Source organism: Brachyhypopomus gauderio, chromosome 1, assembly GCF_052324685.1.
Source record: "Brachyhypopomus gauderio isolate BG-103 chromosome 1, BGAUD_0.2, whole genome shotgun sequence".
NCBI lineage: Eukaryota > Metazoa > Chordata > Actinopteri > Gymnotiformes > Hypopomidae > Brachyhypopomus > Brachyhypopomus gauderio.
This window is the reverse complement of record NC_135211.1, coordinates 23,275,841-23,336,788: the sequence shown is the minus strand read 5'-3', so window position 1 is coordinate 23,336,788 and position 60,948 is coordinate 23,275,841. Positions and strand designations below refer to the sequence as shown.

Sequence of the window (60,948 nt, the reverse complement as noted above, 5' to 3'; positions counted from 1 at the left end):
GCCCAGCCTCAGTTATCACATGGCTGTGGTGTCAAATCCATCAGTCATAGCATTCCAAGGCAACTGTACAGGTTTTGCAGGCATCCGTGTCTGAAAGTGATGAAATGCAAAAACACCGTCTTTTGTTTGTCAGACCAGTGCACCCCCCCACACCCCCTCAAGCATAGAGTATCCTCAGAACAGGGCTCTTCAAACCACCGCAAGAACTTCAGAATACACAACACAGCAACACAGCCACAGAGCTAAAGATAACCCTGCGAATGCTGTGCCTGGGGAGCGGAAGTGCAGGGCTGCGGCACAACTCGTTTGGCTGCAGGATGTTATCTGCAAGGCTGACTTTGAGGCATGGGCGTATTTTGGAGAGCCTCGCCAGTCGTATCTCACGAGCGATCACGGGCCGAGCCGGGCCCGTTCTCTCGTTAGGGCGAGCGTCTGTACCACTTTTCATGTGTGGACTGCTGGCACCTGACCTTTTTACCAGGGAGGAAACTCCAGTCACCAAAAAAATGAAGAAGCTTTAAATCTGTGTTTACAGAAATGAACAGAACAGAGGAATGACACAGACAATACACAGACATAGAGCAGACTTATCTCCGAGGATCTACTACACTGCAAAAAGCCTGTGTTGCTTCTGACAGTGAGTGGGTGGAGTTTCTAGGCGTGCCACATTTAGAGGTTCGCCTATGGCCAGTACACAGAGTAAAGCCCCATAATTTGGCACTCCCCTAAGCTGATCTCTAAAAATAGGTGTCCGATCAGAATTACAAATGAAGCTCTGACCGGATCTCTTGACTGTAAGATGAATCATGTCCACAGATTACATCCTATTTTCTTTTTCCGTGTACGTGTGGGTGTGTTGGATTTAATTGTGTATCAAGTCATTTTACCTACAGAGAATGTATTTGGTAAAAAAAAAAAAAAACTGCAATGGCGCTAGCTGATGATGTCACGAATCAGTGATTGCATGAGAGTGTTGATTTAGGAAAAGAAAATGAATGATTATCCAGGGTAAGTCACCAATTGCGAAAATGTACTGTGTGGGTGCATGTATGTGTGTTTATTTGTTTGTTTCTGTGTTCTTCTTACAGCCTCATTTACATCCAACAAGTGACGAATGATTGCTGAACTTCAACGGCTCTGGTTCGTACTTCCTTCTTCTGTTTTACAGGTTACCTGGCAACCCTGGAACATTCACATGCTTCAAACACTTGCAAAATCCACTCAGGCAGGCAAACCATCCTCAAACTTAATTGGGCCAGCTGAAGTTTATTTTTGATGCAAAACTTTACTTTTCATGCTTTAAATAGCAGGTGACAAGTGGCTTAGAATGTGTTCAGTCTCTTGGCAATCACTGTCATTTATCTACCACTCAGCTAGTCAAAGATTCAGTGATATAGCCGTTCTCAGAGGCGTGATGAATTTTTATTGCCCCAGGGATTTTTATTAGGATCTGCCAACAGGGTCAATCACAACTGCTGTGACAAGTGTAATAAGAGGCCAGTGGTAGATGACAGGCAGCGCCGATCTCTTGCATGTGTGGTGGTGATCTAAGGCTGAAGTTTAGCTTTGGTTGTCTGGGGTCACCAAGGTGTTAAAACTCAGAGAAATGCCAAATAGTCAGGAAATGTCATAGGAGATAGTGGCAAAGAGCATGTGAGATTAGGGCCAGGATTAAGGGGAAAGCATCCAGACAAACACTTTATAGAGCACAAGGAACGCCGTTCCAGGTCAAATCAAACGTTTTGCAAATTGTAACATGATGCTTAGTGTGGTCCACGTGCAGCCATGAAGATGCAGAGCAATTACTAGTGATACACTTTTTGCCATTTTAAATAGAGGACGTTTCTCTGAAGGACACATGGTAGTGTGTGATGTGTGTGTGATGTGTGTGTGTGTGTGTGTGTGTGTGTGTGTGTGTGTATGTATATATATATATATATATATATATATATATATATATATATATATATATATATATACACACACACATATATAAACAAAAAAACAGTTTGCACCAGATGTCGCATTCCTTCTTTTTACCTTACCTTACATCACCTGATTAATTCTCATGGAGCCAGGCACTTTAATCCATGAGTAAGAATTAAATAAATAAAAGTAAAAGAAAAATAGAAGAAAACCCTTAAGTCTAAAGATAAAGACTTTTGGAGGCAAGGGAATTGAAGTCTAACAGACAAAGAAATGTTCCAGATTGAATATGATAGGCCTAGCTGTTTTTATCCTTTCCAGTTGATTCAACAGCCAGGGTGGTGGGATCACGCATCTCATCTAGAAAGAAGAGAATAGGATGTGAAATAAGACAAAAGTGAAGCCAACTTTTATACATCAGGTTTAAAGGTGACTTGAATTATAAATGTGTTTTTTTCCATGAGACCTCTGGAAATCTCTAATAGTTGGAGGTAGTGGAGGGCCACTAATCATACACTGGGAGAGTTTTGTGTTTAATCCAGAGAGTCAACAGTGTTCAAAAGTCTAGGGACAAACAGCATTAAACAGCATTATACTACAATAAAGCAAAACTACGAGCTAACTCACGGTGAATTAGCACGAAGATGTCAGATTTCATTCTGCTCCAGAAACCTTGCGCCGCGAGCCAATGGACATGCGCAGTCTGCCAGCGCCTGGGGGTGTGTGAGAGCAGCATGACGGACAGCTGACAACCTGTTCTCAGCATTCACCACGTCCTGCCACCCTGCCGTCAGACTCGGCGGGAGGTGCCGCCGGCCGCGGTCATGCCCGGGACATACCCTCGGCCCCTAAGCGGGCCTGACTGCTCGCTACGGCGGGACCCGGTAAACTTCTGCAGATATAGCGCGTCAGCGAGCCATTTCGCTGTTTTCTCGGTGCCCTTAGGTCACACGCCAGCATTCTGCAATTAACTGTAAGAGGGGCCAGGCGGGCAAACGGAGGACCATCTGGACAAAGTGTAGCTCAGGGTCAATGCTGTTCTCGTGAATGTCTCGGAGCGCCGAGTGTCACGAGCGTGAAAGCTTTACGTCTCGAGGCATGTCGTCTCGCTCGCGCTGTTACCAGCAGCGACGGTTCGCGCCTACGTTTTGATCCAGAGTTAAGTGATTTGCTTGTCTGCGAAGAACATTATTTTTTTCGTTTATATATTCGATTCCAACACCAAGGTCGTGTGGCCAGGAGATTTGTGTACACACATGTTGAGATTGGTGTACTCTGTTATGGTCTTGTTGTGAGCAGCTTTTATCAGAGCAACTGAAAACAGATTAGGAGTAGAAACGGCAGTAATTAGCTACAGCAAACGCACAGCGTAGTGGAAAATACCCATCAAGATACAACACACTGGTGCGTGATCGCATTGCTGCTTACATGTTGGTGTGAGACATTTAAATCCGTCACAAATAGCTAAGAGAAACAGGCAGTTGTTGGTCTATTTACAGTTCAGATTTTACATGATGTAACAACGTATTTTGCACGCACAAAAACATTGTCTGTTTCTAAAATCCACACCTAGATTGAGGGGGAGCGTATAAAAACGCATGCTTGGGAATGAAGGGAATAAAAGATTAGGAGAAAATAAATCAGTTGACGCTTTTAACAGACACATCAGATACATTTGAACAGCTCCTGCACAAACGGCTTTGAAGCCTTTTGTTACTGTGAGTGCCGAAGCTTTGCTCTGTGTAGCTCGCCAGTCATTCACAGCTCTCATCCAAGTTTTTTTTCATCCAACAGGAAATTATTGAAAGTCTGTTCTCGGAAAGGATGACTGATAGTACGCCAGGATGAAACGAGAGAAACGCGAGCCTTTCAGACAAGCGGGGATACGAGAAAATGAAATTTAATTTAAAGTAATGATTTTAGGGGTCCAATCCTGAAGGTCAGTATTCAGAAATGACTATACAAACGTGAGGCTACATTGGGTAACATCGTTAAAGGTCGTTAGCAGAACTGTGTCCGACAAATACTTAACACTCTTCCTTGTACAGTATTCCGATTTCGGTGAAGAAGCTTTGATTGTGTCTGGCCATTTTTAAGTTAGATGACTAAATTCTCATATTTGAAAATACTTTTAACATGCTATACCGGGGTCTTTTAATACAGTCGTAAATATCAAAATTTGAGTCAAAGAAAAAAACCTTTAATTTGATATACCCATACATTCATTTAATTAACACATCCAGGTGAATCCAGGTGTGGCTGTATCTGCTTCCTGGCGCTGTGTTTGCAGAGCTGTCTGGAATGTTCCGTGCAGCTGCCGAGTCTCTCAGATGTGCAGCTGCACGCGTGCTCAGATCACAAGGCCGCGCACCTGAAGGAACCCAGTCTGCACAATTCACAGCCCACCTGTTTACACACAAAATGAGATTTCGGTTTCCCGGTTTTGCACAGACGGGGCCGCATGCAGCACTTTCATCAGCCGTGCTTGCCATCGCACTTTCAAATGGAAATTACTGCCTGTCATGATGTCACGAATGTACATCTCCACAGGTGAACAGTCCTCTCATGTATAATTAGACTCTGTGAAGAAAGCAGCGCCAGTATACACTGTAACATGACACAGGCAGAGTTTAGTGGAAGTATTTTCTTAAGATTAATCTAAATATAAAAATGACAGTTTCAAAAATGTAAAAAATTAATAATGTATTGCTCCTTAATATACATGTTATATGATAGTAAATCATCTTAACTAAAAACTAAAATTATAGACCTTAACTAAAATGACACGAATGGCACACCTGTATGTTCTGAGCAGCTGAAGCTTTCATTTGGCTTAACAGCACCTAGTTGGTATTCAGAGATTCTTCTCAATGGATGTGTGGCTCGGGTGTGTCATTAAAGTTTCATTTTGATGGGAGACAGAATCTACCTTTCATGTGTAGCAAACGAACACGCGGGACAGCTTGAGACTCTGAAGTAGAGTGAGCTGAGTTGAGGATAAACTTTTTCATTGTTTTCATCTGGAGTTTGGGGAGTAGTAATTACGTTCTTCCACCTGTTAATGCAGGTCTGCACAATTACGAGCAGGTTGCTCCTGTAGCATTCTCTGTTAGTGTACGAGGAAGTTAAGTAAGATACTGTTACATGGAAAAAGGAATTATTCATTACTGATGATTAAGCTTTGCCATGCACAAGTTAATGTGTGACTGTGAACATTGTGCTATGATTTATTCTAAAAAATTGGGGTTTGAGAGAAAAACCCATGTCTGAAACCACTCCCCTTTACTTCAGCACCACCCACGTGCAAAAGACATCATTCAAAAGGAGGAGGGGACCTGCAAAGTATTACAGTCCCTATCTAAAGTAAACCACAAAACATCCATGTACATCTAAACAATGTTCCCCAAGGATGAGCCCATGAGACAGAGAGGGGACATGGTCACCATGGAAGCAGAGGCAAGTATGTCTCGCTGCATCCTGCAGGAAGGCGGAGTTGGACATCCAACCCCGCCCACATCCAACTCCACCCTCTAATGCGCTCTCGTGCGCCAACCCACTACTTCTACATTCGAGAAGAACTGTGGCACTTGAAAATATGCATAATAACTCACAAGTGTTCAAGAGACACGTCGTTGCGCTTAATTTACACATACCTCGTTTACTTTGTGTATCGTTCCACGTATGTTATTCATTATTTTTATTTATTGGGTGGCGAACGTAAAATGCTGACGGGGGGATGTAAAATGGACACAAATTAAGTATTATATCGCGATCGATCAATCGCCGGTGGTTGGCGTCAGAGCGAACTAGTAACTAACTGAATCATATATGTGGATCTGTGGTAATAAACTAGATTTTTTTCGGCGTGAGAAATCGGATGTGTGGTGTGAGAGCGTGTGAAGACGGTCAAATGCGTGTGTCTCACGCTCAATGCGTGAGAGTTGGCAACTCTACTACTATAAGTACACAATTAAACATTAAAATGGTAATGTTTACTGTTTACTGATAATGTTGGTGATAGAGAAGGGGTATGTTGGTAATGTTGGTAATGGAGAAGGGGTGTAATCAGGGCTTAATTTGAGCCGGATCAGGATCCGGAAACTCTTTCATTTTGAAGGGTGCGTTCCGGGAACTGTCTGCCTCGATCCGGTAACTTTCAAGCCTACTAATTATAAGTTATGAAGAAATCTGTCTGCGTTGAACCAATTAATTGAACAAATAATTCTATAAAAGACATTTTTAAACACAAGATCCACATTCCTAAATCACATAAGAGCTCTCCTTTTTAGCGATGCCTTTCCGTGTCTCCCCTATAAAGCTAGTTATACTTTCGTGAGTAGCGTACGACTCCGCGCGACTCCGCACACCTCGCGCGCGTCACATTCTTTGCAGTGTCCTCCTGAAACGATATGTGGTAGTATAAAGAAACACCCCTCAAACACAGAGGAAGGAACATTTACCTGACCAATTTTAATGTTGTATTGTGTTTCAGATTTGAAAAGTGCTGGAATTTAGGCTAAAGTACTTGAAAATGCACTTAAAATGCACTTCTGCACTTAAAACACTTATAAAACACACGTAAATAGTTCTGGCAGTTCTGTTTACTGGGAGCAAAAACAGTCCGAGTTTCGAACGTAACATGGGCGTGGCTTCGGACTTGAGAAGAGGGTGGAGTTGGATGTGGGCGGGGTTGGATGTCCAACTCCGCCTTCCTGCAGGCTGCAGCGAGAGGCTTCTCGCAGCGAGAGGCTTCTCAGCAGAGGAGGTGACATAGCAGGATAAGCTCCGTGGAATGTACCACTAACAGCAGAGGTGGCTCATTTAAGCCAATCCTAACAATGGAAGGAAAAGGACAGCACAGAGACACTAATCATAGCAGCACAAGAACTGACATTAAACACTAGCTCTGTGCAAGAAGCACTAGTTCTATGCAAGTATCACGGATCATAATACAGGAGCAATCGGGACGGCATATGAGCAGGTCTCCCCAAAGTCCAAATGGGAGGATCCAGAGAGAGTGGTGTAGAACAACAACGTTAAGCTCCTGTGGGACCTCCAGATCCAGACGGTCAAACAAGTCACGGCAAACAAACAGCGATAGTAGATAAGATGCTGAAAACAGCAGTAGTAATAGATCTGGCAAGATCAAGATGATCAAAGAAAGGAATAAGAAAAGTGGGAAAAATCCCAGGGCCTGAATGAGGAAATAAAGAGGCTGTCCCAATGGGGATAGGGTAACTTGTACTGTGTCCCCTTAGCTGGAGGAGAGGCTCTAAAAGATCGCAGGGATGAACACATCAATCTCAGACCAGAGCAACTAACTTCTAGGAGCTGCAACAATATTGCACCGCACCTTCAAACTCCCAGGCCTCTGGTACAAGGACGGTTCAAACAGAAGTCTTTCATCAACCGTGCAAGTTATAATTGTGAGGGTAGCATGGCTCCCCCCGTGTATCGTTAGGTTTTGCCCTACTTGGGGTGACGTAGAGGATGTAATTAGTGAGGTAACTGGAGTCTCCTTTATAAGTGATTAGGTGCAATATGTTGGGAAGCCCCTGTTGGGACATTCCTCCCTCCCCCCGTTGATCCTCGCTGCTGGTAGCTAGTGCCTACGGTAGGCAATGATTTGTGTTCTTCTATGTTAACTGTAGAGTACAATTTGTCTTCAGTGGTCCTCGGTTATTCCTTGGGTTTGGTTTTCAATAAGGCTGCAGCTGTGCTGATAGTGAATCAGCGAGGCTAGGCCGGCTATCCCGGCCCAGACAAGTCACAGTGCTATTTCAGAAACTTTGTGTAAGCCCCCAAGATGATCCTTCATTTGTGATTAAGTGTATGATGGAAATGTCAGGGTGTAGACTCCTGTTTGGCTTTGATGTTCATGCTATGTTTTGTTTGTTTATGGGATTTTTTTTTATCAGCTGAGCCCCTTTTGGGAATTCTCCGGTCGTGTGAGGTCATGGAAGCGTGTGGTGCATGTGAACCAGAAGCCTTTGTCAAACGTTCAGTCCTTCAGCTATGGGACGGTCTCTGTAGGGATGTAGACCTGTACTGTCAGACACAAATGAGGGTTGGAACTGTGTGCATGGGTATCATTATTTTCATTGTTGTGTAGATTTTAGCAGAGCAAGATTTGTAGATCAGTCTTGTGGTGACACCACTATTGTCTGTTATAGAAGTTAATCTTATCATATCAAAAGTATCAGATCAGGCTACTCTTGACATTAACTACAGGAAAAATCAGTCAATTCTAGGCAAGGTTAAGTCATGTCTATGGAATTCTTCCATCATCTGCAGATTTTTTTTCATCTTAACATAAAACTTAATAGAACCCCACTATCTAGTCAGCACCTTGGAGGAAACCTTATCTGTTGCTTGAATGCTGAATTCTTTGTGCGTATCCTCAGGTGTCTTTAGGTTGGCACAGGTACAGCTGCGTTACTCTGCTCCACAATCCTTGTGCCATTTTATTTGCTTCTGTGTGAGCATCAAAACAGGAGTCAGTAACTGTCAATCATGTGTGCTCATTTGAATATTAGGACCACACCCACACCATTCTCAGCTAGACCTGATGGTTCAGTTTGGTTGGTTTCTGAGCAGATTTTCATTTCAAATTTCAGTCCTATTTTTTGTGAATATTGGCAGAATGTAACATAACGCTAATCTAGTCTATAGACATTTTTAGAATAGAATAGAGACTTCATTGATCCCAAAGGAAATTAGTTTTTATACTTTGTAATATGCTACCTGGGTATATAACAGTTTTAAATGTCTAGTCATAATCTCGTACTTTTGTGCCAGTATGTTTCCATTCAAGAAATGCAATGTGCTTGATGCATAGATTGAATTTGGAGCTACATCATATGTGCAGTATTTACAGTTTAAATGCCAGATCGCCTTTATTCCACTCACATTTCATTCTCTGAAAAAATCTTGTTGTTCCCAGCTAACATGCTGTAACACTCTGATACGTTGGCCACCGACACAACACTATGAATAATGGTGATGTAAAAGTAAAACCCATTTCCCCTTACACGTAGCCTACGTCAACACATGTTTTATGTTTTATATTTCATTTTGCCACTGTTGTAATCAAGGGCAGAGTCAGGAAGGCTTGACAGCATACCAGAGAGTTCCAGCGATGTGGAGTAATGAAGCTAACGATAAAGACAGCTCACCTGTACCGCGCGTGTGTGACTTGCCGACTGTAGCATCTGTCTGAGGCGTCACATGACATCCGTGCAGTTTACTGTCTTCTCCATTTGCTCAGTTGATGGAGTAATTCATTTGTCGTCGTTATTGACGGCAGTCGTTATGTTAAATAAGCAAGATAAGGTAATGATTGTCAGGCCCTAGCTTGCTGGAGCATGCACCTGCTGTATATCATATCACCCGTCATTTAGTTGCATTATCTATACAATGAATAGTAAATAATTTCAACAGAGTTTGCGCTTTCATTGCCTTTAAGAGAAATGAACAGAGGCATCTTCTAAAATTATGATAACGTGCTGCTAGTCAGAAATACAGCAATACAACTTCGACAGTCTTTGGACTGGCAGTAACCTTTCATATGAAAGCTATTAAAAGCCTTCTGCTATGCAGAACCTCATTTACATATCCCAGTAGAAACTCACATTCTTGTTGGTAGTTAATTATGAATAGCTCATTCATATACATTTATTTTTAAACTGAAACATCGTCACAACGGAGAATGCAATGAATGCATGTGATGAATGAATGTGATGTCTGATGTTGTTCAATAGTCACTGAATTTAATTCAGTACTCAGAGGATGTTTGATGTCAACTTCTAGTATAACATGTTTTTGTTCAGTAGATATTACTAATATACATTCAAATATAATTGTAAATGAGAACATTTAGAATACACATAGGGCCTATATCTGTGTTGCTTGGACCTCTTATCATTACTGCTCGTACGCTGTTACCCAAGTACATTTCTTGGCCCGTTTTCATTTCTTACATACCATTTGATAGCGAAGAGACAAATACGTATTGACACCGAAAGCCTCGCTTGAATTTGTGAGGAGTTTTGCGAGCATGGCAGGCGAGAAAAGCCCTCTCCTGCAGCGCTGGGAGACAGTGTAACGTGAGAGCACATTGGCTTCTCCCAGTCTTCCCCATAAGCATCACACGCTTTGTGACTAGTAAGGTAGAGCAAGCTGTCGGAAACATATCAGAATCACCATCCTTTGCCCATTAGAAAGGACTGTTAGGTGCGCTCTGTTGAGTCTGTCTCTTAAAAGCAAACCAACTTGCTACCATGTCCACAGGAAAATTGCTATATATATATATATATATATATATATATAAGAAATGCAGCGTATGTTGCTTTACTGCAAGATCCATTTAACACTTAATTCTACTCCATTTTACCATGGAGTTCCATTTCACATACAGGTCTTTTATTTTTTATTTAATTTGTACAAAGTATTTGTACTTTCCAAAGTCATAATTACATAAAACCATTAAAAAGTGTTTATGAACATCTTTTATATTAAAAGTGCTGCTTTGGTGATTGTAATGGTCCTCTCATAAAAGGACATTGTCAGAACTCTACTTTTGCTGCAAGACCAGGCAAACTTGAAAAGACTCTTTGTTTACGTCCCAGGGACGGGTGCGTCAGAGTGGAATACAAGGAGCCTGAGTGGATCCTGATTAAGACTCTTTGAGGAGACTTTCAGCATGTGCACTTTGACCTTTGATATGTGCAAATGACTGTACCCACACTGGCATTAGGCACCAATTACCATCCTACCTATCAGGAGCCACTTGCTATCCAATTTGCTTTCAACAAACTAAAGAAATAAAGCAGAAGGAAGAAACTCTCACTTGGCATCTCTTGGGATCTGTGCTCAGCCTGCCTGCATCCTCTCTTTCTCCTGGCCCGCAGGCCGATTTCATATTCCCAGTTTCAGTGATTCCAGAATTGTCTGCTAAATGAGGTTTCCAGTCCAGTTTAGCGCTTTATCTCACACTTACTTTCAGTAACCAGACAATACACTAAAAATAAACATGAGGTCACACATCTGATGAGATCACTGTGTTTCATGTTGATCATCCTCCTTCTTCCACTAATTAGCTGATATAACCACTAATTAGCTGATATAACCACTAACTAATTAAAGCTGGTTAGGCTTCCTTACTGAATATCTATCTAGGTTTTTTCTCTTTAACATTCATTGAATTACATTTTTTATTTAACATTTGCTAATTTTTTCTGTTAATTGACGTGAAACCAGGCCAAGTATCTTGTTCCAGTTATTCTGTTTTTTAAGTACACAGCATTCCTTCTGTATGCCTTTTTATGCAACTCTGTGTCTTTGAAATTAATCTGTGTAAACATTGGTGTCCCTCTGAGAAACCATCTGTGTATCCTTGTCTGGGTAACCTTGTTTTGTCTCTACCTTGTATGTTCAACTGTCACACTTAGTCTATATGAAAAGAAACTTGTTAAATTATGTTAATTATATTACATGGCACAAAGCTTACATTTAAGATTTACATTTTATCTTACATTTTATTACAGAGTAGCATAGTAATTTGGGGAAAAATGTCTCACTGGCTCCATTATCACTTATCACATTAATATAACAATATTAAATCTTATCTGTTACTTTACATTATAGCTTCACATGGTATGAAATTACAAGTCAAAACAATTGGCTACATTGTGAAATATAACCATTAAGTGTACAGTGCACAGTAACTATGCCTATTGCCTAACCCAAATCTCTCATTTCTCTCACATACCTATATATAAGCATATAATTAATTAGTCATGGACATCAGCATGCGTTCTATCATGTGAATCTAACGTGCATACATGAATAGGAAAACACGTTGTGTATTTAAATGTTGGGCTGCCTTAACTAGGAAAAAAAGTGCGCCACCCTACGAGCGGTGTCTCAGCGCAAAAACGAGACATAGACGGATCGCTCTAATACTGCTCTTGCTTATAAGTTTGTTAACTCCGATTTAGAACATAGATCGCAACCTCCGTCTCGTCACATAAATCAAGCTAATTAGCGGAGCCGAGCTCTCACTGCGCGTGTCTGTGATTGTGGGTAGTTGTAAAGCTGGAACCGGTTCTGGCGCCGAGAGATAGCCCACTCAATCAGCGCGCTCCATGGGAGAGGTGGGGCTTCCTTCAGATGGAATGCTTCCTGCTGCAATGAGGCCCAAGGCACGAGGGAGGCTGACATGCGCGAGGCGCTGTCAAGATTATTGTCTGCTTGAAGAGATCTACTGATGTCGGGCATTTTTGATGAGCTCACTCTTTGCCTCTTTGACACAGCCCACCCCCCCCCCCCCCCCACCCCCCCCATACACACTCACACACACATTCAGTCAGGTTATTTGGCAATTTGTAGGAAGGCTTCTGTCACCTGTATAATGTCTCGCCTCATAACATGCCGCGAGAGAGAGACCATTCTGGGTTTTTTTTATTTATGGTGATTGGAATGTTAACATAATTACATCAAATTATGCTCATCGGCTGACTACCAGTAGGCCTACATATCAGTATAGCGTTTGAGTATAGCGAGAGCAGCATCTTGTATTACAAATGCAATAACTGATTCTCCATGCTGAAAAACAAGGTATTTAATTTGGGTGTTTGGGTATGTGAGCAGACCTCAGTCTCACAGCCCACCACATTTGCATTCATATAACATTTGTATCATTGTGAGCCAGCAGAGATCAAAATGACACTTAAGTCATTAAGTCTGAAGTCTTAACATGAGCAAAGAAAATATATATTTGTAAAAACTTGCATTATAAGTAGATGTTAACATTGTTTCCAAAGAAACAACTGTGGTATCTTTAGCCTGTGTATGTATGCAGGTTTGAGTAGCATTTTGTAGCATTCTTTTGCCAGCATAATATTATAAATCTACGTTAACTGCATCAAGTGAAAAGAACACCGCAGCAGGTGTGATCCCCAAGCGGTTGCCAAGACGATCACCTCTGGAAGCATCAAATGAGTCAGAGACCACTCCTCAGCCATCAGACGCGTTCACCTACGCAGCGACGAGAAAACTCCCATTTCACTTCACCTTGACTGGCAACGCTCCCGGATCTACTCGCCGGCGGGGCCGATGCCTCGGTAGCACTCGGAACGCTCCTCGCTCCGTAGCGGGCGTGTTCGTTCCTAGCCTGCATGGGCGGGCCCTTGGGATCGCCTTTGTTGTGCGCTGTTTACGCTCGCAGTCATTGCTGGCAGTGCTGCGCTCGAGAGCAGTGCAAAACCTCCAATGTGTCATCACCGCTTACCAAACCTGCAATGCCTGAATACAGGTGATCGGCCAAGTATAAGCTGATATTGATTTTATTTGGAATTCATAATTGTTCAGTCACTATGAAATGATTAGCAAAAGAACCATTAGTCTGCTTAACTGTTAATCATTAGAGTGCATATTGGCATGATTTACTGTGTAGGACAGACAATATTTTGCACACACTATATTGCATTATATTGCAAATAATAAATATCTTACATCTGAAATATTTATTGTAGTGTAAAATGCAGAATTTAAATTATTCGTACATAATATTGTTTTTAATTGAATGAACAGACCCTGTTTTCACTGAATCAAGACAGACAGTATGCTGAAATACTGAATAATGATTGGCAAGCCAAATGGGGTTTTAACCAAACTATCCGTGAGAACCAACAGCAAGGGTGCAGGGCAAATTCTAGTTGTAATGGTAAAAGCACATTTTCAACTAAATAAAGGCAATAAGCAAGCACATGGTTCCTTCTAGATACTAATTTGGTCAGAGATGAAGGTCTGGCCAAATTAGCAATGCAGAAGGGGTTTGTGTGTCAGTTCAAATGGGGTGTTGTGTGTAACGATTGCACACAGTTCTGGTTTTAAAGATAGCTTTAGTAAAAGAAATATTTTTGGGATTTAGCAAATGCATGTGGTTCTGCAAGTTTATTTTACTTGGTCAATTTGATCATGCAATTATGTGCAATCCAGAGAGAAAATTGTTGGTGGAAAAGTTCAGACACTATTTACTTTTAATGAACCTGTAGCTCTTCCTCACGTTCCATGTTGCTCTTTTAGTGAAGTCACATGGAATGTCAGTAAAGAAACTAGTAGAAACAGCACCAAGAGAAGCCTTACGTTGCATAGGAAGAAAGCACATTTGTTTCTTTTTAGGGTCACTGCTCATGATGAGACTTTGCAGTGTGTGTGTGTGTGTGTCTGCCTCTGCGCACGCATGAGAAAGAGACAGGAGAGACTGTGTCTGCACTGGTATGTGTATGTCAGAGACATCTGTGCATTTGTGTGCGTGCATCTGTGTAAGCACCAGAGAGAGATGGAAGCAGAGAGAGGATGAGAAAAATGACGATTAGCAGAAGTGCACAGGACGCACGCTTCCACTCAGGGTAGGTGGTACTCACCATCCATCTCAATACACGATTTTACGAAAGGAGTGGTGAGTCGAGTCTGATGTACCTGGAGGTGACAGCTTGCTTTTATTTGGTCTCTGACCTAATAAATGACATAAGAAGCAAAATGAGTAAGAAACCGAAGACATGGCATTAAAAGCCCTTGCAGGCAGCAACATACAATTTTATTACATTTCTCTGGTTATTCGGGATTTCCATTTCAATGCTGTGTGCCTTTCTAAAAGCATAGAGAGAAATCTCTCTGCGTCAGACAGATTGTTTTTGTCGTTCTAAAGATTTGGAGGAATATGAGGTCAGTCCTGAGATACTTCTCGTCCTGTTCCCTCTACGGTCTGTTCTCCGTCTGTATTCTGGTGCGGATTGCCATGGTGATGGCGGTTTGCAAGCCGGGCCTGGCCTTGGTTTATACGGAGCTTCTCATTTCCATCTGAAAGGTTTGTTCTGTTTCACTATCTCGTCCCCTCGCCCACTTCAGCGTGCAACGCATATCTTTGCGCACTCTCTCTTTCTCTCTCTCTCTCTCTTCTACTCTCTAACACTCCAGGCTGTTTCTATCCATTTTTTAATCCATTTTCTCTTTGAGGAACTGCAGGGGTGCTGATTCCTATTTTTCTAGGTGTCTGACCCCTATTGAAAGGCCCATAACCTGAGTCATAGAACGTCCCCCACCACTGACGCAGAGCTGAAAGTTCTCTGTAAAGCAAACGCGAAATGAAAAGCTGAATCAAGTGTGGTTCACTTCTCAGAGATTCTGCTGTGCTCTTAGCGTTCTTTTCCGCTGCCTCACGAATCTAATGCTCAGATAAGCCCAATAATTTCCTGCCCTCGTGCAGTTATTCTCATCTCCAACACCAAAGAATAAGTAAACAAAATTCATATAGCAATATTAATGAATCGTTATTTTCCCCCCGATTTCCTTTTTGATCTCCAATATTCGCAAACACTCCCCAATTTGCCAGACAAGTGTTCACATTTTTCTTAATGCACAGGATGAACTTTTAATCACTTTCCCCTCACCTATTTGTCTCATTTGGTCCTGTGGTTGTTGCAGCCTAACCTATGTGCAGCCTGCATAAACACTGCGGGTTTCCTCAAGCCCAAAGGGCCTGGCACATTGACTCAGTCTAGTATAATATGTTCTTGCAGCTGCATGCTTTCATAGGGGTTTGGGTTAACACATGGAAAGATCATTTAAATAAAGCCTAACTTTAGAGCTGCATAGTTAAAAGTGACATGACAAACTTTAAATATAAGCCTTAAATAGCAAGGAATGAGAGTGAAGACCCAGTGGAAGATACAGGCACTTTGCATCTATAAAACAGACATTTTGTATGTCTTAGAGCGAGGAGGGCCTACACGTATTGTCAGAGCGTGATACTCAGAAAGAACTGAGTAGTGTTTGGCTGTCCTTTCAACATTCTCTTTTAAGACTGATGTAAGACTTAAGTTCTGTTTTAAAAACTGATGTCTGTGTTCAATGAGACGAAAACACTCTAAAGCTGCACTTTAGTCTCCTGTTCCTTAACGACCACGCTCATTACACGCCACATCGGTTCATTAATACAAACAAAAACACGGTAACACTGCTGCACCAGACACACTTGTACCGATCAACACCCACTTCCACAACCACTAATAGTATCTGGTGAGCAAAAACCTGATTGGTGGTGAAACCGATTGGTGATGCACAAGTTAGACAGGCCAATAAACTGTGCATGTCAACAGAAGATATACAGCCTATAAATGTACTTATTAAATGCTCCAGTATACCTAATGTACTTAGTACCATGATGATGGCTGTTCAGCATCTAGGTAGGTTGCTAATACTAGATGTTTATAGCATGATAGCTGGTGATGGTATTCTGCTTGTCCTGACTTACAGTTCATTTGTTAAACAGCGAGGAAATTACACCCAATTGTAGATGGCTGGAACTCCATCAAAAAGAGCGTGTAAAGAAACTATAAGAATCACTCGTATCTGTTTTCAGTCAGCGGTTCCTGTTTGGGTTGCCGTGGATCCTCTGCCATCTCATGTAGCTGTTTCCTGAGAAGAGTCTGTCTTCTGTTCTGCTTCCTTGGTCCCTAATGGCTTTGTTCTTTATTAGTCTATAATTCATTCAGGATTCCTCAACACCCCCCCCCCCCCCCCTCGACTAATGCCCACCCCATAGCCCCTCCCCCCACTAATGCCACCACACAGCCCCTCCCCCGATTAATGCACACCACACAGCCCCTCCCCTACTGCCACCACACAGCCCCTCCCCTACTGCCATCACAAAGCCCCTCCCCTACTGCCATCACACAGCCCCTCCCCTACTGCCACCACACAGCCCCTCCCCCGATTAATGCACACCACACAGCCCCTCCCCGATTAATGCCACCACACAGCCCCTCCCCTACTGCCACCACACAGCCCCTCCCCCGATTAATGCACACCACACAGCCCCTCCCCGATTAATGCCACCACACAGCCCCTCCCCTACTGCCACCACACAGCCCCTCCCCTACTGCCACCACACAGTCCCTCCCGCGATTAATGCCCACCCCACAGCCCCTCCCGCGATTAATGCCCACCCCACAGCCCCTCCCGCGATTAATGCACACCACACAGCCCCTCCCCCCACTAATGCCCACCCCCACAGCCCCTTTCCTCTCTAATATCCACTCCACTGCCCCTCCCCCCACTGATGCCCCTCCCCTGACTAATCCTCACTTCAGAGGGGAAAGATGCACCAAGGCCAAACAGAAAGCATCAGGACGTGTCACCATGGAAACTCAGGAAGCATTTCTGCTGTTCTAAAGGGAGTGAATTAGTTATCTCCATTTCCTTTCTCACCTGAGCGATTTATTCCCTCTCTGCCTGTTTTTGGCATCTCGTGTTCTGGACACAACTAATTTTGTCTCCTCCCAGTGGAAAAGGCAAAAAGACTCTAGCTTGTTAGCGGTACATAGTAATTTGTTGCTTTTTTTCAAATATAAAGAAATATGGTCTGAAAATTTTGACCTAGCCAGTAAGTTGAAAAGTCCATTTTTTGTTTCCAAACCAAGTGAGTAAAGTTTGAGAGAAAGTAGAGAGTCCAGCTTTTCTTCAGAGTTCATACATGCTTATCACTCCCATCTCTAGCTGTCTTTTCTCTTCTGTTTCTCCAAAGCTATAACATTCTTTACTAGAATTGGAGAAGGTGATCTCTGTTTCACTGGTCAGACGTGTGACTGGTCATGTCTACTTCCAGTAGTAGTCATCACTGGAGCATGTGTTCTGCCTTTACTTCTAATACTTCTTGCACTGTGAGATTTTAATTTGAATCTCTGCTCATGTTTAAAAGAACAGGATATTGCACTGAAAAAGTAGATCTCTTTATCACCAGGGGATGGAATCAGGAATATCTCGTTTTATTCTTGTAATTTGATTCATGCTGTTTTAAAGTTCATTTTCCTGAACATGGATGGTTGAACATTGGTTGTCCACTGCTGAACTTTGGTACTGTACGTCTCTTTCTGTGATAACAGGACCTGGTCATATGCTCAAATCTATATAAGCAGAGGAAGATGGATGTGATTTGAGATTACTGGTGGGTTATTTTTACAAGTCTGTTTCAGGTTGGTCTTCCTTCTGGTGATTGGCCAATGGTGCTGTGTCTGTTGACCCAATCAAATTCTCAGAGCTCTTCTGGCAAGAAAGTATATGTCCCCCATAATTGTATGATGTGTCAACAGGTAGATCTGATCCTCACTTGGCAACCTATCTACTGGTAGGCAGCATGGCAACTTTTCTCCAGCAGATGACATTCAAAGTGCAGTGTCTGTATCACACCGCAAGCTGAGATGAATGTTCCTACCTCACCTAGAACAGAGCCAGGCAAATCCTAACTCAGGAGAGACTGAGCTGAGGAAGGAGATAAAAAGCCTAAAATATCTTTCCACCAGAGCGTGGTAGAAAATAAAGCATCCATGTTGAATATGAAATTCACCACTAAGACCAAAAAAAGTAAGCTGTAATTGTTGTGTTTACTGCTCAAAATGTGAGGACAGGTAGAAAAAATTGCTCATGTTTGTTACATTTGCATAAACAATGTGAACAGCCCTTCATATGTCTTGAGAGTATGCTATGGCATCAAACTGCATGATAAGCTTTGAGTGGATAGAAAGAATGAAAGCTTTTTGAGATATCATAACCATCTTTACAAACTGCCCAACGCCTGCACCCCAAGTAGACACATTTAAACAACACACATTCTTGCAATGGTAGTGTTTGGAATGGTAGTGTTTGGCTGGTAGTGTTCAGAATGGTAGTGTTTGGAATGGTAGTGTTCAGAATGGTGGTGTTCGGAATGGTAATTTTTGGAATGGTGGTGTTCAGAATGGTAGTGTTCAGAATGGTAGTGTTCAGGAATGGTAGCATAGCAAACTATGCAACAGCTTTATCTCCTCCTAGTTATAAGACAGAGGACAGTGAGAACACAGCAAAACAACAAGAGACAGTGTAGTGCTGGTTTATGGTGGGGAGCTGTGTGCATCTGTCAGCAGTGTTTTACAGGTGTAAGCGATGCCTCATGAATTATTAAGGTGGAGGCAGGGGTCTACCTCTCTTGTGTTTCTTTCATGCAGACCGTGACCACACATTACTATCTGCTAGTATACACTCATATGTTCTCAAAACAGTGAATGTCCTGCTTTTTAGGGTTTCAGTCACTACCTAAAGAAGAGAGCGGCTGGCTGTGTCCACGCCCAGATTCACTCCTCTCCTAAGAGCAGGAGCAGCTTCTTTTTTAGGCCATCGTGATGCGATGCGAATGCAGATGTAAGAAAGTTGAAAAGGTTTCATAATTGCACAGGGAAAGACAATGGCTCCTTGGGGGTTGTCCGTCGTCGTCTTTAGGCCTTGGGCCACACCTTTAAACACAACACCAGCAGATCAATCACAGGCAGTGAAATTGCTGAGGAAAGTAAAAGGTGTATTTGCTGTTCTCCATTGATTTTCACATCATTTCACCCTCCAGAGTCGCATCACTTGTCAATAAGAGAAAGAGCCAGACTGTGGCAGAATGTGAAACGATCGCCACAATGTCCAATCCAAGTGGCCAAAAAATGAGACAAGGCGTCAGAATGGCTCTTCAGAGGACATTACAGTCTGACAGATGAATGTTGCATTGTTCAGTTGTGTTCCTGTTAGGGAAACCACAGATGTGCATTTGAGGTGCAGGCAAAGGTTTGATGAGTGTGGCTGGGAGCCAGAGGACTTGATTTCCAGCGAGCAGAGAGAACCAATCCAATTAAAAGTGGAATTACGGAGGAGACATGTTGAGTTACATGCCTCCCCTGTGTCTCTCTCAGCAAAGAAAGGTGAGATGCATCTTATCAGTGGCTCCATCTACAGTACTCAGTGAGAGAAGATTTTTTATTTTCTCCTTCTTTTCTTTTCTTTGATTTTTTAAGCCATTGAGCTTGAACCCACAGCAGGGGTTTTGGTTTTATTTCAAGTAAGCCTGGAAAGACTCAAATAAATATAAACTAAAGTGAGACAGATTAAAAAATCAATATGCCAAAGCTTAACATTTCTTCTGGGTTTCCATTGTTTGGATAGTATATAGAAAAAAATATGGAAAAAATGGCAAATATTGTAATTCATCTGTGAGCATTAGCAGTTGTAGTTTGATGTATAGGGTCCTCACCCAGAATAAAAGAGGAGTGGTGAGATTGTAACCCTCACTGAATGAGACTGTAACCCTGACAGAGGGAGACTGTAACCATGACAGATATTGTTACCCTGACAGAGTGAGGCTGTAACCCTGACAGAGTGATATTGTAACCCTGACAGAGTGATACTGTATGCCTGACACAGAGAGGGACAGACAGTGAAAGCCTGCTGCTGCCATGTTAGTTGGGTGTAGAGTCAGTCAGGAGGATGACACAGGTGACCCTCATGTGGTGAACATATTGGATTGCAGATTCGAGATGGGGTAGCAGGGTGCTGGAGAAAGCCTCCCTTCCCCATTGATCTCATCAGTGGATGGCCCCATAATGTGTTTGAAGGGGGGCGTGGCTCTGGAAAACTAGTTGCAGATTGGAGCCAAAAGGCAAACGAGACCCAGGGCGGCTGGGGAAAGGCAAACCGAGGCCTGTCAGCCCCCCCACCTCCATCTGTTCACTGGTACTCCATGTGGTTTGGTTGAACCAAGGGCTTTTTACCAGCCAGAATGGGGAGAGGCATGAATGGGGCTCCACCTGTTCAAGGTGCACAGTTCAATCTCCGCGCTGATCTGGCCATAAACGGCTATGTGACCAAATGACCTGCAAAGTCGAGTGGTTTAATAAAGTTAGTGGAACAAAACTCTAAAGCTCAAGCACAAATAGCTTATTGGAAAATCAATGTAACTCCATGGAAAGCACGAAGGCTAGACATGTTGTACTGCTGCAAAAGGAACTCAAGAGTCTAATCGAATAGCCAGGTCTGTCTCCCCCTTTCATCCAGTCCCATAAAGAAGAGACAGATTGTTTCACCTCCAACATGTCTTTATGTCTCATTACTTCATGTGGCCCCTTGTTTTCAATTCTATTTAATGTGTTATTTACGATTACAGGACCGCTGACCTGAGATGGTGCTGAATTTAAATCGGCACGGAGTTGCCACTCCTGTTCTTGCTAATAACCATCTTCCACTTCCTTGTTTACCCACATTCATAAACACCAGTGCCATTACAGATTCTGTGTTTTCCTCTGCGTCTGCTTACACGCCACTATATTTTTATGTGGGCACATTATGCTAGGCAGTGGCATGGAGACTGCTCGGGCTTTGTCAGGCGTGTCTTATTTGCTGCACATTTTTAGCATGGCACGTTTTTAAGCCCTACACAGTAGATTCAGGATTCTGCTGATCCCAGGCCTGCTTCAGCCCAAGTTTCCCATGATCCACCAGTCTATAGATGCCAGACCCAGATGCCGATCCCCCACATGCCAGACCCATACAGCTGATTCGCTGATCACTGGGATTAACCTCCTCTGAAAATGTTAACCAATCCTCTTCTGCACTGAATGTTATATACATTGTCTTTCAAAGCTGTTGAGATTCTTCCACTTACCTTCCAGAAAAATATACTTTCTAGGGGAGAGTTCTCCACCCTACCTGTGGGGTAGGGTGGAGAACCTAGGGCACCAAGGGCAAAGAGCTCTCGTGGATCCCCCTGCTTGCTCTGTATGCTGAAAGCTCATCTGCTGTTGTGTGTCGCCCTGGTACGGCTGTGTGTGTTACCCAGAGTGCCTTGCCATGTATTGTCCAGCCAGAGTCTAATTAACAGTCTAGCTAGCAGCACTGGAATTCCAACAGCAACTACGTGTTGGGCAACAAACAGGGAGTTTTACAAGATCAGTATGCAAAGACTGCAGTGCATGTATGTGTGAGTGCATGCTTGTGTATTTATGTGTGTGTGTGTGTGTGTGTGTGTGTGTGTGTGTGTGTGTGTGTGTGTGTGTGTGTGTGTGTGCATGCATGTGTTGCATGTGTTGCATGTGTGTGAATGTGTGTGTGTGTGTGTGTGTGCATGTGTTGCATGTGTGTGAATGTGTGTACGTGTGTGTGTGTGTGTGTGTGTGTGTATGTGGGTGCTTGAGGAAAAGAAAGCAAGCAAGGAAATAGACAGATTAAGAGAGAATGAAACTGTGTGACATGTCATGTTGTTCCAGTACACTGAATTTGAGTATTTTCCGACTGCGTGTTCTGTTTTCTGTTCCTGTACATTTTTCATGTCATAAAAGAGAACGAAAGGGTTTACGGTATGAGGAGAGAGAAAATGAGTAGACTGCTGCCATGGCGACTGGCCCAGCAGTATCTAATAGCAACGGGTTGCTAGGGAGCCCGTTCAGAATCAGGCAAAAGAGTAGGACAAAGCTCTGTGCGTGTGCTAGTAGGAAACAAAAAAGAACGGCTGGTAATGGACAGATGAGATGCGAACGCTCCTGACCTTCATCACCAGTCTTCATCACCAGTCTTCATCACCAGTCTTCATCACCAGCACCCAAAGTGCTGCCAGATATTTTCTCATCCAAATTTAGCAGCTCTTGTGATCAAGCTACTTCTGTCTTTAACATGTACAAAGGAACCAGACACGTTTCTCAGCGCAAGTGTTGCTGCCCAAAAAAATTGTCCATATTCATTTGCAGATGTTAGTGTATAAAGGCCATTAGCAAGCGAGAGATGAAGCCGGGCTGTAGTGTTTTACTGCGTTATGTGCGGGCAGAGGCATTCCTGAAGCTTTGGTGGAGATGTGTTTTGAAGATGCAGGTCATGTTCACCATGCCGTGAGCTGCTGCACACCTTCTACCGCATGACATCATGTGTGACTCACGATCACGGTCCATCCCTGCGTTATTTCAAGGCTGCTTTTCCTGTCTGCGCTTCTGTCTTTTCCATCCTCATTGCATATGCACGACGGTCGCAATGTGTCCCTGGATGTCACATTAAAACGAAATGCTGTAACTTTGCGCAATCATTTCCCACAATCCTGCGAGTGGAGGGAACTGAAGCGAGCCCTCTTCACAGGCCCGGAGTTTAACTCCCCGAGTAATGGCATCCAGCTCTCTGTCCCTATGGCTGTTGATGCTCCCTACGGATTCCTGACTCTCATCCCCGACTGCCTGTTGGTAAACCTCCACACAACTGACAGCAGTGAACAAGCGTAATTTGTGCTCATTATTTGAGCGCGTCTCTGCGGTTTGCTTGCCACCATCGCGTCCCAGAGCTCTTTGTCTAGTGCAGTCTATCATCATTAACCTCCTTGTGTCTCTGTGCCTGACTGCAAGTGTGATTATTAATGTCTTTACAGCCTAGTTAAAGGTAATACATACATAGATGCAGCACACAGTATAATACTAACTGATCTAATGTCGGTCACACATAGCAAAGGAATGAGGTGGCTTTGTCACGTGTATGCAAATGTTTTGTTTTATTGTTTTTTTTTTTTTAGCTCTTAGCCAGTAAATAAAACATATAATAGTGTGTGCTTGTCCTGAACTCTGAGCAGCAGTGCCAGTGGAGAGACAGTGGCAGGAGGGAGGGCAGCATTATAGCCGACGCCCCTTCTGCACTTGATTGGCTGGTGATAAGGGCACTCAGCCTGTCTCTGAAGGCCAGTGGACACGTGCTGGCGGCCCCAAAGAAAATGTCATTACGATGCAAACATTAGAATCCAATTTAGACTTCTCCATAGTCTAGAAAAAAGGCACAAATGCCTCAAATGTTTCTTCTTCTTCTGTTTGTCACCAGTTGGTCTAAAGTCAGCAAGCTTCACCGACTATGTTAATAGAACTTGTACGAATTTGTAAATAGAACAAATTAGAGTGTTTCACAAGAAAAACCAATTTGACTTGACTCTCAAAATAAATGTTTTAGCTATAGGTATAAAATTAGCTATTTATTTCAAAATGACCAATTGACAGAGTCACAACAATGTCTTGACTTCATTAAACGCTCATTGTCTTAAGCATCAAAACCTCCTACGCACGTTTTAAACCATTTAATTCCAAACGTGCCGTCATTTGCTTCATAAGTGTGCAGCAGATTAAACCCTGGAAGAATTAGTCCTAATGTTTTAGTGCTCCTGTTAAAGGATCACAAATATCAGCCCGTAAAAACTGAAGCTGAAGTGTGTGTTTGACGGTGGGTCTTTCAACGAGAGTAGTTTGTCCCTAAAGGCTTCAGCTCTACTCTGACCCTGTGGGGAACAGAACACCAGTTCTGTTAATTCACTGCTATGCATTATTCATTGGGTTATAATGGAGAAACAGTAGGGATTTAGCAGATGGACAAAGCAGCTTTATTTGTGACAGCACACACAATGCCAGTTACTAAATTCAGCAACTCCAGCAGAGTTTTGTGCATCAAATGAATCTTGAGAAACTAGCTCCTATCACACCTTGCACAGAAGTCCTTAGAATATTGCACTACATCCAATGATACCCTTAACAAGGGCCCTCACAATATCACACTAGATCCTATAATCATACAGGGACACTCGGAATATCACAGTACCTCCTACAATAATACAGGGGTCCTTGGAATATTACACTACCTCCTACAATAATACAGGGGCCCTCAGAATATCACACTACCTCCTACAATAATACAAGGGTCCTGGGAATATCACACTTCCTCCTACAATAATACAGGGGTCCTCTGAATATCACACTACCTCTTATGATATGTATGGTCACACAGGAACTCTCAGACAATCATACTGAAGAGCAATTGAAGCCCACTGTGTATAACAATTAGGCAGCTCAGTCTGATCGAAACATATTACCATGCAGCTCTATGCCAGCGGTTTGATCATTATATTGATAATTACACTAATTTTCCCACTTTGAGCAGTGAACATGACTATGGGAAGTCTGTGTGGAGTTAATGTGCAGAGCGGAGTAGTGGGGATGGTGGCAAGCACTGGTCACATGGTCAGTATAGCCAGTATTGTTTTACATGCAATGCTGGTCCATGCAGAGAGAGCAGCTCTTGGATTGCTTGTAGGTCTAGGCTGTAGTATCACAGTGGGCCTCCACACTGACCTTGGCTAAATGAAGATGCATGGAGACAGCTAGCATTGTTTCTGCTGAGGACACATGGAGTCTTGGGATGCCAGTGTCAATAAATCATCCTCTTCATCTGCGTGCTGGGGGGGGGGTTGTATAATGACATATGGCAACCCAACCAAGGTTGTTCTCTGTACGGGAAGATGAACTCTGTTTGGTCTTGTTGCTGATGTGTATGTGTGTGTGTGCTTGTTTTTGTACATTTACAGTACAACAATGTCCTGTCTAGAGAAAACAGTACACCAGAAAAAAACCACAGGAAGCCTACCTTGTCGGGACCAGGAACTATTTTTTTGACAAGCTAAAGTTTTGACAAGGTATAATTCAGAAAATTTACTGGAGTTACGGTTAGGTTTATAAACATGTTATTTTCAGATACGTTTTAAGGCATTTTGGTGTGCATTGTCTTGCTTCATAAGTACTTACCAGGGTTTAAAAACACAAGCTTTATCTATATTTAGATCAAAAATGCAAACTGTGGGATAAACATACACAGGCATACACAGGGCAATCATGGCCTGGTGGTTAGAGAACTGGTCTTGTGACCAAAGGGTTGTGGGTTCGATTCCCAGACCTGAGGCCATGACTGAGGTGCCCCTGACCAAGGCCCTTAACCCTCAATTGCTCACTTGTATAAAAAAAAATGAGATAAAAAAAATGTAAGTCGCTCTGGATAAGGGTGTCTGCCAAATGCCGTAAATGTTCATGGTAGTGTGTTGGTGGAATTAATTTCTCTAGGGACCAGTTGTCCCTAGATAAAGAAGATGCATTATTGTTATATATCTTCCAAGTTTCTGATCATTTGATTTTCATTTACCTCCGGTTATACACCATACACTACAATAATAACAATAATACTCAAGTCAATAAGTAACACCCCACAATGCTGGCACTACAAGACTTTGAGTAAGTGCATGATGCTGCCAGTATGTCAGAATGACAATGCACACAAAGATCACTGACCACGTAGGGTGATCGATTCTCCCCGAATGCAGCCAGACAGATGGGGTTTGTTTTGGAGAGGCAGACCCCTGGCAGATAAGACCCACGCCTGCTTTTCACCGCCTCACCCTTAATAAAATGAACTGACAGTTCAACAAAGAATGAAATCCACCCAGGAGCAAGAGACAAATATGGAGCAGTTTTATATGTATATTTGCAGATGGGAGTCACAGGCTTTCTGGAGGCTTAGAGTATGCAGAACAGGGAAGAATAGAAGAGTTTCAATGGGATATACAGAAAATGGGTTAAATTAGTGACATTTCAAGGGCAGGACAGGCCTGAGGTAAAGTAAGGAGAGGTAGGTTGTGATGGAAAGAGCACTGTCACATAGGATAGATGTTTGGTGATGGTTGCTGCTGGCGTTGATGGAACAGGACTGATAGGGGATGTATTAAAGGTGCAAAGGGGTAAATCTGTGCTGAACAGGAACACTTCAGCTCCAAATATAACGCTTCACCTTTTTCTTCTTTTTGTTTGTTGTTATTCTTTATGTGCATGTGTGTACTGCACGTTCTTATGGATTCCGGATTATCAGGGCAAAACGTGAGGGAGAACTGTACATGCAGCATCTGAGGACAATGCCCACCATGGCACATTCAGGGGAAGGTTAGAAAAAGAAAACTTACCAAAAGATGGCCGCCATGGCCTGACTCATCCTCAACAAATTCCACCACCATTGCTGAGGCGGATCAGCATCCTGACTAGAGAGATTCAGACAGCTCAAGCCCAGAGTGTGTGTGGTCAGTGACACACACTAAACATCGTCATCATCTTACAGGCGCGCTGTTGTAGAAAACACTCACCTAAGATGTCATAAATGCCATAACAATAACAAACAGTTAAAGATTCAAGGCAATTAGCAGTTGCAAGATGTTTAACAACATTGTAAGATATTATAGCCTGTGTGGGAAAAAAAACATAAATAAATAAAATTATGCCACTACATCAAATTTCTTAACATCCTGATCTAGAGGTAGTGGGTCTAGAGGAAGTGGGTCTAGAGGTAGTGGGTCTAGAGGAAGTGGGTCTAGAGACCACGGAAATAGAAATTTGCAGAGTTAATCAGGAATGAGATTGGGTCCGGACAGGACTGCGTTCGGGTCCGGATCCGGACCGCGGTCCGCCTGTTAGTGACTAGGTATCCTTCAGCCCTGAGCCCGTGGGGCGTGGCGGTCCTCTAGTACCTCCCCCTCTGGGTGCCTGTGTTCCACTTCGCTTCCCCGCATTTAATCCATCACTCTCGCTCCTCTGCCTCAGAGTCTCTGCTGAACTGTGTCATCAGTATCAACCCCCCACTCTCTTTACCCATTCTGAACCATATCTGAGAACACGTCACTCATAATCCCTTCAGAACTACCACCAGTAAAGGCAAGTTTGAGGGGGAGGGCTGTGATTGGTTAATGTGGGAGAGAACCATCCTGTTTCCACCTAAGAAATGGCAGGAGTACACATGGTTTTCTACATAGTACAGTTTAGAAGAACAGAGTGCCTGAACCTATATGCAAAGCAGCCCCGTCGACAGGGGGGGACAACCGGGTCTGTTGTCCCGGGCCCCAGGGCCAAGGGGGCCCATCAAAGAGCCCAGCAATTTATTTTTTATTTAAAGTCTATAATTTTTAAATAATCTTGAAATCTTTCATTAATATAAAATAATGTACTCAAAATAAGCTCAATGGCTAAAATATATGTTTTTTACCTATCTGCATATTTTCCATTAAGTGCATACACTTAAGTGCATACCCCCGCCTCCCACTGAAAAATGGATTGATCCAGCGACCGTAACCGGCTGGTACCCGCCCAACAGCGGGAAATACAGTGGTGGATAGTTAAAGTAAATACAGAAGTCTGGAGCGCTGAAAAGAAAGGAAAACATTTACCTGACGAATTTTAAAGTTGCATTGTGTTCCAGGTTTGAAAAGTTCTGGAATTTAGGCTAAAGTACTTGAAAATGCTTGAAATTGTAACTACTTCGTTTCACAACAAATATCTGTTTGTTGTGAAATAAACCACCATTAAATAATGTGATAAAAAAACGAATTATTTCGAGTATGTTTAAATATTTAACTTAATTAAGTTTAACGTGCTGGAAAATATTGAAATGGACCTTTAAAGTGACGTACAAGTGTTTTAATTCCACCTTGTAAAGGTGTATGCACCCTGCAAACATGACGAAATTACAAAATTCGAGAGGTGCACGACCTCGCGAATCGACAGCGCGTGAGGCCCTCGCGCACGGGCGAAGCCACTGCGATTACCTCATTTTCGCCTCGCGAATCCTCGCGCCGTTCGCGACGCGTCAAATATAAACCAGTCAGCTGTCAGAAACAGCTTTGATGTGTGGCTATATTATTTACTATATGACCTAACACAAGGATTGTCTGCTACAGAGAAAATTCAAATGACGTGGGTGGGGGGGCACATGAAACTTTCTTGTCCCGGGCCCCAGCAAGACTGTCAACGGGCCTGATGCAAAGTAATATTGTGCATAATAAATATAGTAAAGTGAATATATTTTAATATAGTAAAATGCATATAAAAATAGTGTAAGTAATGTATGCTTACTAGCCACCTTAGTTAGGTACAATGGACTTATACAGGCATTTCAAAAGAATACCATTACATACTGTTGACATTCTGTTATAATCTGTGTCTGTCAGTCCCCCTGTAGGTCACCCATTACTGGTTTCTGACCACAGCACCACTGCTGACTTCATATTTGTTTTGGTACAGGCCATCTTCAACACAGCACTGCCACTATCATGCTGGTGATGCTGCTAGGTGTTGTATTGTGATGACCGTGTCAGGTGCAGCAGAGTTGCTGGTGTTTTTAGAAACGTCAGAGTCACCGCTGGGGTGAGAATGGTCTGTCACCCAAAAATATCCAGCCAACACCGGCCCTCCACTCAGAAACTGAACCCTGATGTGGAGCTGAAGCATGACTAACACAGGCTGTGCCTGATGGAACCTTCTGATAGATTCACGTTTCTAAAAGAGGGTGGGGACTGTGATTTAGAGACATAATGTGTAGCACATGCAAACTTGAGTGGGCTGGACTACATTAATAGACTACATGCAAGACTGGTGTCCAGCACTGATCAGCAGTGAAATAGCTTCTTATAGTGGGATGACTTACTAGCCTCTTTAGCCCTTCAATTGAACAATGTCGAATGATTTCTAAATACAGTCACAGAGTATCAGTGGTGACAGAAACATCACACGTAAAAGGGCATTTGATTATGATAAGATTATGTAATTATTATTATTATTATTATTATATAATGTTTGCTTTTTTTAAAACCGTTTCTGTTTTTTGTAGTTTTTCCTGTTTTGTCAGAATGCCGGCATGCATCGCTCCCTGTCCTTATCACGCCGTTAAGCCATTTAATCTAATACCACGGAATCCATTTAGTCATGTGAGGAACGGAGACGGCCCCTCTGTGTGTGGAGGACTTTATCTCTGAAACGAAGCCATGCGGTGGGCCATGCGGTGGAGAACTGACGACCCAAACACCTGCTCAGATCTGCACCTACCGCCACCCAGCAGTGCAGCTGTTAACTCTGGAGCAGGCTGCATCCGCACACACACTCCCATCATGCCGTTGTGGTGGCGGACAGCCCCCCTCCACCGCGGCCCACCCGCCTGTCCTCCGGCTGCCCCCGTCCCTGCCGAGCCATTACCTCCAGCGCCCACCCTCCCACCGCTGCCCTGCCTGCCTGCCTGCCTGCGGTTGCCAGGATACGCCACCATAAACAGACAGGCTCAGAATACAAATGCAGGAGTGTGCAGGCTAAGTTTCGGCGTGGGGGTAGTGAAGGCAGGTCTCTGACGTTCGCAGCAAACGCAGTTCAACATGCCCATCCTATCTCATTCCTTGGCCTCACAATTCAATTCTCAAGAGCAAAGCCTCAATCCCAAAACTTCATGCACATTATGCATTTTGTTATTTAGGTTCTTCTTTAATGGTCCAGTAGGATAAAGTCAAATGAACTGGACCCAGGAGACATGTTTGTCCAGGGCCTGACCGAGGCAGATTTTTTGCCCATCTAATCAACCAGCAGGTGTATGCGGTAGAATTCCTCGCCGAGTGTTCGAACTGCAGGTCACATCCAGCCGAGCGCCATGCTTGGATGGCAGGCAGGAACATCTAATCATCTTGTTACCAGAATGTGTGGTGGGATTCTTGGAACTGCTGGTGTGTTCTCGATACTGTGCTCCACTCCCCAAAGGCTGCAGGACCCATGCTGATTATTGTTCCCTGTCAACAGCTATGTGCATGTCCCTATCAGCCTCGCCGACATGTTAAGTCCTCTTTGGTGTGTTTCGGTGGATGTAGTTAGAGACGCGTTACTTTATTTGAAGAGCATTCGCGTAATCACGGCGACCCTTGTTTACTCAAGCGGACGTGTTCTTGGAACACTCACGTATGAGTCCTCACGTACGTGAGGATGCAAGATATCTGATTCCTCCTCTACCCCGGTATCCACCGGCAGCAAAGCACATAGTTGCGTTAAAAAACGTTGGTAAGTGGATGTTTGTTTACACAAAGCTGCTAAGTAAAAGAGTGGTTTTGTTCCCCACTAGGCAAGGCTGTGTTCAGTGTGGGTGGAGTCTGCTAATAGCGCAACGCTTGTCATTGCGTCACTGATGTGCAGTGGTGCTCTGAGCTGTTCGTTTATGGTACAATCCGATTCGCAAAAGTGCTACTAAGGTGAGTGTACTTCCCTTATGCTACGATGACATGTACTGCTCTGACGTCGGTTCATTACAGCAGGCTGGTGTACTTGTGAAATGATCTACTTCAGTGTGTTTTCGAGGAGACTCGGTGTGATGTCAGACTTCACACGCGCCGAGGAAGATGCGTGAGATGTGATGACACACTTCAAATGAGTCAACGAGACGAGCGAAGCCCCCTCTGTTCCTGACCGACAGCGCCGTCGTGCTGCGTGGGACATGAAACAGGCAGCAGCCCGTCCAGCAATTGTTCAAGAACCCGAAAGCCGGAAGTGACAAAAGGAGGTTAATTTGAAATCCAGTGGCTCATAAAAACGCTGCCAGCTGTCATTGTTTTTGTTTGTTTGTTTGCTTTTTAATCTTAGGTGGGCACAAAACCTCATTAGGAAAAACCAACACGACATAAAGTTCAGGAGGGTCTTTCGACATCAATTACCATCCCTGACTGCTTTTGCTTTGCTCGCTGTGCGGAGTTGAAATGGGCAAGGAGCGTCTCGAACCTGTTCGACGCTTAACCTTATCACAGCACGGCTGCACTGCGCCGTGTACAAAACGCTCCGGTGCTCCAGACTCGGACGACTTTTTATTCTTGCGGGCATGTCACAGTCAGAAAACCCCCCAGACTTTTTCATTTAAACCAGTGTGTTGGAATAGTTCATTCTGCAATTTATTGGCTGCAGGTAGGCCAAACAGCTTGAATGTAGAGGATGAAAGATAATGATTGGTAAACCATTTGCAAATACTAACAGCATTTTAGGGGAAATCTTTTTTTGCCCTGGGAATCTCCATATTTGTTAAAAGACGTGTAATTGGAACTGGACAGTTTAATTAACCTCTCTGTGCATTGCAATCAAGTTTAAAATAGCTAGATGCTCCTCTTAATGGAATTGGAGCCCTGAGTTCAGGCGTTAGAGAGGCACATCTGCACTGTGGAGGTGGATGACTGCGAATGTGAACATGAGTAATGAAGATTTGCCCCAGAATGATCCCATACAATGAAAACATGCGTTACGTATACAATGAAAACATGCGTTACGTATACAATGAAAACATGCGTTACGTATGCACACCAGCGCCATTTCATCATGTAGCACGCATGGTCGCAAACACTGGGGAACATTTTCAAGACATCACAGCGATTAAAAACACATTTCCAAAATAAACCTAAAGTCTACAAAGGTGATCAGTGTTTTTTAACACATGTATCATGTTGTATTTGCGTTCACTTGTTTTTCGTTTTTTATTAACACTACTCCATATCAAAATATTTAAACACACATATGGCGGGCCTATTTACATTCAGTAGTGCTATGTAAGGAGTAAAGGTTAATTTGACTAATGAAGATGTGCCTTGACTAACACTTCATTCCAGTAAATCCAGTGCTCTCGGTAATACAGAGTAACGCAATTAAATCAATTTACATTTGGCAGACGCACTTCTGCATAACAGCTTTCGTACACTTATTAGTAGACGGCACGTGTGCTCCCCAGGAACCCAACACACATGACCTTGGCACTGTACTGTTTTGGCAGCTCATACAGGAGCATGAAATATGTATGTATACAGTGCTGCTTGAAAGTTTGTGAACTCCTCGAGTTGTTTTTCTGTTGTTTTACCATTGTCTTTGTTTTCATCATTGTTTTCATCACCAGTTTTGTATTTGAAATGGTCAGGTTTATCTTGGTCAGTTCAATTTCATTTAGCTGCATTGGTAAAGTCAATTAGGTAAAAGGACACCATCCGAGGACGGTTATGAGACATCCGAGGACACCAGGAAGAAGGTGGTGACAGCCCATCCATCTGGGGAAAGCTTCAACACTCCAAAACATCTCCAAAAGAGTCCAGCTCCATCCATCCACTGAAAGACAAATCATTTACAAATGGAGGGCACTCATCATCACCGCAACTCTGCCCAGAAGTGGACAGCCATCAAAGCTTACACCGAGAAGTACCATAAAAATAATAATTCAGGTAATGGCTAACCCACATCACCTCAAGAGAGTTGCAGACCTCTCTGGCAGCATCTAGGATAAATGTACATGTGTCTACATTCAGGTGAAAAATCAATAGACATGGCAGTCATGGGAGAGTTGCTAGAAGGAAGCATCTGCTTTAAAGAAAGAACAAGGTTGTCCATTTAAACTTTGCCAGAGAGCACTTGGACCAGAGCAGAAGGACAGATGAGTCCCAAATTGAACACAATCACAGACACCATGTTTGGAGAAAAGTCAACACTGCATATAAAGAGAAGAACCACCTCCGCTGGTGGTGGAAATGTGAAGGTCTACAGCTGCATTTCCACCTTCAGACTCCACGTGACACAGGGAACCACAAATTCTCAGGCCAATCGACAATTTTTTTTTTACCAGAACCTCCTGCCATCAGTCATGGAGTTGAAGCTGGGTTGGGAATGGATTATAAAGTTACTCACTGATACAGCCATACACCAAGGTGCCAAGACCATGCATACCCGAGTGTTGTACACTGGGTGCTTTTAACAGCATGTTGGTAAGAACACCGAGGCAGGAGTTTACGGTTTCTCAGGATAGTAAACGATATTTGTCTGATTTCAGAATTTCACACGCTCCTGTCCGTTTCACACAACGCTGACCGTGAAAGCAGGCACCATCTGGATCAGCAGCGTAGGTTTCGGTTGCATATAAAACACATTCAGCACATCATTTCTGGTAATTGTTCTGTTTTTGAGAGACCAACCTAATCACAACAGTAACAACAAACAAACAACTAAAACATAAATAATCAAAGGCAGAAACAAGATGACAATTAAATCGTGCCATTGCGGGAGAGGCACCATCACTCCATACGAAGCCCTTCAAATTACTCATTCTCACAGATGACCTCCTTCAAACCTCCTGCAGGCCCACCATGTGTGTCAAAAACAAAGGCAAACAGGAAGGCAGCGGCAGCGAGGTCATCGTACGGGTTCGTGACGCAGCGTAGAGAGCGTGACGAGGGCTCTTCTTTCCGTGGATGGTGCCCATCCACTCTGGCCTTGTGGGACGGCTGGCCAACGCACGCCTGTGGGCGTCTCATCTTCACCTCACCCTCTCACCACACTCTTAACTTGAAAGGACTTTGGTAAGGTCGAAAAGCCCTTGCAGATCACAACAACAAATTCTCTGTGATTGTAAAAATTCACCAGTTAGGAGTTATTCATTTTATGGAACTAAAGCCATTACACAATAATTAGTTGTTAGAATATTTTGCATTGGGTCACACTACAGCCGTGTTTGATGAATGGAAATCTGCCTGTTACTGTAGGCAATTTGTAGTTTAACTTTCAATTTTGGCCAGGCTAATTTCTGTCATGCACATATGTCCAATTTCCTCTTTTTGTGCCTCTAGACAATTTAGTTTTAATTGAATTCAGTCTTGCCAAAGTCAAGCGATTTCAAACCTTGTTAAAAGTTCAATTACTGACTCTCCCACAAGTTTGGGTTTAATAGAAACACCAAACTTGAGACTGAGCCAGATCTATTGCCTTATACCTGTAGAGGGAGGGCTAATACTGCCTTACTGCCTTACACCTGTAGGGGGAGGTGTAATACTGCCTTACCCCTATATGGGGAGGAGCAATACTGCCTTACACCTGAAGGGGGAGGGGTAATTAGATACAACTGATTAAACATTTCACCAGCACCATTTGGGTTCATACCTCATAGTTCAAATATAGTAAATGTTACATATTGGTCAGATTAAATTCAAAGTCTATTGTAATCGATGTGTGGATCAGTCATAACTGAAAATTCGTGTGTGTGTGTGTGTGTGTGTGTGTGTGTGCGCGTGTGTGTGTGTGTGTGTGTGTGTGTGTGTGTGTGTGTGTGTGTGTGATATATATATATATATATATGAGACTATGTAAATCCTAGTATATGAATCTGTGTCCTCTCAAACTGAAGAGCAATGAAAGTTACCTGGAGACAGAAACATAAAGCATCTCATCACAGATCAAAGGAACCTGGAGAGGAATGACTCCATATCGACAGATCAAATGGAAATGTATGCAGCTTTTTGTACCAATCATCTTTATCTCTCCATAAATTGCAAAGCGACCATGCTGCCCATAAGAGAAACATGTTCAAATGGTCCTATTCTACTCTCCTCTTTAATGCACACACAGCTGAATGATGAGGAGCGGCTGGGTGATAACAATATGGGGGGGACACAGAGAGAGAGAGAGAGAGAGAGAGAGAGAGAGAGAGAGAGAGAGAGAGAGATAGAGAGAGAGTTAGTGAGGGGATGTACAGACATTAAGGAAAAGCTCTTGGTCCATTTTAGGCCGAATTATGACTTGGGGGAACAATCTTCACAATTCCCTACACTCTATGCACACACGCGCATGAACACACACACACACACATGCTTTCTTTCTATTTTAAAAGGTTTTGTTTCTGAATTCGTCCTGTGCTGCCACTATACAAATCAAATCCTACTGAATGCTTCCTCACCAGCCCCCGTTAAAATGCTTCTTAAACCATCAGCTCCTAAAACGTCCACCTGCCCTCCTTCAGTCTCATCTCACTTGATCAGAGTGATCAAGTCTGGTGATCCAATCACCACCCATCTGCAAAATCTTATGATCACAATTATGGAATGATCATAATCTGACCAATTAGGGTCACTGCAGAGCCACGTGGCCACTGTCTCTAATTAGGCACCTGTAATCGAATTAAGCAAGCAGGAAGTGTAGGTGCAAGGCAGGAGCTCCTACTATAGTAGATTGTGACTACATACCTGCTCATACTATTTCAGAATTTGCTAAACCACAGAACTTCTGAACTAACCTAAGAAGCCGGTAGGTCACTGGAAAGACAATTCAGGAGTGAATTGGATCGATCTATACACCTGATCAGGTGCTGAGGTGATAGATGACCCAGCACAGTCACTGGCACTGCAATCTGTTTCTTGGGATAAAAGGAAAATAGGGGGACAAAAACTGTAATTGATATGGAACCTTCAGATAACGTGGGAGGCCATGGTGTGGAGTCGTTTCCCCCTAAACCCGTCTCACAACCAGTAGCTTTGGAACTTCCTCTGAAGTATCAATACTCAGAAAATGGGATGGGATGAAATATCAAATGAAGATAAATTGCGTATCTATTTGGAAATAAAGTATTGTGCGAAAAGTAACACTTTAGTCTCACAGCACTTCAGTGGGAACAGTGGTGGTTAAATACAATATACCGTGTCTGTCCCTCTTGAAGGAAGCCAAATTTCAGCTCGCCATAGTTCAAAGACTTTTTTTTTGAGGACTAAATAGCTTTTTACACACTTTGAAATGACTGGCAAGAAGCTGTGGCTGCCACCGAGCTGCACAAGCAGTGTTAGTAGGAGTTGTTCTTGGGTGATAAGTCAGTATTAATGCAATAATTGAAAAGGTCTCTCTGCCAACACTCTGCCCCTGACTGAACTATGCATCAGACCAATAGCATATTGAGGAGGGCCTTGTTAAAGTGCTAGCGTTCAGCTGTGAACAACAACAGGAAGGCCTCTTGTGTTTGCAGCTTACACTGCACGCTGGATGTAATTGGTCAGTGACACAGTTCTTTTCGCTTTGGTTTTGCATTGCAGCGTGCTGGATCTTAAGGAAAATTTGATCAGATTTAATCAGAGGATGTTTATATCCTTGATTTGTGAACACTAAAGGAACCCCTGATTCCTCCATTCCAGGGAACCTCACTGAGCTGGATTTAAGTGATGAAGATGGTCTGTATTTTAGGTAGAAGGTGGTGTTTTCAGACTCAGCTCCTCACTAAGCACTTAAAAAGACAAACACTTTTTTCCCCGCTCTACTCAGGGCTTAGTTCAGAATTTTTCATCTGAGTTTTCTTAACACTGTTCCCTCTCTCTCACACACTGTCTATTGTCCCTCTCTATGTATTTGTCTGATTCTAGATGATGGTGCTGTCCAAATGACAAATGTAAATGTCAAAGGTGGTCAGAAGCTAAACAAACTGACACCTTAATTAGCACCTGTAGTAGTGTCACAGAGGAAGCCCGATTAAGTACAGAGGGGAATCCTCACATCTTTACCTCCAACCTGTTTCCTCTGTGTTGTGGAATAGCTCTCGAACTTTCCAATACGCTGAGCAGCAATTTTTGTGAATTAAACAGCTGATGGCTCATGTTTTACATCAAATGCTGAACTGCATTATTGTTCTGTGTAGTTGCTGTCCAGACAAACATTTTGCTTGTCTCATTTGTGGTAAATTAAATTACAAGAAAACACTCCATTTCATTGCAACAAAGAGATGGAAAGAAACAGTTTGCTGAGTTACTTTAAGTTGTTTTCATTGTACCTGAAGGACATTTTATTGAATTTGAAATATTAACAGCTTTATGATCATGCTCTATTAGACAGGCGTGATGGGTTGTATAATGAGGAATGGCTGTTTGAGCCAGTCTACATGACAAAGCCTTTTATTTCATTTTAAAGTTGTTACACTGATACCTTACTGTTAGGCACAGGAATAAAATTGTAAATTTTTATTTTAGAGATCAAATGGCTACTTGGAATTGTTGAATTTTATATATTTATTTGTGGGTAGGAACATTGTTGTAATTTTGTGCATCTACAGGGCCTGATCCCTTTTTCTCTCTCTGTCTCTCGCCCTGTCTCTTTGTCTCTCTCCCTCTCTGTCTCTCGCCCTGTCTCTTTGTCTCTCTCCCTCTCTGTCTCTCGCCCTGTCTCTTTGTCTCTCTCCCTCTCTGTCTCTTGCCCTGTCTCTTTGTCTCTCTCCCTCTCTGTCTCTCTCCCTCTCTGTCTCTCGCCCTGTCTCTTTGTCTCTCTCCCTCTCTGTCTCTCTCTCCCTTTATCTGTGCTTCTCACACAGCTTGTGTGCAGTGCCTGTAGCCAGAAGAGCCACTGTGTGAAGTATTTATTTGCTACGTTTGACCTCCAGTGCTACATTAAGGCAAATAGCAGTATGCAGGATCAGGAGTTTCAACCCCTAATTTCTCTTTAACTTCTTGTTATTAAACTTCTGCTTTTCCAAAATGTAAATATTGCTATGATAATGTTATGATAATATAATCCTGAATGAAGTTCACAGTTAGGATTTCATGTGCAGACAGTAAGTGTCAGTGGCTCTCACACATTACCGGAGTCGGGGACCTGCGTAGCCTTGCCAACCCTGCATCCTACTTAACTTGTTTCCTTCAAGTCCAGGTGACTAACATCTTACTAGTTGAGTAGTGTGTTTCTTATCTCTGTACATTCTGGTCTGGAATTCTAGTTTGAGTGGTGTATTTCATGAATGAATGAATGAATGAATGAATGAATGAAGTTAAACTTTTACACTTCTTAAAACCCAAGTATGATGTTTTTATTCAGTCAATACACCTGTGACTCCATAATAGCACACTCCTACAGTTCAGAATTCAGACCGATTTTCCAACAGTTCAGATTTCAAGACCGACTTTCCTACACTTCAGATTTCAAGACCAACACTCCTACAGTTCAGAATTCATCCCTATCTCTATGAAGACAAGTGCGCTAGTTCTTCTCCATGCCAGTATTTTCTGACATATGAGGTGGTTGGTGGTGGGGTGTAGGTGGTAGATTGCATGTGGTAGATGATAGATTGTATGTGGTAGATGGAAGATTGTAGGTTGTATAGTGGTAGATTGTATGTGGTAGATGGTAGATTGTATGTGATAGATGGTAGATTGTAGGTGGTAGATTCTACATTGTATGTGGTAGACGGTAGATTATAGGTGGTAAGATTAGATTGTAGGTGGTGGGTGGTAGGTGGTAGACTGTATGTTCTAGATAGTAGGTTGTTGGTGATACATGGTTGTAGGTATTATACTATACACTATGAATTTTCTTTCCCTCCAGTTTAGTTTAATGGCACAACAATACAATTGGCCTTAAGCCAACTGAGGTGTCCCTTGCTAACTTTTTTATTTCCCTTATTTGTGAAAGGTCTGCAATTTCTACAGTCCCCGACAGCACAGTCAAAACAGAAGGGAGACATTATGGACTACAACCTCATAGCTATTGTTTCATGGCAGGAGAGTGTAGGAACACAGAGCTGGAACAACACACACATCCTCTCTGGGGTAATTATTTACTGTGCTGGAAGCAGGGAGTGAGAGAGTGGGGCAGAGAGAGTGAAAGAGTGGGGCAGAGAGAGTGGGGCAGACAGAGAGAGTGGGGCAGAGAGAGTGAGAGAGTGGGGCAGACAGAGAGAGTGGGGCAGAGAGAGTGAGAGAGTGGGGCAGAGAGAGTAAGAGAGTGGGGCAGAGAGAGTGAGAGAGTGGGGCAGAGAGAGTGAGAGAGTGGGGCTGAGAGAGTGAGAGAGTGGGGCAGACAGAGAGAGTGGGGCAGAGAGAGTGAGAGAGTGGGGCAGAGAGAGTGAGAGAGTGGGGCAGAGAGAGTAAGAGAGTGGGGCAGAGAGAGTGAGAGAGTGGGGCAGAGAGAGTGAGAGTGGGGCTGAGAGTGTGAGAGAGTGGGGCAGAGAGTGAGAGAGTGGGGCAGAGAGAGTGAGAGAGTGGGGCTGAGAGTGTGCTTCCTAACTGCGCCTCTGCTAACCATGTAGCCTTATTTTAAATGTTCTTAGCAGACTAGGCCAAGTTTCTAGACCTGTCTGACTGACTGCCTCTCTCTCTCTCTCTCTCTCTCTCTCTCTCTCTCTCTCCCTGTTTAGAATGAGACAAATGACTCACATTATTTGGGAGATGAGGCGACCACACCATTCGCCACACTATAATTTCTTTCCCTAAAGGAGAGCGAAGGCCTCGTGCAGTTGTATGATATATAATGTGTGAGGCTAATGAGCAAAACATTTAGGAATGTTTCTCGGCCCCAATTTTGAGCTCAACCAGCGTGCTCATCTAATTCTCCATTAAGGCAGTTCTGCAGATTGATCGGCATAAACAGACCCAGGTCGCTGCAGTCGGAGGCGACTCTGTCTGTTTGCCTACTTCTATAAAGCGAGGCAGCTCCCTCCCTCCCGTGCACAGCCGGCCCGAGCTGCGCGCTCCCTCCAGGCGTTCCTTTTCCCGCCTGGAGCTCGCGCTGGCTGGCAGGAGCACCGTCGCCCACCGCGCGGATGTAGATTTCGGCCCGGAGAGAAGACGGCAACAGGTATCGCCGCCGCCGGTTCTTTCCAGACAGTTTCCATGGCAATGGGAGACGATCTTTTTTGTTTCAGGCGGACTCGCTGTCGTTTCGCCGTGGTGCCACGAATGCCGTTAAACAGCCCTGAAGCGGGCGCAGCGTAGCCCGGTCGCCTCCGCGAGTAAACAGCGCCTGCCCCACATTAGCCTGCCATTTCTGGCCCAATCTCCCCCCACTACTGAAAGAGCAAAAGAGGGTTATTTTGCAACATAAAAAATGTTCCCAGGATCCCATATGCACAAATGTCAGTTGTTTGGACAGGTAGCAATTAGATGAATCATTGCCCAGTAATTGTTGCTCCACTGATTTTTTTCTCTATAAAGAGACAAGAGCAGATGGCTAAAAGCATTATTGATTAATAGCTGCCCAGGTCGAAATGATTGCCTTTCAATCTAATCTGGAAAGGCAGACGAGTCTGGAATTGCATTGACTAAGCTAGACGGAAATTTGTCTTACGGGTTGTACCCCTGCACCATGTTTAAAGATAGTTTCAGTGGAAATTGCCTCTATGTTCAAATACTCTACATTTCGTATTGCTTTTCTGAGGTTCACAGTACAAATCGTACCTCCTCTATCCCCCTGTGCTGTGAGCTGATTGGCTAAATTCACAACAGGAGTCATAACAAATGCTTGCAATGCTGAAGAAACACAAGGTCCTTTCTGAAAGACATTTGATTCAATGCAAACACAAACGCAAATACGCAGACATTTACATGATTTCTTGTTTAATCTGTGATGGCCTAAACTGTGTAACTTGTGTAACCCAGCCCGATAATAACTATTATCTTGTTTATATGTAACTTTACCCAAGGATAAAAATTAGGCACTTTAATCAAAGGTTGAAAGAATGCATTTTCAATTCCACTCATAGGGATTTTGATCATTTTGAACACAAGGTTTTCAAAGAGAGATACAAGCAAACATTATAAAAACTAAGGAAAAACTCATCAGAGTGAAAGGGAGAATCAGCCGTTGCTGAATATTTCGCTGTCCTTCCATAATTCACAAAGAGAATGCTGGAAGCTACAATTGAATGGAATAAGAATAGCCCAGTAATCCCAATATCCCCCAAAGTAACATAGATAACTAATGTCTTAAGTATTTGCAAACAAAATATTCCAGAACACACCCAGTATTCCAGAATAATGAAGAATGTAGTTTGAGGGACAGCTCCCCCTGGACTTTGCATATGGAACTGTATACAACACACCTACTAATACTCCGAATCAATAATATATCAATATCAATATTATATTATATTATATTATATATTACTACCAATAAATTATATATTTACTTTTTTTCTCTCTCCAATAAACTCAAAATGTCCATGTACTTCAACCAGGAAAACAAGCAGTACATCCATAATAACAGTATATACAAATGGTTGGGTAATAACATCTCCTCCAAATATTCTATTGCTCATCATTTTGATTCTTTGAAGACATGACATAAATCCCTCATTAGCATACACTGGCATTTCTGGTGACCTCCTGTTGAGTACCAGCTCGCCCTGGCAGTGCACAGCAGTAGTGGTTAATCTGAACAAACGCACCTGTCTTAGAAATGCGGCTGATAATCTTCTCAATCAATTTCACTGCGATCTTTGAGCAGACGATCTCGTTCGTTGTATGCCCTCATGTTTAATAGATAAGACAGAGGAACTAGAGATGTCTCCTGGCCATTCTGCCTGGCTGGCATTCATAAGAGACACGTTTCCCAAGATCAAACGTGATATTACACTGAACTTGTGCCTTGTTTGTTGTGTAAATGGGGACCATGTGATGTGGTGGGGTGTGCGGCTGGCTGGAATTACCACTCATCTCTTGGGCCACAAATTAATAAATCATCTGTTTTTCTGTGTTTCCCTGTTGTTTTTTTCTTCCCTGTTAGTCAAATCAAATGAAGCAATTTGTGATCTGTGTGTAAACACTTCTCTCTGACTTTTAGGGCCTTGCGTTGGAGCAGAGTGTTGATGTTGTACACAAGCGCCTGAATTATTGAGAGAATTTTTTGTCAGATTTGATTTGCTCCACCTTGGAACAAACAGGTGCAAACGAAGATTTTTTTGTCTCTCTTGGTAATTCATATTGCCAAAAAATAGTGAAAAATAATAAACATTCTCTGCTGAGACAGAGAACATCTGATATGAAATTGGTACAACCAAATAATAACTATAAAACCACCTTTGACGAGACAGAAGCAGACATGGGGAAAAAAAAGTGACCCACATAACTAGATCAGTGCACGTAGAAGACCTCCAGGATATCTGTCCAGGGCCTTTCACTGACCAGGAAGCGTGCAGGGTGATGAAGGCATGCAGCCATGGCTGGGGCGAAGCCGGCGGGCCTCTGATCCGCTCCACCACCAGAACCTCGGAGCCTTCCAGCACACCAGCCTTAGGCCTTTATCAGCAGCGTAGCCTAGCAACTGACTTGTCATGTGCAAAAAGCCCCCAAACACACACACACACACACACACACACACACACACACACACACACACACACACACATCAGTGCTCCTGTGACTTCAAAAGCGCAGGCGCTTGGGTGTGTGTGAGGACAGCTAACAAGTCAGGAAACGAAGTGGGTCGCTGCTGAACTGTATTAATCCAACTTTGGCAGGTGTGGCAACACTACCCCCCACCACCCCTGCCCTCACCCCACCCCTCCCTCCAAACTCCATTTTAGTTGGATCCATTTCTCAGGGTGAGCCAGGCTTGGGTTCATAAGCCTAAGGCCATAGACAGGAAAAGCCTCTGAGAAAAGCGGTTACCTAAAACCAGATCTCTCTGTTCTTAGGAGCAAATCCTTCTGCTTTTGTAGTGCTCTTCACTACAGAATATGCAGCCAATCAGCATCAGGCTACGGTATCCCTCACGATCCTGTTAACAGGGTTGTTTCAGATTGGCCATGTCTGCGCGTGCAGACTGTGACCCCACAGGTCGGAGAGCCACACATTTCGTTGTAACACTAGTATGACAGAAATTTCTCGATGCTGATGACAAAACGTCATGCCCACAATCAGAGGGCTATTAGCTGAACTTTTATTATGGAAATTATCCATTAGCCAACTTTTATTATGGACAGAGAAGCCTTGAGGATCCTGCTCCAGTACACATTTAAAAAGAAGTATTATACTTCCTGGTTTCGACTTCCTGGTTATGCTGTAGTCACAATAAATCTGTTCTGTTCTGTTTCTGTAAATATACCAATATATTGGGGCTAACATAATAATATATTGATAATATGTTTTATTATATTGCTAGTATAATCTCTCCTTCTCTCTGTCTGACACTCCCTAAATCCCTCAGCTGTCCAGTTTCCATTAAACATTTTAGGTGGCAATTAACGAAAATGCTGGAGAATGTGTTTAATGGATGTGTGGACCTCTGGATGGAGCTACATGTGCGTGTCCTTCACTGAACGGTCACTGGAGCGGCTTCACCCTTTGGTTGGTCCGTTTAGCCGGCCCACCTGCTCTGGGCCCCTGTGCCAGCTGAGCTCGGTGCCGAGCGGGTGCAGGGCTATACTTATTCAGTTGTAACCACAAACTCAGTGCTGGAGGGCAAAGGTCTCTTTGTGCGATTTTATATGAGCTGCTTTGATTCATTTAAATCAACAGGAGACGAGGAAAAGGATATTCAAATGTCTGTACGCTTTTGAGTGGAATGTCCCATCATTATACAAGCATTAACGGAATTTCCATTTAAACTAAGTGAAACTACATGGGTACGAGCTTTGGGCTATAGTCACAGCATCACAAGCAGAATATGATTAATATTATTATTATATATTTAAAGTTACCTGTATTGTAGCTCAAATGTGGAATTCTTACATGCATGTTTAGTCATCTTATGTGAGTGGTGGACTAACCACACAAGTAAAGGTATAAATAAAACACTATTGTTCTTCGGGGGAAATCCAGCTGTAGCACTGACGACTCCATGCCGTGTGTGTGTGTGGTCTGTGAACCCTGTAGTGGCAGCAGCTTTCAACTAAGCCTGCTGGTTCCGGTGTGTACAGCAGTTCATCTCTTAATTGCAAGAAATATCCGTGGCAACACTCCTGTCACCAAGGAGGAGAGGTTGCCATGGAAACGATAAAGAACCTCAGTAAGGAAGGCCTTGGTTTTGATTGGCCTGCAGGTCTGGCCAAAGGCAAAAAGCTGGATACCGCGCAGGTGTAACGAGGACAACGAGACTCGATTACGAACCACAAAAAGACGAAACAATCCGGGAGCCACAATTCTCATGTAAATGCGTTTGTCTAATTTCAGTCACTGCTGCAGATGGAGGAGGGGAGACGTGGGGACTATATCAGGGCTGATTTCAGCTCATTGTCCGTGGTCTTCCCCTCTGTCATGCCTCAGGCTACGAAGCCTTCAGGTTAGAACTAGACATACCAATGAGCTGGACTGGCCTGCAGTCCACTGCACATCCCCATATGAAGGCATCTTAGGCTTTTATGCACACCAAAGATGTCAGATAGTCTCAGCATTTTCTATTAATAATTTAGAAGTTTAGGATGCATCTCAAACAAGAAAAAGTTAGTTGCGTGTGTGTGTGTGTGTGTGTGTGTGTGTGTGTGTGTGCATGCCGCAAGTGTTCTGTCTGTGTGAAACTATTGTATATTTTATATACTGTCTTTGTTCCCATTGGGACTTCTGCCTCTCTCTTCAATCTAACATTATCTGTCAGTTATAAAACAAATGCATCATTTGAAATGACTAATCCTTGTTTAAATCATTTAGCTTTTTAGAATTGTTCGATGTACACATTGAGATGAAACCAATAATATCCGCATGACACAGCGGAGTATAAAGCTAATAAACATCTCTCTGTCTCTCTGTGATGGCAACTCTACAGACATTAGAGCGAGTTCTGTTGTTTCCCTCAGATGATTTGTTTTGCGTTGGCAGGGTGCACTGCCAACCATGTTAGGAAACTCTTTCAGAAACATCAGTCACATGAAGCAACACCTCACAGCTCACATTTAAAGCGAAGCTACACTCTCCTGCTCTCCACCCTCTACCTCATGACCAGACCTTCATATTTCGCATTATTCTACGAACTAAAGATTTATTTTCTGCAGAGAAAAAAACAAAAACGACCCTTCCCAGCAGGGCTAAACAGGGTGTGCTAAAGCAGTGCGGTTTATATTGCCAGCATCACTGCAGAACATATACAGCACAAGATGATCATCCTTGAATGGAATGTCCATTGCGACACCATCCGTTCAACTGTTAATGCTCAAATCATTCTAATTCAGATAAAGTACTGTAGGCCCCATGTAGCCGTAGACCATACATGTATATACTGTGAGTATTGAACACCTAGAGGTGGTAAGCATCGAAAAACACTCCACATTCAGATCACAATACCATGACATTCAGTCCATCCTAGAATCTATAATCTTGTGAACAGGAAAAATGTCAATACAGGCATGACGTCTGATCCTTCTCAGTTTGTGGATGACGGTTGACTACTAAGGATAGGTAAATAAAGTAATTTAAAAATAATAAATGTTCATAGGCATGAGAGGACTTTGAAATTACTCTGAAAAGACTAAAGTCTGACAACATCTCAGTCAAAGACTATAGTTCTTAGTTCTGCAAAGATCTTACAGAACAGAAATGATTGAAAAGTGGAAGAGAAAATCAAGCAATTTTTGGACACAGCTCTTTTGTGTGTAGTGGTTGGTTCGGGGGGTGGGGGGGGGGGGGGGGGGGGTTGACAGTCAGGAAGGTGCCAGCTCCATGTAGCATGTCACATCTACCCACCACCCACATTACACTTCCTGTTTCCTGTTTGGTGGGAGATAACTCACTTACTAGTTGGTGACAATATGTATGTCATCATTTGCATGGGCCAACAATAAAATTTGGACAATATTAAACATGGCTGTTTTTATCAGATAACACCAAGATGAGAAAACAACAGATGTAACAGCTATCATGACCGCCTTACACCAATGATCACACACTACAGTTCCAGTATGCATTATACCTCAACAACAGAGATGGGTCGGTGACAGTGACATCACTTGGAAGGTTGTTTAGAGTAGTCAGCATTACCCAACATGATGCAGCAGAGGCCAGTGACCATTAGAAGTAGAGAGAAGAAAAAGGTGAGGTGAGAGTATTAAAGCATTATCACCTTACAGAGCAAATTAACACCAGGTTATCATGACAGTTTAGTCAACGGGGAAAGCGACACACACACACACACACACAGCATGTGCTCTGCACATCTGTCCTGTGCAAACTGCTTATTTAAAACCTTGAAGCTTTTTTCACTTATGACCTTATATACCCCCAAACTTCCACACTGAAATTTTAACTTTGTTCTTAGAATTTCCTTTAGTCAAAATGTTCTTAGTTAAGCTGTGTGAGGAGCCAATTGCCTTCAATTACACACTATTTTACATAATAAGGAGTTGGAGCAAGGGTGATTTGGCAAGGTTAAAGACAACGAGAAAAATCTGACCCCGGTTTCATGGCATAAAATAAAGATGAAGACATGATAATTTTTTTTAGTTACTCCATGGCCAAGAACAACAGGCTCTATAAAATTTAATTATTATTTCATCATTTTTTCATTTGAACAGTGAGCCATCTTTTGTTCTCACTGAAGTTTTTCTCCCATTGTGCTTCCAGTCAGATACGCCCTATAACTGCGGACTACACTTGTTATAATGAAAGAAGCTCTTGTCATTGACCTGGTAGAGAATGTTCGTAGTAATGTCACGATCTGGGGTTCGCGCACATACTGTGATGTCGATAAATATGTAGGTCTCTTTGAATGAGCACGTCTGCAAAACAGTAAATGTAAACACAAGATCAGTGCCAGATTTAAGTGCTGAAAGGAAATGTTGGCCAATATTGAAGCTTTTAATGGCCTTCAAAACACCCAGTCCATCCTCATTTGTCCATGTCATCTCTGCAATAAAGGAGGTGTTTGAAGAATAATGATCTACCCTCCCAAAACATACAAACTCTTAACATGCCACCAACCACGCATTAATAAGGGCTGTTGGTTCTGTTGAACCAAAATATTGACCCAGAGAATTGTCTGAGAATTGGGTTTCTAAGACTCGGTAGGTTCTGTTGTCAAGCTATTCACTCCTTAAAACATATACAAAAATATTATGTTAAAAAAAAACGGTTAGATTGACCTTCCAGATAGCGACATAACAGAACTGAAATCTTTGGCTTTCAGCAATTAAGAATGTTTGGCTGTTTGGTTTCCTAAAAGTGTACTGTGCGTGAAACAACATCATGGCAACTGAGAGAAAATGAATTAGAGGACTCTATTGACCGAGGCTTTAGTAACAATAACGAACACTGCAACTTTAAAGCGAACATTTTTCAAATTTCCAAACCCACGAGTGCACGCACAGAGACTCTTCCGGTTCCGGTCGTCGTTAGGGAGTTCTCTCTCCGCTACCGGGATCACGCGACGAACAGAACCGCTGCAGTGAAAATGAACATTACTGCTCTGGCCACTGCACAATACTGCACGAACACGTAAAAACACGCACATACCCAGTTGAGTGTTTAATTTGCAGCTTACATTAAAAAAATTGACACCGGTTTCTTTCAAGTATCCTGTTATCGAGGGAAGCCAGATACATTATATATTTATATTATATTTATAATTTATTAAATCACAAATATCCATTGTATGATTCAAAATAAGGCAAGATAATTAATGCCCATCTGGAGGGAGGCGATTCTTAAGCTTGTTGAGTGCCATTCCAAAGACTGCTATGGATTAGCTTGCCATTGCTCAAATGCTCCATCTGCTCCTAAGAAAATTAAAGTAAATCAAATAAACTATTTATTTTGTTGGGATGAAGGTCCCGTCCGTAAGCACATAAACAGTGGAATGCGTCTGCCCCCTGGTGAGTCTTGCATCACACTGCTAGCTCATGTCAGACACACCACACTGACATGGAGGGGGAGATCATTTTGTTGATATTGTAATATCTACACAATTCAATCTATACTCAAAGTGGTAAATATAAAAATAAATATATTCTACACAATAAAAGAAACATAAAATAAGCCCTTTATTTAAAACTAGAACACGGTCTGATCAAATGTAAACCTAGAGAGACGTTTCAAAAAGTGAAGGAAGCACAAACTGAACAGGGCAATTTATCACAAAACAAGACGGTGAATGAACAGAACGTCGTCTCTCTCAGCGTTAACCATGTGTTGTTCTGACTGCATACTTTTCTTTCAAAATGACCAACCTGTTAGTTATTTCGCTAAAGTACAAACATCAGCTTTGGCAATATCCCCTGTACTGCAAGAGTCCATGTGCTTAGCAACAAAATGAAATATGCACTTACATCACATTACATTGCATACAAGAGTACGTTACACACAATATAGCCTACTGTCTCCTATAGTCACACACAGAAACTTTAAGAATGACGAATTATCCCCTTGTGCTACGGAAACAAATGTATTCTGAAAACTGGGGTCAGTGACTAATCAAAGAAATGAAAAGAAGAAAAAAATGTGAAGTATTTTTATTCCGGTTCATTTACACCTTGCACCTTTTCACGTGCTTGTTCTTCACACTCTGGTCTTTGAAACGTCTCCCGCACTTGGGACAGAAGAAGGGTTTCTCTCCCGTGTGGATTCTCACGTGGGTTTGGAGGTGCCCGTTCTGCTTAAACGTGTTCCCGCAGAAGTGACAGCGGAACGGTCTCTCTCCAGAATGAATCCTCTGGTGAACCTTCATGTTTGTGGACGAGCGGAACCTCTTTCCGCACACCAGGCACTGATTTTTGGCCGGACCGTGAAGGCGGCTGTCGATCCAACAGCGGTTACCCTTGAGGGGGGTTTGAGGGGACTTGCGCAATGACCTCGTTCTTCCTTCTTCCAAAACACCCGGGGCAAAGAGGAGACTATAAGCACAGAGAAAACCATCACTGAATGTCATCTGAATACAATGCAAACAGAAATGTGTAAGCTGCATCTCTATGCTATTCTGTTTCCGTCCAGCTAGACCAGCAAATGAGTAGCATTTAATTAGCAATTTAAATACACCTGTTTTTGGGCAGCCGTTTCAAGTAATGAACTTAATTCACCCAAGAAATTAATGTGATGAAGTTACTGAACTCAAATCTCCAATACTAGCCTACTTGTAGTCGCTTGATCATACTTAAAGGTGCAATAGGTCGTTTTTACCACCAAAAGCAGCAAACAAGTGATTATTTAATTTATTTTTTTTCTTTGAAGTGCAGATCACGAGATGCAGAATCATACTGATTTGTAGTCCTCAAATGAACCAGTTTATGCTCCATAGAATAGGTCTCCCACAAGGAGCGGGCAACGTTTAAAATAGATGTAGTACATACTCTCTGAAACATCCACTAGGTGTCAGTATAACGGCTGTTTCATAAGCTGATGAATGATAACTGGGAACAGCTTATTACTCTTTTAAACTCATTTGTGCAGCAGTATAAATAGCCAGTAACAACACCGAAACGCACAAATATTAACAACAGACTCAGTAACGGAAAACCAAAAAATGCAGAATTCCTGGTACTATAGGGTTGAATTACAATTTAATCCGGACCAGTTACATTTTTGTCATTCCCTTCTTACATAATCCCCTGTGAGGGAATTGTTTTTAATCAGTAAATCCCAACAATGCAGGCCTGTTTCGGTTTTAAAGAAGTTCTCATCCATGCCAAGACATTGCACACCTATTCGGGCTGTTTCCACTGGTGAGGTACCAGTTTGACGGAACTGCAGAGGTTTGATATTCTGCAGTCAAGAGCTTCCTCAGCAGAGCTGAGCTTCTAAGGAACCCCATGGTTATTACACACCTACTGAACTGATCATGAGTCACAGAGAAAACAGAAGCTGAGACGAACCAATGTTCCAAAACTATTTAGCAGTAATCAGATTGTAACTTTAATATGGTAATAAATACCATTTATATGGCAAATTACCATATTAAAGTTACAATCTGATTACTGCTAAATAAAAATGTCCCTGTAAAATTATTCAAGGGATTGGTAATCCCTTGAATACCTATTAAAAATGTTCCTGTAAAGTTGGTCAGTATTCTGTATCTGAATATATTTAAAAATGACCCTTCCCAACCAAATTGCACTCTGGGGCAGCCACTGACAACTCCAATGTTGATAGTGATATCAAATAATTCAAAATGATAATTATAAAAAGGAACATCTGTATGTATACTCTGGCCTACTGCATTCACTGAGTATGTCAATGGAATAAGATTTTCTGTGAAGGAGAGAACTTTTCAAGATTAAACAGAAACTGAAGGTCTTCCAGCACAATTTCCTTTGTTTATTGCAGATTGTTGCAAAACTAGAATTTGATTAATTTTCTTTTATTGAAAAACACATCTGTGGTAATAAAACTCCGCAAGCGATTGTCTGAAGTGCTAACAATAGTAAATCAGTTGTCCCACCCCCCAACGCTGCACCTGGCTGTGTTTACCCAAACATTTCACTACAACAGGAAGTCTGATCACAACCCGAGAAGGGTGGAGCTCAAGGGCTCGCGACCATGCAGTCTGCTTTACAATGGCACGCCGGCGTTGGGCCTCAATGCTAGAATCTGGAGAATAAGCCGATGGTCGAAACTATTTGAAACTCATCCATAGCTTTTATTCTGCTTTTTAATTTACTTAACTACATTCTCATCTTGGATGACATAAGATTAAAGGAACAAAAAAAATACCCAACCTGCACGGCTGCTAAAACAATTGTTTTGACAAGTTTGACAGGGACCGGACACAAGGAACAGAGCACCTTTTTCAACCAGCGCTATAGTAACCATAGCAAGACCTCACCCTGTACAGCGCTACCTTCAAAGGAGGACTGAAAAGACGTCCATCATGGAGAGCTCCCACATAGCTAGAGCCTCGAGTCACTGGTGTCAACCGGAATGACATCAAAACTGAATTATCTAACAAGAAGGGGTTTACCTGCAAACTCCAAGTGATGCATGTAAAAATGACATTTTTGTTATCAAGAATAGAATTCTTACATGAAAAATTTAATTCTTGATATCAAAAATTAAGTTATGAATCAACTCAAATTAAGTTTGCAGTTTACTTATTATTATTTGTAAATAGCAAATTAATAAACTATTCACCTTCCTTGCCACATCCTGTTTCGATAAACTAACGAGATCTTTTAAACGGCAACTAATGTGAATTTTAATACACGCAACCACAAAACCTGATTTGTTTTTGTTTCCATGTCCATGTATAAACCACTCAGCTGAGTGTCATTTCATTGAAAAAAATTTGTGATATAAATTCAAACTCCAAAAATAAACATGCCCACAACCAACAGAGCGGGAGAATTTTGGAATTCAAACCCTGTTTGTGTTTATTGTATGGCGGACACGTTTAGTCTCTTTGCTGCCCTCAACGCCAAAGTATTAATCCCAAAATAGCCAACAATGCAAAAACGTGAACTAAAGCTGTTGGAATGAGATCAGAATGAAAATGACAGGAATCCAAAGCCTCACCAGACTTCATTTACCATTGGAACACCACCGTGAATGATGACCTTCAACCAACGAGACCAGCACCACCAGACCCAACTCTGTCTATTCATATTATACTAGTTAATGAAATACCGTTCTTTGCATGGCCCAAAAATCTGAAACAAAGTTGTCCATTCACAGTAGGCTAAAAAACTCTTTTGGTAAATGATAACTCAGCATTACACTATATAAAAAATAGTGGCTTTATTGGTTTTGGTTCAAGAGAACATTAACAGGAATTATACTAGACAAAGCAATTAACAGGAGGATCTTGGGCTCTTCTCTCTACTTTTCTCTGTTACTCTACTTGGTCAAACACTTCGTACATTTCACAAGAACAATGACAAAACATTAAATGGCATATCTTGAGAAGTTTTCACATGAACTACACAAACCTCTATCATCTATTCTTGACCATCTCCAACTTGCATGACTAAAATATTTGTTTCTTCTTAAACGCCTTATGTTTAACAAATAATAAGACACTGATTCTTACTGTAACTGATTATTACATTGCCTCTAATCAGGGTTACACCCATCTTTCCACACTATGTCAGTAGTCAGATCCAGATCACTGCTCAGCTCTGAAAATGACCCGTGTAACCTGTCTCCTGTTTCAAGATGCTGGATCTGAACTGAGCTGGTCTGAACCTTCTTAGTCAGCCTCATGTTCCTGGATCTGGTTTCCAATGGGCAAGAGTGATCAAGAGAAATGCACGTGTTCCAAGCTTTGGCAAATCTTAGAGGATGATGGTGGGTTAGAGGTGCTACATCTGATGGTCTCCAAGGGTGCCAGAGACGGGTTGCATTTCTCTTCACTGCATTCAGCCATTGACATAGTTAATTGCGCTGGTTTGTCACTACTCTGCAATTGTGAAACTATGAACAGTGCACAGGGCAGAGGTTATTAACTCATGAACTAATTATATATATATATATATATATATATATATATATATATATATATATATATATATATATATATATATATAATTTTTTTTTAACACTATCAATCACCTTATGACATCTTAAACACCTTAATTGTCCAAGTCTTTCCTTTAAATATAAAGCAGGGCAAATTGCACCCCACCTCTTTCTCTCTAAAGCTGAACTAAAAACACAGCAATAAGATAAACAAGTACATCACGTAAAGCGCGTGAAGTGAAGAGGTGCGTCTCTAAAACTCTACAACGGCAGATAAAAGAGCAGAGATAAATGGTTCACGCACGTATCCCTCACCACTCTTCATACTGCGGTCCTGAAACCCTCTAGGAGTGGTTGTCTTCAGCATTTTCCAGATGAACCTTGAGGTGTCTGTTCCGGGCACTTCTGTCACTGAACCTCTTCCCACATGTGGGGCAGCTGTAGGGTTTCTCGCCCGTGTGGATTCGAACATGAACGTTGAGGTGACTGGACTGCCTAAAGTTCTTGTCACAAAAACGGCAGTGATATGGTTTCTCTCCAGAGTGAACCCTCAGATGAATCTTCAGAAGTCCACGAGAGGTAAAGGTCCTTCCACACACCACGCACAGGTTTGCTCCGGAAATGCCGTCATCGTCGGCCCCGCGACACGTTCCCGAGGGTTCCTGTCCGTTCTCGTTCATTTCCATAGTCAGGTCTCCTAGACCGGACGGGAACCCTATAGAGAAGCCAGACAAACAGTTGTTTACACTCTGCGCTCATAGCCAGCTGAAAGAAAAAAAGAAGTGGCGGCTCTGTGCCTGCTTACCCGACGGAGGGCTTTGGGCTTCGTCCAACAGCATGACGTCCGTGAACATCTCTTTGCGTCTCCTAAATGCCGTCTCTGCACTCTGCTCCGCTCTTCGGTCTCTCCCCACTTTTAGTAGTTTGCTTCGTCCACGAGCCCTTTTCAGACGATATCTAAAATTGATATTCGGTGAAACTTTGATTTGTGTTTGATGATGAATTAAAATTCATGATACAATAATAGAAAAAAAAACAACCCTTTAACTGCCACTCAATATTTTAAATGTAATAAACATCTTTAAACAAAGTTTTATAAGATTGCTGTTAGTTTGGACTTTTCCTTCCCCAAATGCATTGCAAATGCAACGAGCCCTAACTAGAGATGTAGTGTGATGGAATGAAATGATGAAACCATTTAAGAGCAGAACATAAATTTTACTGAAATAAAGAAAACAGAGAACATGTGTCATCTGCACCCACAACACAACAGTGTAAAAAGCAGATGCAGGTGCTACAGTCACGTCACAGCAGTGCTGAGACTCCGACAGCACAATCGCATGGATCAAACCCCTTGACTGCATTCAGCTGCCCGGTAGCTTATGTTACAATTAGCAATATTATCCATGTCATTTTTGCCATCTGTGATCTGTGTATATATAAAGCGAGTTTCTCCTTGGTTTTTCACTCATGTATGATCCTTGCATTACCACCTGCCGGCCAGCAGCAGGCGCTGTGGTGTTGAACTCCACTCCAGGAGGGACAAAGGCCTTACCCATCCTGCCCTCTCCTAGACAAAGGCACTTTTCTAGTGCCAGATAACCCCACAGGTGATTCATTCCTGAGACATGGGGAACAAAAAATAAATAATCATGGCAAGATTCCCCATTTGAACATAGCATGGCCTTCTTGTCATTAAAAATGTATAATGCATTATACTTTTAAAAATCAACAATACACATTCGCTGCTTTAGAGTAAACTGAAACTAAAAACACAACACTCGGAACATACTCCAAAAAAATAACAAAACAGTCACATGTATTTTCTTTGGCACAGATCCTTCAGCTGAAAGCAGCAAATGTTTGGGATTCCACTGCCTCCATGGGGCATTAGAACAGCAGGATGAAGGAAGTATCTTGCTGCATGGGGCTACTTGGGGTTGTAAAACACCAAACAACATACACATCCATTATATTTCATTCTTGACTGACCTAAGTGTGGCCTTAACACAACAGCCGATATTTAGCATTAACATTTGCTGGAATTAACATGTACTAATGAACTCAAAGTGGTGTTGGAATTCCTTTGGTGATACCTGGAGTTCTAGTGAAACTGGCACCGTGTGGATGAAACTGAGCATCAGCGCATGCGCCACTTCCCCTGTGCTTCCTGTCTTCCTAACAGGAAGTGTTTGTGATTCTGGCAGTTCTGAAAGGCATAACATATTGGGAAAAAGATCAATGATGCTGACTTCACATAATAATCAAACATTCTAAAAATGAAATACAGAGAATGCAAATTACACAGTTGTGCTTCCAGATATGATTATTTGCATATTTTAAAGTCCTTTTCAAATCCTCTTTCTTAATTGCACTCAATCAAAATGATCATTTATATGAGGCTGTGTCTGTTGATCTGTAAATAGACCATATACAGACTATATACAGAGGTACACTTCAGACACCAAAACGATGCAGTTAAAGAGTGCATGCAGAGGCAGCCCAGTCCCCACACAACACTATAGTCACAGGACTTTCTTCCCCCCCACAGAAAAGTGAATAACATTGATTATAATCACATCTTACCTCCGTCATCTGTGGTCTGAAGTAGATGGAAGGAGGTCAGAGATGCGCTTTCAGCTGATACCATGATTGGCTGACTGCTTTGCTTGTGATTGGTCGACAGCTCTGCTTGGCATGGTGGTTAGATAAACGGGCCTGCGCCCCGTGCAGTGTTGTCACTGCCACAGGCATATTTGTGCCGATGCTAAAGGTTTACATTTAAAAAGCTGTGTTTTATTATCGTCATTTGTAAACGTGGTCTTTAAAATGCAGCCAACAGCGCACATGCTTTGATGAGACGTTATTGTACCCGAGCAATATTAATATGCGATTTGCTGGCGAAGGACATGTTTCTGAATGGAAGCCTACAGCACGTAATGTAAATGTAAATTTGACAACAGCAACAACTACTGCTGATTATCACATGTAAGCAGAACTCAAATGCAAATTAAAGTAACTCTATGCTCATTCATATGCAAATTAATGTAACTAAAACAAATTTGTCTTTTTTAAAGCATTATAACTGATGTAGATTATAAACACATTACTGCACTCTTCAGTTTCAACTGAGGACACCAAACCAGTTTATTATCTTGGAGCGGTCCTTAGGCAACTCCATGTTACCTCGACTCATTGTTGCACCAAATGAGTATCCAGACCAAAGAAAAAAAGGTATCAATGATTTTGAAGAAAAATACGTAAGATAATCTGATCTATTTTGGATTGACTGCTCACATCTGCAACCGTCTGCGTGCGCAGGCCGTCTGAGGTTCTCCAGATCTGGGGTTAGTACACTACAGAGTGTAAACCCTCAACAAACCATCTGGCCCAGAGTTCTATGCACTGGAAATTTGACACATTCAAACTACATGTATATAAGACACAGTCAATCCTGTCTTTACGTGATCAAGTCTCCTTCAGCACATCCTCCTCCATCATGGACAGTTCGGTCCACACCCAACATCCAGGTTTACTCATCCATTATTCACACCTAACAGTGTACACCAGTGTAATGAGTGGACAGTTAAAGGGTTAGCGTTAGCAATATGGAGAACATACCTCTCTCTCTTTTGGGCCAGTTCTTTATCCTGCCCCAGCGGATCATAATTAACACCTCGTTTATGCAGGCTGACTCTTGGCCTACTCGTTAACGGGAGCTGAGTTAGGGAGAGAGAGGGTAAGGAAACAACCAAATCACAATCAACGATCAACACTTTCCACAAATGGCAGCAAGATAACAGCACTGAAACATCTTCCATGAAAACATCTGTCCAGCTTCATCTATTTGTTAATTTGTTCTCCTATTAATTTGCAGATTACCAACAGTATCACAGAAGTGAAAAGGTAATAACTTGATTTAACCCTTTAAAGCCTAAAGCACCAAATAATTACAAGAAAATTCTAATTTTTTGAAACAGGAGTGTTTATTTGACCTTCTGTGAAATTTTAAAAACTGTAAAAACACTGCATATATGAGTTTTGTTTTGTATCATATTTGATACAATCGAGTATACATTTGATACTTTATTGCTTACAGCAAGTAAAAACCTAAATAAACAAAAACTTAACAAAAGCATATATTATTTTTAGGGGTGTATTCAACTAAGGATTTTCATAGTCGAATGTCATTCGTCAGCTGTTCCTTTTAGTCGACTAATAGTCGAATCTGGTTTATTTTTTAATTTAGAGCACCTTAAACGGGATCCCGTTCTCATTCAGGACTTTTTTCCTCTTCAAAGTAAAAACCTAAAACACTCAGATAAATGAATAAACACGGTAGGTTGGCTTTATTCAGCTTTTATTTATTTACTTTTTTAATGAAATTTTAGAGAACATTAACCATCAGTGCGCATTGCGCATATCGAACTGTCGGACAGGCACTGTGCAAAACGTCAAAAATATTTTAAATAAAATATGCCTGAAAATATAAAAAAATTGCCACACAACAGCAAAAAAATATAAGGAAAGATTCAAGTAACGGGGTTTAAAAGCAAACAACAAAAAAATGTTTATAGGCCTACTTGCCGAGACGCACCGCGACGAGACGAGACGACACGACACGACTGAAACGACAAACGTTTTTTTCGCCTTACGCGTTTTAAATGGTATTTCATGTTGGTTGTTGTGCGAAATGAAAGACGTTGATGACATAACTTGCACTTTACTTTGTTTGATTCATCTTTATCTTTTTCAAAATACTTTTGAAGTTTTTTAGTAGCCATTATAATCTCGGCAGATGCTGCGTATTCTGTAGCGTGTTCAGCTCCGCTCGTTTGGATTGTGCAACTGCAGGGTGTGATTTATTAATGTGTAGTAAGGAAGATGCCTATTGTTAATGCACAAACATCATTTAAAAATATTTATTAACAGAAATTAGGATGATTTTATTTGACAAAAGGCTATATATAACGAAAACAAAGACATTTCATGTAACAACTAATGCTTAGCTGCATCCTTGGGCACCCCCATGCAGTTAGAATGGTACATTCGACTATGACGTTCATAGTCGACTAGGGGCTATAGTCGAATCATCGATTATTACAGGTCACCCCTATTTATTTTACCATTTACACTTTTTTACACCTTTACATTTTTACTCTGGTAATTTCAAACAATTGGGATCTCCAGAAAAAAAAACATAACATTGGGATTTCCACTACAACTTGAAATAAATTGTGGGGTTGAGTAAAATTCAGGTGTGCAGCATTGACATCACCACCAATGGGACTGGTAGGCTGGAAGATTAACCCTTCAGTTAGTTTGGTCCATAACCACCTTAATTTGCATTGTGGTGAGCAACAAAACAGTTTCTGTCTTTGTTCAGGCAAAGATGGATCTTACATTTCGAGCATTGGACGTGGGATAAGTGATTGCCTCTGCAGTGCTTGCATCTCTGTCGGGTTTCCCATGTTGGGAAATGACCAAAGCCGTCCTTTCTCACATCAGGAGGCACACTGGATGTTGGCCTTTTGCGGGGGGGGCGTTTCTCCTGCTTCTGGAGACAATAGTAGTCTGCCACACTTGACTTTGCCCTTTCCTGCACTTGTGAGAGAAGTGCCAACAGCAGCCTGAAACCTTCGCAGGGCCATGGGTTTCTGGATGGGTTTCAGTTTCTTCTGGTCTCTTCTGTAGAGGGTCCATGCATTGATTACTGCTACTGTGACAGTGTGCCACCAAATGTACATATACCATCTTCTGGATCTGAAGTTGAACTTGTAAAGTGCAGACAGCGTGTCAAGAAGGTCCACTCCTCCCATGAACCTGTTATATGATTCAACAATGGCTGGCCTGGGAACCATAATGTGGGTTTTGGATTTTCGATCCCAGCGTTTCACATAGCCCAGTGGTTCGATGCCGACAAAAGAAGAAAGTAGGTTCATGGCTTTGTTGTCACACCACCTTACAATGATGGTGTTTTCCTGGTTTACTCTGTAATCCAGAGACCCTCTTCCCTTTGTCTTCAATTCATTCTCATCAATCATGTTGCAGTCTTTTACCCTGTTCATTTGGACCGTGCCTATGTAGAAGATTCCTCTTGCTTTCAATTGTTCCACCAATGGAACTGACGTGAAATATTGGTCTGCAAAGACCTTGTGATTTTTTCCTGTTGGAAGGGTTGAGGTCATTTTCAGGACAACATCTCCAGTAATACCTACATCAGATTTCACTTGCTCTGGATTTTCAGCCCCTTGGCAAACATCAAAGTCGTACAGAAAGCCACTTTGTCCAGCACGTCCCCACATCTTGAACCCCCACTTGTGAGGTTTTGCTGATATACAGACATGAAGATGTGATTTACCTTTGAAAGGCACCATGATTTCATCAACAGTGTGACATTCTTCAGGAGGTACGCAAAGAAACTGTTCTCGTAGTTTTTGTAACCATGGCCTGAGTTTCCACAGTTTATCTTTCCTTGCATCATCAGACACACTGAGGTTGTCCTGAAAGTGAATCAGTGTCAGCAATTTCAGGAATCGATCTCGAGACATCACGTCAGAAACTGAAGAGTGTTTTGTCTCTGTCTCCCAATAAGCTCGTACATTGGGCATCTGTACTAACCCCATGTGCATGTACATACCCAGAATTTGCTCAATTTCTTTGGCAGTTGTGTTTACTGACTTTCCTTGCTTCAATATACTGTACAAGTTTGTTTGTTCTGCAATTTCCTGTAGCATTTCGTCAGTTACAAACTTTTTTAAATACATGTATGGTGTCCAGTCAAGCCTGTCTTCAGAGTCTTCCTCAAAACATTCAGAAAATTGAGCAGCTGGAGGTTCAAATAGTTTCTTTTTCCACTGATACTCTTTCCTTTTGACCTTTGCCCCCCATGCTGACTGATTTGTGGTGTCGTGAATTGTTGTCTGGTCAACACTTTGACCTTGTAAGTCTTCCTCATCACTACTATCCAAGTATTGCTTTGTACACATTGCAGTAGGAGTCCATTCCTCATCATCATTATAGTCTTCCCCAAACTCCTCCAGGTCGCTTGAATTGCCATCCAAAATTGTCTTCAGAACATCTTCAACACTATGCGTTTTTGCCATCTAAAACAATACACACCCAGACAAATTATTGTTTATTTATTCTCTGAATTAATCAGTTTATAGTGAAAATCAAAGAGCAAATGCTAGACATTGTCACACAGGTTGCATATCTTGTCATTAGCAAGACAAAGGGCGCTAACCGCTAATCACTTCACAGCAGGGAGGTGGGCTACTGGGTGGCTTATGAAAATTTTCATAGCTTTAGTCATATTAATGTTAACCCTAAACTCTGAAAACATTTTATACAATGCATAATGCATGAAATGCATGGCTACAGATCAATTACCTTATATACCTGCTGTATATAATTTGATACACAATTTCAACACGATTTTACAATTAAATAAATTATGAAATATTAAGTTAATATAAGTTGCATCCAGTAGCGAACCGTGACCATTAAACCTGGGCCCGCTCCCCCCCTAATTAATTAAGAATTTCCTTGAATTACGTGCAAAAAAATTAACTGCAAAAAAAAAAAAATAAATAAAATAAAATAACTGAGACGATAAGACGACAGTACAGCTTTAGAAATGCTAAATAAACAATAACATCTGTACTAGATAACTTCTTAAGCAAAATAAGGTTCCAACAAAATAAGGTTCACAGCTCCGTGTTCCTCGGGAGCGGAATATGTAAACAACGCGCACGAGGGCATCAAAGGACTGAATCGAAACTAGCTAGCGGTGGTACGCTAATGACAGCTAGTGTCGCCACAGCAGGCAGAAATTATCATACAGTTAAGCCCGCCCACTAAGAGGGAAGATATGATTGGTCAATTTGAAACTGGTATTGCACTGAATTATAACTGCCAGGCCCTCTGTAAACGAACATCAGGCATCACAGTCCTGATAGGGGGAGACACAGGCTCACAGGCTTCCACTTAACCCCTCACCTTCCAACACAGATTGAATAGACACGGTTGAATAATTTATTTGCTTATACTTCTGTAATTGTTTAGATGTCAAACTGTAAGTAGATTTAAAAAACTGGATAAATTATATATATTCATGTTTTAAGAATATTTTAGGCCCTCTAAGAGGGCGTAGAGGGCCCTGACGGTTCCCCACTGGTTGCATCAATCCAGTAAATCTCATATTTAACTATCTGTAAGTATTTGAGTGTTTTTCTTACCTTAACTTTTACAAAATTGGTAAAAATGTTGAGGCAAAACCACAGGTGAATCACTTTTTGACAACAGCCATTTTGGATGTTTAATTTAAGGTTCGCTAGTTCATTAAGTACACAAGTCGTCCACCAGGTGGCAGGAAACGTGTAGGGTTTAATACATCAGGTTTTAGAGGAAAAAGTTATCACACTGATGATCTCAGAAACTCATGAATCAAACATGATTCGCTTGGCATTAAAGGAGGTTCAGTAACGTTGCAAGGGGAAATGCAAGCGCCAAATAAGCACCAATTGTCTGTGTGTTCTTGCACCATGGTCATCAGCCTGCTTTAAGCCCCCTGAGGTGAAGGATCTGATACGGGATTGTGAAATGCAGAGCATACAAAACTGAACAGAAAGCAAAAATCTGGACCAGTG

The 60,948-nt window shown here is 42.3% G+C and overlaps 2 protein-coding genes and 3 long non-coding RNA genes across 7 annotated transcripts in view; 3 read left to right on the top strand and 2 right to left on the bottom strand.

Annotated features, from left to right (window-relative positions):
• Positions 1-3,078: 3,078 nt before the first annotated feature.
• LOC143527031 (uncharacterized) lies at positions 3,079-30,971 on the top strand. The gene is made up of 4 exons (XR_013134021.1): positions 3,079-3,330; positions 3,721-3,865; positions 30,526-30,652; positions 30,747-30,971. It is a non-coding gene; the product is annotated as an uncharacterized LOC143527031 (long non-coding RNA).
• Positions 12,387-21,553, bottom strand: LOC143527024 (uncharacterized). 3 transcript variants are annotated; one of them, XR_013134019.1, is made up of 3 exons: positions 21,443-21,553; positions 14,355-14,445; positions 12,387-13,230 (listed from the first exon to the last, which is right to left on the bottom strand). It is a non-coding gene; the product is annotated as an uncharacterized LOC143527024 (long non-coding RNA). The 3 variants fall into 3 exon arrangements; XR_013134017.1 differs by lacking the exon at positions 21,443-21,553 and adding an exon at positions 14,524-14,745; XR_013134018.1 differs by lacking the exon at positions 21,443-21,553 and adding an exon at positions 14,535-14,745.
• A 2,607-nt stretch (positions 30,972-33,578) lies between the features above and the next one.
• On the top strand, positions 33,579-37,584 carry LOC143512947 (uncharacterized). The gene is made up of 3 exons (XR_013130551.1): positions 33,579-33,775; positions 34,597-34,696; positions 37,531-37,584. It is a non-coding gene; the product is annotated as an uncharacterized LOC143512947 (long non-coding RNA).
• A 2,070-nt stretch (positions 37,585-39,654) lies between these two features.
• Positions 39,655-60,948, top strand: part of myog (myogenin) — a 39,996-nt gene continuing 18,702 nt past the window's right edge. Inside the window, exon 1 of the mRNA XM_077003763.1 lies at positions 39,655-39,788. The gene's annotated coding sequence lies outside the window, so the exon portion shown is untranslated. The remainder of the gene's footprint in view (positions 39,789-60,948) is intronic.
• On the bottom strand, positions 52,367-54,911 carry LOC143512931 (uncharacterized). The gene is made up of 3 exons (XM_077003751.1): positions 53,853-54,911; positions 53,103-53,254; positions 52,367-53,012 (listed from the first exon to the last, which is right to left on the bottom strand). The coding sequence occupies exons 2-3, from the start codon at positions 53,149-53,151 to the stop codon at positions 52,642-52,644; spliced, it is 420 nt and encodes a 139-aa protein (XP_076859866.1). The 5' UTR covers positions 53,152-53,254; positions 53,853-54,911; the 3' UTR covers positions 52,367-52,641.

Bases quoted from the DNA above. Each gene is read 5' to 3' on its own strand.
- LOC143512931 (XM_077003751.1), bottom strand. From the start codon at position 53,151: ATGTTCACGGACGTCATGCTGTTGGACGAAGCCCAAAGCCCTCCGTCG. The intron at 53,013-53,102 runs GTAAGCAGGCAC...GCTTCTCTATAG, and splicing joins AGCCCAAAGCCCTCCGTCGG to GGTTCCCGTCCGGTCTAGGA.